This window comes from Bombina bombina, chromosome 1 (genome assembly GCF_027579735.1).
Source record: "Bombina bombina isolate aBomBom1 chromosome 1, aBomBom1.pri, whole genome shotgun sequence".
Classification (NCBI taxonomy): domain Eukaryota; kingdom Metazoa; phylum Chordata; class Amphibia; order Anura; family Bombinatoridae; genus Bombina; species Bombina bombina.
In genome coordinates, this window is record NC_069499.1 from 1002202202 (window position 1) to 1002274290 (window position 72089).

Genomic DNA, 72089 nt, shown 5'->3' on the forward strand with positions numbered 1-72089 from the left:
TTCCTTATGTATCCATTATTTATGTTATGTCACTGAAATAGTACGCTTTGGTCGTACTAATGTTGTACTTGTTTACTATTTGAAAATCTAATAAAAATATATATTAAAAAAAAAAAACACAGTAATATACGTTAAAAACTGGATAGATAAGAACAAGACCTATATGGTGTCAAGTAAAATGAACAGTCGTATCTGATACAGCTGTATAAACAGTAAAAACAAAATAAATGCTGACAAAAATTCAAATAATAAATGAACATCCAAATGTGAAACAATCCAGTGAGTATATCCAAAACATTGTGTATAACTTAGAAATCCAATAAAAAAAGAGTCTTGAGAAAGGCCTGTTATCAGGCCGAAACGCGTCAACATATAAATGGTGAGATAATTTCTGATACTCTAAGCAAGTATTCTTCTTATTGTTCTTAGTATTGTTTTCGTTTTTTCAACAGGTTTTTATTGTATTTTTATGGGATTTTAAGTGAGGTACCACTCAGGAATCCCTTCCTGTTTACACACCCTTCATTTCAACTGTTTTTTGCTCACAGGATTCACGTCTAATTTTTAACCTATTTTTACATTTTTTTCATACTTTTTATTTTTAATTTTTTGCACATTTTTGCAACACTTTTGGATTCACATTGGATTTGTTTTAATTGGGATTTACACCACAAGGATTGATTAGAGTTTACAGAACTTATAACCACTCAGGACACATCATTTTACACAATTTGACTTTTTTATTGGATTTCTAAGTTATACACAATGTTTTGGATATACTCACTGGATTGTTTCACATATGGATGTTCATTTATTATTTGAATTTTTGTCAGCATTTATTTTGTTTTTACTGTTTATACAGCTGTATCAGATACGACTGTTCATTTTACTTGACACCATATATGTCTTGTTCTTATCTATCCAGTTTTTAACGTATATTACTGTGTTTATTGTTATGTTTTATGTAATCATGGATCCATGATATTTTGTCTAATAGACTATGTATTAAATATTTTTAGAAAAATATCTTTATATATATATATATATATATATATATATATATATATATATATATATATATATATATATTTAGACAAGTGTTTTGATTCACCTCTACCTTTGGCGCTCACTCCAATACCCACACTGTATCTTTATTTGAAATGCAAGAATGTAAGTTTAGATGCTGGCCCATTTTTGGTGAACAACCTGGGTTTGTTCTTGCTGATTGGTGGATAAATTCATCCACCAATAAAAAAGTGCTGTCCAGAGTTCTGAACAAAAAAAAAAGCTTAAATGCCTTCTTTTTTCAAATAAAGATAGCAAGAGAACGAAGAAAAATTGATAATAGGAGTAATATAGAAAGTTGCTTTAAATTGCATACTCTATCTGAATCATGAAAGAAAAAAATTGGGTTCAGTGTCCCTTTAAGTAATTCCCTTCTCTTTTTTTTTTTCTTCAAATATTATTCTTTCTTTTCTGACCACAGTATCCCCTTAAAGGGACAGTGTACTCATGCAAGCACTTTAGTGTTGGGTCATCTCACACCTTGTGGCACTCACTTCATTTACACAAAAACTTCAAAAACATGTTGTGTAGTACCCAGTAACACACAAATGATTGGAAAATTATAAAAAATTGTGTGTAGTTTCTCTTTATATTCACCCAGATCTCACATTTATTTTTATTCCTGTACATTTTTTATTAATTCAGAGAAACATGGTTCGTTGAACCCTAACTTCATCAAACACAACAAAATGTCCACCGGTTACTGCCTGGTGATTATTATCACTTGATAGTTAAAAGGACAATAAGTCCCTTATTTAAAATACAAGTACTAATGTATTTAATGATGAGGGGATATTAAAGGCCTCTTGAAAATCACCAGAGCCCACAAAGTAGAACCGATGCTGAGTGGTATTTGTTATGACAATCACCTGACAGGCACATGACTCATTTAAAGAGTCAGTAAACTGCTTGTACAACTACAATAGCATAGTGTCACGGATACCAGACTGCCATAGTCAAACCGCCACCCCCTACTACCTAGCCCCCCATCAATTTTTCACTGGATTTGGACTTTTGAGAGCAATCTCAATCTCCCAGAGGTTTGGTTTACTTGTTTTGTGTTCTTAACATCCTCACGGAAGAGCTGATCTCTGATCGCCCAGCCCCTCTCTGGCCGGCCAGGCACCTGGAACTACCGGCTGGCCGTGCTTTCCTGAATAACCGCTAACATTCACACTAGATCGGTCCAGTGGCCCTTCATCCCAGAGCTTCACTCTTTGGGAGATTGGTACCCCCTAGGGAGGGCAAGAGGTGTGGTGATTGCCGGAGGGGAACTACCTTGGGAACTGGGGGTTCCGGATCCCCCTACAACTCCTATTTCCCCATGGCCTTCCCGGTGTACCGTAGCTCCGGCCCCCAGCAATGGATCACGTTGCTTTTTGGACTGTAGTATCTGGGGGCCGAGGGCTATCCAAAGACACCCTGGAAGTGCTGCTGCTGTACCACTGGCACTCTGTAAGACAATGGACACTATGGGGGGCCCCAGCCTGTCTGAAGGGGCGGGAATGGTGGGAGATCTGAGGGTCTGATAAGACTCCTTATCAAGACGTGTTTGTGTATATAAGCAGTGTGTTTCCACAATAAAGTTGTTATTTGTTTCATCCGAATACTGGTTCTGTCTGGTTATTTGGGTGGGCTCTGCTATAATCACTTTGCTCCGCTACATAGCGGTTTGACCATTTTATTTGCTCCTGTGCCTACTGTTCTCTTTAAAGCCATTTTCTAATTTTAACTGGGTGTCAACCTTTTGGAGTTTAAAGGGACAGAAAGGTCACAAATAAAATGTGCATGGGTGCCTTTTATTTTTAAACAAAAGCATTTTTACAATATACTTTCGTCAGGAAAAATGTTTATAGCAAAAGTGATTACATTTTGTTTGTTTGACTAGATAATCAGGATTTAAACACACATGCCTACTTGAGAGTGGGTAATGCGTTAGTAAAGACTTAATTTGTGTCATACAAGTCACTGCTGACTCTCTGAGCAGGTGTGGTGTTTGAATGCTGGTGCCCAGGACACTGAAACATTAATAACTTTTACTAGAAGCATATTTGCTAATGGAAGTTTAGTGCAAACATGTTTCTATTCACAATTAAAATGCACCCATGCAAATTCCTATTTTGATCTTTCTATCCCTTTAATTAGTGTTGCACCCTGTGACAGAAGCAGTGCATATTTACAGCTCAGTGATAAGCTGCATCCTACACTTCAGTTTAGCGTGCACAATGCAGAGCGTGAATGGTAGATTTCTGCAGCTGCAACATGTATGATTCCTGGGGGCTTTTTATCTTGTTATGCTGCTTTTAAACTGTATAAAAAAACTAAAAAAATGTAAAGCTTCTGCTCTCTACTGTGTGAGATTAACTGAAGTGCAAAGTACAGGTGTCTGACAGCAGATGCACCAAGATGTGTGCTCCAGACATAACAGCACCCAGTATGAAGGTAGAACTTCACTAACTGTCACCTGTAATGGGTTGAAAGAAGAAAACTTTTTTGAAAAGAGATCAATGTGCAGGAGGAAAAAATAGCAATATCATGAGTAGTAGCAAACCTGCTACTATAGTGGTACCCAGGAGTTTGAAGTCCATTTAAAAGAGCAGAATTGTTGCTTTCAAATTGGAAGTCTATTGTGGGTGGCAACATAGGGGATACCCCACCCCTAATATTATTGTATATGCTTATAGCTCTCTTCTTTCAAAAGAAGGATTACTAGCCCCATTGTAGGGCTTATTGAGGTGCAAGGGCCCCTTTTAAAGCTTATTGCAATGTGAACATCACCTAGCTAAAGAGGCTCAAGAGACGTAATTTGAAAATGGGTAAACCTCTCTTTCATGTGACAGCTGTCTTTAGAGGATAGGGGCTTGTTTGGAACCATTGCCCCCATAAAGTAAATACATTAGACAGGTGATTGCTCACCTGTTTCCAAACTATGAGCTTGTATCCCTTTGTGTTTAAAGGTGTAGGTAGAGGCTCTAAAAGTGCCTCCTTATTATAACACTGCATGGGTTTGTAATTGTGGCAGGTAATTACCATTACCCTGGTGATTACCTGAAAAAAATAAAGTCAGTGTGACAGCCTCATTTAAAAAAATGGGACCTCATGGGGGATCCCAAACCCCATAAAATAAATCAGAGAGAGAGATGGGCTCTATATAGTCTGCTTAACAAAAATGCACAAAAGTCCTGGAACACCAGCTTCCCAAGTAGTCACACCAACTGAATTCAGTTCAGTTCCAATAGGCTAGGATCTAGAGAAACAAAATGTCTCCGACTTTCTGGGCCACTTATATGTGGATTCTGTGGCAAGTCTGTTTCCCTTTGTCTCTCTCCCTTCTAGCTCTGTGGAATGGTGTCAGGGTTTTTTCCCTGTTGTGTTTGCCATGTGCTGCTGGCAGCCATTTTACTCACCTCTCTTCCTGACTATGGTGCATTGTGGGGGATGCTGCTCACTTCCTGCACTTCCTTTTATGGCCAAACTGGTGTGCATCATCCATGTGAGACAGGATGCAGTCTCAGAATTGTGATGTCATCACTTATTATTTAAAGGGCCTCTGTTCAGTATGCTTTGCTTTTGCGTTGTCTCAGACCTGTTTGTGAGAGTTCCTGTGTATTACCTGGCTGCCTGATGTCCTTCCTGGTTCCTGATCCCTGGCTTGTTCCTGACTCTACTGTTTTCCTTGTTCCTGATTCCAGCTCGTCTGACTATTCGCTTTGGCTCCTGACTCGGCTGGTCTGACTACCAGCTCTGGTTTTGACTCCTGGCTTGTTATTTGACTTGTGGACTTTTTATTATTGTTTTCTATTAATAAAGGTGTGATTATTTTTGCACTTCTCGTCTCAGTCTGATTCCTGGCACCCTGACATTACGCAAAGGCCATGAATCCTGATGGTGCTAATAATCCACCTTTACCTGCCATCATTTCCAGGATGGATGAACAGGATCACCGCTTGGATCAATTTGCACTAACCCTGCAAACCCTGCTGACTCGCACTGCACATTTGGACCAAAGTGTTCCGTAAGTTATGGCTGCTCCTGTTTCCGCTGCTGCACCTATGCCTACCAGGAGCATGTCCGGTTCTGCACCTCTACTTCAGCGATAGGGAGGCGAGCCTATTCAGCGCAGAGGGTTTTTGAACCAGGTGGGCATTTACTTTAAGATGTTACCTCAGGTGTTTCCCTCTAACAGAACTAAGGTGGGATTTCTCATCTCGTTACTCTCTGACACAGCTCTTGCCTGGGCTAATCCCTTGTGGGAGACTAATAAACCTGTGATTTCAAATTACCCTGAATTTGTGGCCTCCTTTCGAAGGGTATTTGATGTTCCAGCTCGCTCCTCCTCTGCTGCTAAACGACTCATGTCCATTCAGCAAGGTACAAGATCTGTTGCTCAGTATGCTATTGAGTTCCGTACTCTTGCCGCAGAGGTAGGTTGGAACAATGAAGCGCTTGTTGCCGCCTTCTTTCATTGGCTCTCTAATGCGATTAAAGACGAAGTTGCTGCCAGAGATTTACCAGAGGATCTCGAGGCATTGGTGTCTTTTTTTTATCCTAATTGACATCAGACTCAGAGAGGCCCTCTTTCAAGAATCGCTTGCGGAAGCCTCCTGTTCCGTTGTCTCCTACGTGTTCGTTCCCACCCATGCCTCCCTCTCCTCTCATGCCTCCTGGTCCTGAGTCACCAGGTACTGCTGAGCCGATGCAGCTGGGATTCACACGTATCTCTGCAGCGTAGAGGGCCTTTAGGAGGAGGGAGGGGCTCTGCCGCTATTGTGGGTTACAGGGTCACCTTTTGAAGTCTTGTCCTACACGGCCGGGAAACACTCACACCTAAGGTCCTGTCGGGGGCAGACCTTGGGTGGTTTATCCTCGTCCCCGGAACCGCTTAAGGAGAAACCTTTGGACACGGTTGTCCTTTCCTAGGTGGACTCCTCCATAGTCACTCAGGCTCTTGTTGACTCTGGTGCTGCGGGCTATTTCATTGACAGTGCTTTTGTATCAAAGCACTCCATTCCTGTTTTGCCTCGGTCTGTACTGCTTGCTATTGAGGCCATTGATGGCAGGCCCCTTCAGCCCGCACTCGTTACGAAACTGCTCCGTTGTCCATGGCTGTTGGGGCTCTCCATTTTGAAACCCTCCAGTTCCAGGTGATAAACTCTCCGCATTTTCCGGTTATTCTGGGTTATCCCTGGCTCCAAAAGCACAACCCCAGTCTCAACTGGCGCAGGTCCGAAATTTTGTCGTGGTCCCCGCAATGTATTTCCACTTGTCTTCGGAAACCAGTTAAAGTCTTCTGCACTTCTTCGGTATCTCAATTGCCAGAGGAGTACCGAGAATTCCTAGACGTGTTTGACAAGGTGCGTGCCGGTACGTTGCCTCCTCGCCGGTCTTACAATTGTGCTATAGACCTGCAACCCGGAGCCATTCCTCCTCGGGGGCCGGGTGTACCCTCTGTCTGTTGCAGAGAATTGTGCTATGGAGGAGTATGTTGCCGATGCTCTGTTGTGGGGGATCATCCGCAAATCATGCTCTCCTGCAGGGGCTGGCTTCTTCTTTGTGAAAAAAAAGGGTGGCGAGTTAAGACAATGTATCGATTATAGGGGTCTTAATCGTCTTACCATTAAGAATGCTTACCTTATTCCGCTTATTACGGAACTCTTTGACCGCCTCAAGGGAGCTACGCTCTTTACTAAACTTGGTTTGAGAGGAGCGTACAATCTCATTAGGATTAAGGAGGGCCACAAATGGAAAACAGCATTTATCACCAGGAGCGGGCATTATGAGTATCTTGTAATGCCCTTTGGCCTATGTAATGCTCCTTCTGTTTTTCAGGAATTTATTAATAATGTCCTACGAGATATGTTGCAACAGAGTGTTGTGGGTACATAGATGACATCCTCATACACTCACCCACACTTGAGGCTCATCCTTCTGATGTTAAATGGGTTCTTCAGAGACTACGTGAGAACGGCATGTTTTGTAAACTCGAGAAATGTGAGTTCCATCAGACTCAAGTAACCTTCCTAGGTTATGTTATCTCCGTTGCAGGGTTCCCCATGGATCCTGACAAGTTATTTGCAGTTCTGCAGTGGCCTCGCCCAGTTGGTCTTCGGTCTATTCAACTTTTTTGGGGTTCGCCAATTACTATATAAAGTTTATTAAAAACATTTCTTCCTTGGTCAAACCTATCACAGACATGACCCGTAAAGAGAATGATCCACTCCATTGGTCACCTACTGCCATTAAGGCCTTTGATAGTCTTAAGACTGCCTTTGCTGCTGCTCCAGTTCTGGCTCATCCTAACCCTGTCCTGCCTTTCGTTCTTGAGGTTGATGCGTCTGAGACTGGAGTAGGTGCCCGCTTGTCTCAACGTAGTGTGGTTTCTTCTATAAGAAATTGTCTCCAGCGGAGTGCAATTATGAAATTGGCGACAGGGAATTACTGGCCATAATTTTGGCACTTAAGGAATGGAGGCATCTTCTTGAGGGTACTAGCATGCCAGTGCTCATTCTTACTGACCACAAGAATTTAACTTATCTATCTGAAGGAAAACGTTTGTCGCCCCGACAGGCTAGATGGGCGCTATTTTTGTCTCGGTTTAATTATGTGGTCTCCTACCTGCCTGGTAGTAAGAATGTTAGGGCTGATGCCCTCTCTCGACAATTTTCTCCTCAGTCCAAGGAGGAGTCTGTACCTACTCCTGTTATACCTCCTGACCATATTTTGGCTACCATACGTACTAATTTGACTTCTCCCTTGGGGGAGGAGATTCTGGCTGTACAAACCAATGCACCTCCTGAGAAACCTAGTGGTAAGTGTTTTGTTCCTGAGAATCTTCGAACTAAACTTTAGCACACTTACCACTATCTTAAAGCCGCAGGTCACCCAGACAAGAACCAAATGATTTTTGTCTGTCACTCGACAATTCTGGTGGCCAGGTCTTCGTTCTGATGTTGCTGCGTATGTTGCCTCCTGCTCAGTTTGTGCACTCCTCAACGTCTTCCTGTGGGTCTTCTTCAACCTATTGCTAATGGTGAGCGTCCTTGGACACATCTTTCCATGGACTTCATTGTCGAGCTCCCTGTTTCCAATGGCAATACTGTTATCCTTATGGTGGTTGACCGTTTTTCTAAAATGTCACATTGCATTCCCTTGATGAAGCTGCCTACCGCTCAGGAGCTTGCTTCTATTTTTGCCTGGGAGGTCTTCCGTTTACATGGGTTACCCAAGGAGATAGTGTCGGACCGGGGTAGCCAGTTTGTCTCCAGATTTTGGCGTTCCTTTTGTGCTCAAATGGGGATCCATTCCTTCTCCTCTGCATATCACCCTCAATCCAATGGGGCTGCGGAACGGTCTAATCAAGCTCTGGAACAGTTCCTCCGTTGCTATGTCTCAGATCACCACAATAATTGGTCTGAACTGTTACCTTGGGCAGAGTTTGCTCGTAATAGTGCTATTAATGCTTCTTCCAAGTTATCCCCGTTCATGGCGAATTATGGGTTTCAACCATCCTTGTTGCCCGATTCATTCATGTCTCAGGGTATTCCGGCTTTGGAGGAGCATCTCCAGCAACTCCGTTCCACGTGGGTGCAGATTCAGGATTGCCTTCATCGTTCTATGCAACGCCAAAAGTTCCAGGCTGATCGTAGGCGTCCAGGTTGGTTAGAGAGTTTGGCTGTCCTCCCGCAACTTGAACATTTGTGTGCCTTCCAATAGATTGGCTCCCCGTTATGTTGGTCCTTGGGTTCCCTCCTCTGATGTTCATGCTCCCGCCCTCCTCTGTGCCTTCCATGCCCGTTTCCCCAATAAGCCTTTTGTCCTCCCGCAGGGGAGGGGTCGTTGAGTGGAGGGTACTGTCAGGGTTTTTTCCCTGTTGTGTTTGCCATGTGCTGCTGGCAGCCATTTTACTCACCTCTCTTGCTGACTATGGTGCATTGTGGGGGATGCTGCTCACTTCCTTTTATGGCCAGACTGGGTTGCATCATTCATGTGAGACAGGATGCAGTCTCAGAATTGTGATGTCATCACTTATTATTTAAAGGGCCTCTGTTCAGTATGCTTTGCCTTTGCGTTGTCTCAGACCTGTTTGTGAGAGTTCCTGTGTATTACCTGGCTGCCTGACATCCTTCCTGGTTCCTGATCCCTGGCTTGTTCCTGACTCTGCTGTTTTCCTTGTTCCTGATTCCGGCTCGTCTGACTATTCGCTTTGGCTCCTGACTCGGCTCGTCTGACTACCAGCTCTGGTTTTGACTCCTGGCTTGTTATTTGACTTGTGGACTTTTTATTATTTTTTGCTATTAATAAAGGTGTGATTATTTTTGCACTTTTCGTCTCAGTCTGATTCCTGGCACCCTGACAAATGGGTACATTTTGTTTTTGTCCTTTGTTAGGAAATAGGTGTTCTGGGACTTTTTTGGGCAAATAGCATTTTTCTTGATGGGAGTAGAGACTTGGATGTGGATTCCAGAGAGGCCAGTAACTCATTGTCACTTTCTTTCCTAGCGAATTTTCCTAGTGAATTTGGTTGGTGTTGCTATCTGGAAAGTGGGCATTCCGGCCTGTTCTTTCTAAGGTGATATTAATATGCATGAAGTCCACCAGCACTTGTTAGGATAAAACATTCATTTTATTGAAGATGTCACTTAATCATGCTCTATCAGATAGTTGATAGAGCATGATTAAGTGACATATGGTCACGAAACGTTGCTTATTTTAAAGGATCTTCAATAAAATGAATGTTTTATCCTAACAAGTGCTGGTGGACTTCATGTATATTAATATTACTCAGAGGAGTTGCAGTTTTTCCTCACCACCGTGCACTATTAGTGGTGCTGTCTTCACGAATGGTACTGGACTTTCTAAGGTGATGAGAGTCCACAAACATCCTTAAATGTGGGTATTCATCTTCTGACTACCAGGAGGCAAGGCACCCTACATCAGAGCTTTATGTATTACTCCTACTTCCCTTTCCCTCTCCAAGAAGGCAAGGATAGATGTGTTCATGATTTATTGAAGAATTGCACATATATTAATCTGAAATTTTCCCTCAATGGATTGTTTCTGGAAGAGAGGGACATAGGAGAGTACTGGCTGTGCAATATAAATCTTCTTTATGGAGTTGTGGTCATAAGCCTGCCACAGGTGTCCCTGGGGTAGTTCCTTCAACCTCCTCCTGTTTGACCATGAAGATGTTCTCCCTCAGTATATCCTCTACTGTTAGTTGCAGTACAGGATGGACTCTCTGCTGTATCCTCAGGAGTATGGGTAAGAACAGTGGAGGGGACATTTTCTGGGTAAGTACCTGCATGTCTCACACAGCCCACAGGCTGCAAAGGATACAGTTACTACTTAGCCAGTCAAAGCAGCTATATGACATGGAATTATTTTAGCCTGGTCCAATGGTTTTTTAGTCACATAAATTGATGCCATCCATGGCATGGGTGCTGCATTTCAACATTTTTAGTAAGTAACTATTATATACAAAGGGTCATAGAGCATTGGGCCACCAATTTCACTATAAATATTGGGTAGATTCCCCTCCATGACAAAGTTGTTTTGGGGACAGAAATTGATGATAATCTTGCCATAGGTGCTGTATCTCAAAACTGAATAATGAACTGATATTTTCAGAGTTAATGACCATTGGGCAACTTATTTTACTATGAACATACATAAGATAGCTTCCCCTCCATGACATGGAATTGTTTTTAACCTGGCCCAATTGTGTTTTGGGCACAGAAAGTGATGCGAACACTAGCATAGGTGCTGTAATTCACAAATTTGGATCATTGTTTGGGCCACTGATTTCACTAAGAATATACATAGGTTGGATCCCCCTACATTACACATTCTCTTTAACTTGGCCCAATGATGTTTTAGGCACAGAAATTGATGCCAATATAATAATATCAATATAAGCCAAAATTTTGAATAAGTAACTGATATTTTCAGAGGCTTAATGAACATCTGGCCACTGATTTTAAATATAAATATATATATAATATATAGGGTGTCAATATTGCCATAGGTGCTGTATTTCAAAATTTTGAATAACTAATATTTTCAAAGAGTTAATGACCATTGGACCACTGATTTCAATATGAATATAGGTAGGGTAGATCCTTCTGCATGATATGGAATTGTTTGTATCCTGGCCCAAAGGTATTTTGTGCACAGAATATACTGTAATCCCAACATTGGCAAAGGTGCTGCAATTCACAATTTTGAATAAGTCACTGATATTTCAAAGGGCTAATAACCACTGGTTTCACTATGAATATACATAGGTTACATCCTCCTCCATGACACGGAATTCTCTTTAGCCTGGCTCAAAGGTGTTTTAGGCAAAGAAATTGATGCCAACCATGGCATGGGGGAATTATTTTAAAAAATAACTGATATTCACAAAGGGTTAATGACCATTGGGCCACTGATTCTACTATTGGGCAAAGCTAAAGACAATTGTATGTCATGAAAGGGGCTCTACCCTACATATATTCATAGAGAAATAAGTATACTTATAATGAAATTTGTGGCCAATGGTCATTAACTCTTTGAAAATATCAGTTAATTACTAAAACTTTTGAGTGGGTCTACTCAATGGATATTCAAAGTGAAATCAGGGGACAATTGTCATTGACCCTTAGTAGTATTGGTTTCTTATTCAAAAATTTGAAATACAGCACCCATGCCCAATGGTAATTAATCCTTTGAAAATCTCAGTTATAGATCTAAAATTATGGATTACGGTATCAATGCTGGCATTACTTTCGGTGCCAAAAACACTATTCGGCCAGGCTTAAAAAAATTTCAATGTCATGGAGGAGGATCTATCCTACAAATCAGATTTTCTAAGGGACAGTCTATTTCTGATTTGTTATTGTTTAAAAAGATAGATAATCTCTTTTTATCCATTCCCCAGTTTTCCATAACCAACATGGTTATATTATACTTCTGCAGACTGCCCCTTATCTCAGTTCTTTTGTCAGGTTTGCATTTTAGCCAATCAGTGCTGACTCCTAAGTAACTCCACAGGAGTGAGCACGTTATCTAAAGAGACATACAGGGAGTGCAGAATTATTAGTCAAATGAGTATTTTGACCACATCATCCTCTTTATGCATGTTGTCTTACTCCAAGCTGTATAGGCTCGAAAGCCTACTACCAATTAAGCATATTAGGTGATGTGCATCTCTGTAATGAGAAGGGGTGTGGTCTAATGACATCAACACCCTATATCAGGTGTGCATAATTATTAGGCAACTTCCTTTCCTTTGGCAAAATGGGTCAAAAGAAGGACTTGACAGGCTCAGAAAAGTCAAAAATAGTGAGATATCTTGCAGAGGGATGCAGCACTCTTAAAATTGCAAAGCTTCTGAAGCGTGATCATCGAACAATCAAGCGTTTCATTCAAAATAGTCAACAGGGTCGCAAGAAGCGTGTGGAAAAACCAAGGCGCAAAATAACTGCCCATGAACTGAGAAAAGTCAAGCGTGCAGCTGCCAAGATGCCACTTGCCACCAGTTTGGCCATATTTCAGAGCTGCAAAATCACTGGAGTGCCCAAAAGCACAAGGTGTGCAATACTCAGAGACATGGCCAAGGTAAGAAAGGCTGAAAGACGACCACCACTGAACAAGACACACAAGCTGAAACGTCAAGACTGGGCCAAGAAATATCTCAAGACTGATTTTTCTAAGGTTTTATGGACTGATGAAATGAGAGTGAGTCTTGATGGGCCAGATGGATGGGCCCGTGGCTGGATTGGTAAAGGGCAGAGAGCTCCAGTCCGACTCAGACGCCAGCAAGGTGGAGTACTGGTTTGGGCTGGTATCATCAAAGATGAGCTTGTGGGGCCTTTTCAGGTTGAGGATGGAGTCAAGCTCAACTCCGAGTCCTACTGCCAGTTTCTGGAAGACACCTTCTTCAAGCAGTGGTACAGGAAGAAGTCTGCATCCTTCAAGAAAAACATGATTTTCATGCAGGACAATGCTCCATCACACGCATCCAAGTACTCCACAGCGTGGCTGGCAAGAAAGGGTATAAAAGAAGAAAATCTAATGACATGGCCTCCTTGTTCACCTGATCTGAACCCCATTGAGAACCTTTGGTCCATCATCAAATGTGAGATTTACAAGGAGGGAAAACAGTACACCTCTCTGAGCAGTGTCTGGGAGGCTGTGGTTGCTGCTGCACGCAATGTTGATGGTGAACAGATCAAAACACTGACAGAATCCATGGATGGCAGGCTTTTGAGTGTCCTTGCAAAGAAAGGTGGCTATATTGGTCACTGATTTGTTTTTGTTTTGTTTTTGAATGTCAGAAATGTATATTTGTGAATGTTGAGATGTTATATTGGTTTCACTGGTAAAAATAAATAATTGAAATGGGTATATATTTGTTTTTTGTTAAGTTGCCTAATAATTATGCACAGTAATAGTCACCTGCACACACAGATATCCCCCTAAAATAGCTATAACTAAAAACAAACTAAAAACTACTTCCAAAACTATTCAGCTTTGATATTAATGAGTTTTTTGATATTAATGAGTTTTTTGGGTTCATTGAGAACATGGTTGTTGTTCAATAATAAAATTAATCCTCAAAAATACAACTTGCCTAATAATTATGCACTCCCTGTAGTTTGTATGACTTTTTTGCACTTTGGTGGAGATTTTTTAAATTAATTCAATAAAGCTGACATTTTTATTATAAGAATGTACCTCTTCTGCCATATTCATGTTTTTGTATAATATTATCTACATAACATACATGAGCTAGCAGTGTCTAGCTGTAAGAAACTGAGATAAGAGGTGGCCTTCAAGAGCTTAGAAATTAAAATATGAACCTACCTAGTTTTAGCTTTCAACAAAGAATACCAAAAGAACAAAGCAAATTTAATGATAAAAGCAAATTGAAAAGTTGTTTAAAATGGTATGCCCTATTTGAATCACAAGTTTAATTTTGACTAGATTGTCACTTTAAATAAAACCTACATTTTTATTGCAACTCCGTTTGAAGCTCTCTGGAAAAAAAATCTGAACAAGAAACCAACTTCCATATCGTCTTATCATACTTGTATATGTGAGATCAATACTATAATTTTTTTTCTATATAAACATTTCTCTGAGTCATCATTAGGGAGATTTTTCCATGTCATATGATGATGAAGTAATAGGGTCACCTGAGCAGTGAGCACATGAAACCCGTTTCAGAAAAAGGTAACTTCCTCCTATGTGCAACACGTCAAATGATGAGTAGTAACAGAATATATTTACTGAGTCCGGTATAACGTTTTAGAAAACCCCTTACAATTAATGGTTTCATCCGAAGCCCATTCACTATACTGTATACCGATTATTCTGCATTTGATACAGAGACAATTTAAAAGCTCGCATCAATTTACACGAACACTCATAATTAAAAAGCAGCAGACGTGTATTATGGTAATATTAATGTTATAGCATTGTTAAATTATTCACACTATAAGATACGGAACTGTGATAGATATGTATGTTCTGTCGAGTTTTGAGCTTTTATTGATCGCATAAAATTACTCGTATCCATGACGCCTACAACCTCATCCCATCCCAGGCGGCACTCCCTGTCCCCCTGCGGGAACTACGCATGCGCAACACAAAGGGCAGCGTTCCGCAATGACGTCAGTGTAACGAACATGCGCAGAACTATCCGGTGTCTAGAACATTTCAGTCAGACATATTTCTTGTTGGAGTAAAAAACAGCAATCAGCTTCTAAATGCCTTTTGTTTTCTAATAAAATACAACGCACCTTTATATACACTCATTTCTACCATTTTAATATAAACGGAACTTAAAATAACAGTGTGTTCAATGGATAAAGTATTCTAATAATTGTCTCTTTCTAGTTGCCAACAGCTAAGCAAAGCCAACCCTTCAATACCCTCCCACTTCTGCAAGAGCAGAACGTGTGACTTGATGACGTAGCACGCAGTGACCGACGGGTCGGGGTTCGGTTGTTGTCGTAGGTGTAAGGAGGTGGCTGAGTAGTTAGGAGTTGTAGCTCTGATTATATTTCTTGTGTGTGCTGTCACGTCTGAAACAGAACCGTTGTATATAAGTTCTCGGGGCGAATACCGGGAGCAATGTCGGTGTTTGGAAAGCTGTTCGGTACTGGGGGTAAGGGCGCAAAGGGTCCCAGCCCCCAGGAGGCCATCCAGAAATTGCGCGACACCGAGGAAATGCTGACCAAGAAACAGGAATTCCTAGAGAAGAAAATCGAGCAGGAGTTGATTGCGGCCAAGAAGCACGGGACTAAAAACAAGAGGGGTGAGAGTTGTTACGAGGGTTCTGCTGGTCAAAGAGGGTAGATTAGGACAGCAAGCATATCAAGAGACCGCAGACATTAGCAAATAGCTGTATAGTTTGGGAGATGGGGTACTGCATCCAAGTGTTGGACAGGTTGACAACAAGTGTATAGAGATTTAGAAAGGCTGCACATAGCCTAGAAACTATATTATGTTTCGGTTGTAAACTTCATTGCTGTTCTGATCACGGTGGCTATTTCACGCTACTGTTAATGGGGTATGACAGTCCCTATATTATTAAACTGGTGTTTAAATAATTCATTTTAAGTCTAGAGAGATTACTTTTTGTTTTAAGTCTTTTTGCTCCTTCTGATAGACATTCAGAAGCTAAAGAGGAAGTAATGCTGGAGTCGTGTATTTTGCTGGCATTGCTGCGTCCAGTTCCTTCTTTACTTCCATCTGTACTTTCAGAAGGAGCAATGCTGGACTGTTTCTCAAGGGTGTGAGTGAGCTCTATAGGATTCTGAGCAGTCATAATTAAGGGATTCTATATCTATTTACATTTAAAGGGACAGTCAACACCAGAATTTTTGTTGTTTAAAAAGATTGATAATCCCTTTATTACCATTCCCCAGTTTTGCAAAACCAACACAGTTATATTAATACACTTTTTACTTCTGTGAATAACTTGTATCTAAGCATCTTCTGACCGCCCCTAATCACATGACTTTTAGTTATCTATTGATTTGCATTTTAGCCAATTAGTGCAGTGTCTGTCACTAGCCACGGGCGTGATCACAATGCTATCTATATGGCCTACATGAGCTTGCTCTCCCCTGCTGGGAAAAGTAAATAAAATAGAGGCGGCCTTCAAAGGCATAAAAATTATCATATGAGCCTTCCTAGGTTTGCTTTCAACTAGAATACCAAGAGAACAAAGCAAAATTGTTGATAAAAGTAAATTGGAAAGTTGTTTAAAATTACATGCCCTATTTGAAAAAAGAGGGGTTTTTTTTGACTTGACTGTCCCTTTAACAGGGTAAACCCAAAGTATTTATTGAGGAGGAAGCCCAACAAATTGGTGATGATAGGAAACTAGATAGATAACCGAGACATACGACAAGGATGTTGGTTTCTTATTCAAGTTGTTTCTTATTTGGGAAATTCGGTTTCTTATTTAATTTTTTTGTCTGACTGCTTTAAATTGACTTTAAAATAATATAGGTTTTATTTAAATATCAACAATATGATGTAGTTACAGAGGTGAATTCCCTTTATGCAACAATTGGATATACAAACTGGAAAAAAGGGCATACATTGGCACCAATACAAATAATACAATTTTGAATAAGTAACTGATATTTTCAAAGGGTTAATAACCATCGGGCCACTGATTTTACTGTTAATATATGTAGGGTAGATCTCCCTCCATGACATGCAATTGTTTTTAGCCTGGCCCAATGGTATTTTGGGGACAGAAATTCATGCCAACCCTGGCATAGGTGCTCTAATTCCCATTTTTTGAATAAGTAACAGATATTTTCAAAGTGTTTATGACCATTGGGCCACTGATTTCACTATGAATATATGCAGTGTAGATCCCCCTCCATGACATGCAATTGTTTTTAGCCTGGCCCACATGGAGTTTGGGGGACAGAAATTGATGTCAACACTGGCATAGCTGCTGTAATTACCATTTTTGAATACGTAGCTGATATTTTCAAAGGGTTAATAACCACTGGGCCACTGATTTCACTTTGAATATACACAGGGTAGATAACTCTTCATGACATGCAATTGTTTTTAGGTTGGCCCAATGGTGTTTTAGGCACTGCAATTGATGCCAACCCTGGCATAGGTGCTGCAATTCCCATTTTTTAATAAGTAACTGATATTTTCAAAGAGTTAATGACCATTGGGCCAGGCTAAAAACAATGTCATGTCATGTAGGGGGTTCTACCCTGTGTATATTAATAGTGAAATCAGTGGCCCAATGGTGGTTATTCATTTGAAAATATCAGTTATTCAATAATGGGAATTACAGCACCAATGCCAGTGTTGGCATCAATTTCTGTGCCCAAAACGCCATTGGGCCAGGCTAAAAACAATTCCATGTCATGGAGGGAGATCTAACCTGTATATATTAATAGTGAAATCAGTGGCCCAATGGTTATTAACCCTTTGAAAATATCAGTTTTTCAGAAATGAGAATTACAGCACCTATGCCTGGGTTGGCATCAATTTCTGTGCCCAAAACACCATTGGGTCAGGCTAAAAACAATTGCATGTCATGGAGGGGGGTCTACCCTGTATATTTTCATAATGAAATCAGTGGTCCAATGGTTATTAACCCTTTGAAAATATCAGTTTTTCAGAAATGATAATTACAGCACCTATGCCTGGGTTGGCATCAATTTCTGTGCCCAAAACACCATTGGGCCAGGCTAAAAACAATTGCATGTTACGGAGGGGGATCTACCCTGTATATATTCATAATGAAATCAGTGGCCCAATAGCCCTTTGAAAATATCAGTTACTTATTCAAAATAGTAATATTTGAATTGGTGCCAATGTATGCCCTTTTTTACAGTTTGTATATCCAATTGTTGTATAAAGGGATTCCACCTCTGTGTAACTACATTACATAAATCTTATAATAATTATTTAAATAAAACCTATATTTTTATTTTAAAGTAAATTTTAAGCAGTCTGAAAATTTTTTTGAATAAGAAACCAACTTCCATGAATAAGTAACAGAATTTTACTAATCAGAAACAGCTTGAATAAGAAACAAACTTCCTTGTCGTAGACATACAACACCCTGTAATAACTTTTTGTATTCTTGCTTTCAATTAACATACCAGCCAAGTATAAAACATGTTTACAATACACTTGGACATTGTTTGCTGCAATTGTTTTGAATGACCAAGCAACACCCTCACCCCCACCCCAGACCATTTTGTCTTATTTGGAGTAGCCAAACCAGATTTGGTGGTAGACTAAATGTGGCTTGTCATTTTATTAGCAACTGTGACATTTTAGAGTATATTAGAAATTAGTATCTGTAGTGATGCCTGGTAGGGTCAGATAGAAAGCAGGATTAGGCTTGTGTAGTCTGCAGTATGCACTGGGCATTAAACTGCTGAGTACAACTACAGTATGGTTACTACTCCACCATGCTATTGTTTTCATCATGTTCCTGCAGCTGTCATCAGTCATTCTCTTTTTAACCCTTTAAAAGTATTAGAGGAGCACTGTATCTTCACACTGGACGCTGCCATCTTGCAGCTTATATTTATGTAACTTTTAAACTGTGCAAAAATAAATCTTTTCTCTATTATGTGAGCTGAAGTGAAAGGTACGTGTGTAAAAAAGCCAGTAACATCACAGATCTGTGAAAGGGCACTGCATCTCTAACATGATGCAACAATACTTGAGCTACAAGATGGCAGCGACCAGTATAACATGCAGACCTTTACCAACTGAACTCTGTAATAAGAGAACAGCTTGAAAGAGAGCTGCAAGTACAGGAGAGAAGACATTAGCATGGTGACTGGTAACTATACTAATGTAGTTGCATCCAGCAGTGTAATGTCCCTTTAAATGCTCATAATGGGAAAATGTGACAAATCAAACCTTCTCAGCGTCACAATAGAGGGGTGTGGGCATGAAGGGGTTAATGACGCACAGCTCTGGTTCCCTTAACCTTGCAACTCTGCTAAAGGACCTTAAAAGGGACACCTCATTAGTCCCCAAATCTTGTCCACACTGCTCTAATTAACAATTTCCCTGCTGCCACCACCAAAACTTTTAAATTAAAGGGGAGTTTTGGGGAACCCCTAAAAACTCACACTATTTAACAATTAGGTAACGTGCCTTTAACCTTGTCTCAACAGGAGTGTGAATTTGTATATTAGAGCCCAAAAGACAGAATGAGATTTTCTACGTTTTTAATAACAAAATACAATACAGGTTACACAGTGCAAAATTATAAAGACATTCAAAATAACATACAAATGCAAAGCTACAGTTCTTTAAAAAGAAAATGGGACATGAAAAGAATTACACACAATATCTAACTTATTACCAAGTTCCTTTAGATATGTGGAGAATGCCGGTCCTGATGTTAGTGATTTGGTCCCCAGGGCAGTTCTGACTAAAAAGTATTTCTGTTGCATACTTGAACCAAACTTTCTTTGTCTTGTCAAAGACAACGCCCTGGTTATAATTTACAACGAGTACATCCAATGCAAACAAGTCTTAGCTCCCAGTAGGGGAGGAGCTTTTTGCATTCCAACACACTGTTACCAGTTACACAAAGAACACCTCAGACCTGTGATGGGCTAGGGAGGGGGAAGGAAGGAGGGGGGGGTCTCAGCTTACAGCTTTCTGAAAGCAGATTTCACACACAGAAAAAGGCAATTCACATTAACCTCTTCCAGGCTGAGGACACAATACCACCTCTGCCGGGTAGCCAATCCAGGTATCAACTACTCAACATGATTGTTTCATGACAGAAAATCCACAATTTTTTAAAATTAAACTACAAAAAAAGTATAAGAATGATTAGGGAAAATGTCTTTGGATGAATCATAGATGGAGAAGAAAACTACAAACAAAAGGAGGCAAATGAGGAATCCGTAAAGGGACATTGAGTTTATCTGCCAGTGAGCCTCTGTCAAAGAAGACCAGTTGCATATTGGTAGTTTCAAAAAACAAAACGGATTTACCTTTAAGGGATAGTAAACATCGGCCGAAGTGGCGACAGCACCTTATTTTATGCAGTGCAAACCTATAAGGTAGCATCAAGGGTAGTTTACCTAAGTTTTCATTTCTATTCCTATAAATATCCTGACCCATATGCATCTTCGCAGTAATTTTTTTTTTTTTTTTTTTTTTTTTTGTGCTATATGGCAGACGGTATAGCTAATGAGGAGCCATACTCCCCGCTCTACTGAAGTTAGTAGCGTGTGCACTACATGCTCCCAAGCCTCTGCTATAAAGGAAAAGTGTTAGTGCTGTCGCATACAGCACAGGTGCTTGGGCTGGGGGATTTGGTGTGTTAGTCTCAAACATGCGCTATTTGACAGCTTTATTGCCCTTCTAGTGGAGGAGCAGGAAAGCACTGAAGTTATGGGTGGCCAGATCTGGTTGCTTATGGGATTAAACCAGAGTTTAAAAAGTTAGGTAATTTACAGAAATGTTAATGATATACAAGCAATTTGAAATGAACACATTAGGATGCTGTCATTATTTTGGCTTATATTTATTACAACTTTTTTCATGCTAGTGTGGACTAAATTACATTTTTCTTTCATGACTTAGATGGAGCATGCAATTCTCAACAACTTTCCTACTTACTTCTGTTATATAATTTGCTTCTTTCTCTTGGTTACCTTTGTTGAAAGGCATACATAGGCAGGCATAGCAATGCACTACTGGTAGCTAGCTGATGATTGGTGGCTGCACTTATATACCCTTTGTTATTGATTGACCCGATGTGTTCAGCCAGCATTGTTGCTCCTTCAACAAAGTTACCAAGAGAATGAAGCAAATTTAATTATACAAGTATATTGGAAAGTTTATTAAAATTGTATGCTTTTTTGTTTTTAAATATGAAACAAACCTTTTGGGTTTCATGTCTGTTTAATGTCCTATAAAAGGGACATAGTGGTGAAAAACAACATGCACATGATTGCATTTAGTTTTGAAACTAAGCATGTTTGCAATATATGTATATTAGCAATGATGCTTCTAGTGAAAGTTGTGACTGTTGCCATACACACATGCTGCAAGTTCCCCCTGCGCCTAAATGCCTACTCAGAGTATGTGGTGGGCTGTTAAATGAAGTGATCACTTGTGTGGTACGTGACACTGCTTGCTCTGTGAGCTGGTACAGTACTTGAATGAAAGTGTACAAGGCCATCTGCCTCGTATGTAGAAGCAAACTGCAAAAATGCTTTTGTTTTAAAACTTACAAACTCATGCACATTCACTTTTTACAATGATGTCTGTTTAAATGAGTCTGTGTACTATTAAATGCAGCAGAATTGCATAATCAAAAAGACAAAATTCAATAGTACTTAGTCTGAATTTCAAAGTAGTGTTTTTTTTTTTTGTTTTTTTTTGTTCTGGCAAATTTAAAAATTGCTACCATATTCCCTGTATCCATCCAGCCATCAACCAATCACAGCACACATATACACTGTGCACTTTTGCACAGTGGCAGCTCGTGTCAGTGTACATATAAAAAGATTGTGCACATTTTTATAATAGAAGTTAGATTATTTTTTTATTATTATTAAATTGCATGCGCCATCTGAATTTTTTTTTTTTTTTACCATGGTGTCCCAAGCGATAACAAACTCAATATAAAAGGAATAATTGGCTTTACAAAATGCCACAATGGCAGATTTTCTTCAACTTGAGAGCACCCAATTAAAGATTCTGGACTAACCTGTAATTTAGAACACAGAGGCTGTTTTACTGTTTGGAGTAAACAGTCCTTTGTGTTGTGAATATTTGCATTTCATAAAAACAACTAGAATACATTTATGAAGCTACAGTTCCAAAACCAGATAAATTAGCATTATCTCTTCTGTTTTCAACAAATGGTATAAGGTTATGACTTTAAATAAATGTACTATTATGTCAACAATTGTATTTAATATAGCTTTGCCATTTTGCTACTTTCTTTAACCTTTTCCCGCTGTTAGGACTTTCAATGCCATCCTAACTGCGCTAGGCTTTAGCACCATTAAGACGGCATGGAACGTCCTAGCCGTTTTGCTGTACTGAAGCCAACGGTGCTTCCAGAATGGGATCGGGACATGGTGGGCATGCCTAGTGTTGTAGGCTCACCCCCCCTGACCGGATCCCATCATTGAAATCCACGATCGTATGCATGTTCCGATGTAGACAAATCAATCACAAAAGGATTAAAGGCTCATAATTTCTCTTTGCTTTTATAGAAATTCAGCCTCAGAAAGAAATTCCACAAATTCCATGTGTGGGATAAAAAAAAAAGAAAAATACAGTATACTTTTCTTATATAGCACACTGAACAGATTACTAATTTTTCCCCTGACTAGTTGACCGTAGAACTATTTTACAACCGTAAAATAATAATACATAATAGACTGCCTTAAAGGGACAGTAAAGGTTCAGAATGTTATATAATTCTGCACACAGTGCAGAATTATATAACATTATTTAAGCCAGGGCTCGACAAACCCAGGAGCTTGGGAGCCACCGGCTCCTAGAATTTTAACCCTGGCTCCTAACTTTTTTTGGTTATTCTCCATATATCTATATACAAATCCCACTGTCTGGCTCCTAAAAATGTCTGGCTTCTAAATATTCTTACTGGCTCCTAATTTCTAAACAGATTTGTCAAGCGGTAACTTCAAAAATCTAAAAGGTATTTTCAGAATTTTCAGTGAATGTTGGACTCCGCTCCAGGATCTACTGAGCGGGTCTTGAAAAATCCAAAGCGCTTCACGGGCTTGCTGGTTAGTCACAGCACGCCCGGTCGCGCTATTGGAATAAATGTAGCTCGCTCCCGCTATGGTCTAGTAGCGGGAGTGAGCTACATTTATTCCAATAGCGCGACCGGGCGTGCTGTGACTAACCAGCAAGCCCATGAAGCGCTTTGGGTTTTCAAGACCCGCTCAGTAGATCCTGGAGCGGAGTCCAACATTCACTGAAAATTCTGAAAATACCTTTTTAGATTTTTGAAGTTACCGCTTAAATAATGTTATATAATTCTGCACTGTGTGCAGAATTATATACCATTATTCTGAACCTTTACTGTCCCTTTTAAAGGACAGGATTTGCATATCAACAAATGCAAGATAAAGACAATGCAATAGCACCTAGTCTGAACTTTAGATGAGTAGTAGATTTTTTTTTTTTTTTCTGACAAATTTCAAAGTTATGAGAGCTGGTGACTCAAAGTATAAATATAAACACTGTGCACATTTTGTTAATAGAATAACATTTGAAAGTTGTTTAAAATTGCATGCTCTATCCCAATCATGAATGTTTAATTTTGAGTTGAGTGTTCCTCTAATTTAGGGCTAGGATTTAGTTTTAATTTCTTATGTATATTGATTTGGGTACCTATAAAATGTTAGCACTTCCTAATGTTTTAGAATTTTAAACAGTCGTTGGTACCATTTTGTAATGGATTGAAATTAGATTGTTTCATGCATTGTACAGAGATGATACCACCAAAGCCTGAAATGTTTTGACCATAGATAAAAAGTTTCTACTTACAAAATTCAGATATTTCATGAGTTATGTAGATATGCCCAACATTTTATTAAATTGCACTGCCAGTTTTTTTGCATAAGGTTTCCAAGCAGTTAGTTATGATAAGAAGTTGTTAGGTGAAACAATACAATAAGAACAGTAAGAGGAGAGGTGGAGCTTTTTATAGATAAGCCGTCACAGGTGCCTGGGGAAGCATCTGGGTGTGGGGAGGTGGTATAGTTTTATAGTTTTCCTTTTATCTTGCTGTAGTAAAATATATCTACTCCCTTTGTAGGATACATCTGTTACCTAAATGACTCTACATTTTTAAATGGTTTTACCTCCAGTAAATAGTATGTGTATTGGTTTATACTGACAGAAACCAACAAAGGGTGATAGTCTTGGTTTTCCAGGTTGCTTAGCATACTTTGTATTCTGATGTGTGATACCTTTCTAGTGAAAGGCCATTAAATATGACATGCTTATTGTAGTTCTAAAAGATCAGGTTCCAGTTTCACTTGTTTTGTAACAATTGTAGTACAAATATAGTGTGAGAAAATATTTACCAACGGTATGTTCAAATTTTTCTCAAATGGGGCCATTTCGATATTTTTTTTTTTTTTTTTTCCCCCTCCAAACCCTAATCAGATTTTTTTTTTTTTTTAAATATACACACATGGCCATTTATCTGTATATTCATTCACTGTTTTATATTTCCTTTTTTATCTGGAGTAAGTTACAGCTTTCTTTCCATATGTTGCATAGAATGTCACAAATACATGTTTTGATAGTTATTAGGTTTAGTCTAATGGAGTAGTTCTTACTTCACTGCTTTGTGTAAAAAAATAAATAAACAAAAAACCTAAAATAGTTGTACAAACATTTAGTTATATAAATTTCACAAAATTATCACAATTTTTTACATTTTCTCAGTCCTCTCGTATACTTTGATTCTTACATTTTTTATTTAGCTCATACAAACATTGTTCTAACGGCCCTAACACCAACAGTACATATAAATGAGGCAAGTGTTTACTTCCAGGTTATCATTCTTACTATACCGATAACTTCATAGCTAGGACATAAAACTCCTTATTTGAATCATTAAATCTTACTCTTTCAAAAGTGGAGTATGCTATGTTATAAAATGCCTCTTAAAAAGCATCAGGACCCCAAAAATATAGCCGAAGATGAAAGGTATTTGTCATTGTTGTGACAAAAAGCTGGCAGCGGGTGGACACATGACCACTCATTTGAAAGACCAGGATTGCTGCTTTTAGATAAGGGGTTTATGTATGTTTTGTTGGGGGTAGCATAGGGGATACCCCACTGTCCTGATACAGTATTATTCCATATACTTAAGGTTCTGACAGGTGATCATTAATAACATAGTGGTCAGAGGATAACTACTAGACATGACCCCTCCTTTTAAAAGACCACCCATGCCTCTTTAAAAAGAGGGGTCACTTGCCTTGTGGTAGTGCATATTTTGGGGTGCTCATATGACTGTAAAAGGCACAAAGTATACAGGTAGTTGCTATTTCTATGCCAGTCACCTGCTATTTAAAGGGGCATGAGAGCACTAATTTGATTATGGGCAAGCTCCTTTTAATTTTAAATTGAGTGTCCCTCTAATTTAGGGCTAGGATTTAGTTTTAATTTCTTATGTATACTGATTTGGCTATCTATAATATGTTAGCACTTCCTAATGTTTTAGAATTTTAAACAGTCGTTGGTACCATTTTGTAATGGATTGAAATTAGATTGTTTCATACATTGTACAGAGATGATACCACAAAAGCCTGAAATGTTTTGGCCATAGAAAAAAGTTTCTACTTACAAAAATCAGATATTTCATGAGTTATGTAGATATGTGACGGGTATTGGGTTGGATGTGTGTTATATGCTGTCTTTAGCGAGTAGGCGTACGTTTGCGACCACTATCCCCCATTCGTTAAAGGGACACTCAAGTCAAAATTAAACTTTCATGATTAAACTTTCAGATAGAGCAGGCAATTTTAAACGACTTCCCAATTTACTTCCATTAACAAAATGTGCGCAACCTTTTTATATTTAAACGTTTTGAGTCACCAGCTCCTACTGAGCATGTGCAAGAATTCACATTATATGTATTCATTTGTGATTGGATGACATCTCTCACATGATACAGGGGGAGTGGAAATAGTCATAACTGAAATTTGTCAGAAAAAAAAAATCTTCTACTCATTTGAAGTTCAGACTAAGTGCTATTGCATTGTCTTTTTATCATGCATTTGTTTATGCAAATCTACTGCATTTACTAGTCCTTTAAATATATTAGGTAGGTGATTGGCTTGAAGGACTCACATACTGGAAAGAGGGGATGCCCTCCTTTTTAAGCTCTAAAAGTGCTCCCTCCTTAAACACAGTATGGCTGCCTACTTGGGGCATGTTATGGCCATTACTGTGGTGATCATCTGACAATCTACAGGGGGGATGTGACCCCCCATTTGTAAGAGAGGAATTCCCTATTTTACTCTAGGGGTCTCATACCCATCTAGTTAAAAGATGGGTAGATAGTTGGCTCTTTCTGTTTGTTTCTGTTGGGGCAGGTGTCCAGCATTTTTAAAATGTGATAATCACCTGCATCTTAGGGGCAGATTTTTTTTTTTTTTTTTTTTTTTTTAATAATCATTTAAACTTTCATGTTTTCAAATAGAGTAGGCAGTTTTAAGAGACTTTGCAATTTATTTCCACTATCAAACTGTGCAGTCTTTTTTTTTTTTTTATATGCACACTTTCTTGAAGCACCAGCTACTACTGAGCATGTGCACGTACTTATGAGTCTGTAATCGGCTGATTACTGTCAAATGATACATAGGGCCGGGTGTTCTATCAGAATTTGCTACCTCTGAGTGTGCATACTCTGTATTATGTAATCACACACACACTCCACATATGTTAAAAATGACTGTGTGGCGTGATCATGTAATTATCAGAATTTGCTACCTCTGTGTGCAAGCTAAGGAAGTTGTCCTGTTGCATTTTGCTGCGGCTAATAAATATGCGCAGTTCAATCACTTCTCAAAGTGGACAATGAAATCATGTCCTGCACACACAATATATCCATAAAAATTTCATACAAAAAATATATGTATCAAAATCTGATAGAACTCTGGCAAATTAACACATTTTAATCATAGAAGTAAATTGGAAATTCTCTTAAAACTGTATGCTCTATCTGAATCATGTAAGTTTAATTTTGACTTTAGAGTCACTTTTTTAAATATTTAGCTATGTATAATAAAACAACTTTGCAACTTACATTCATTATTTATTTTGCCCCCGTTTCTTGTAATTTAGCTTAAAGGGACACTGAACCCAAATTTTTTTCTTTCATGATTCAGATAGAGCATGCAATTTTAAGCCACTTTCTAATTTATTCCTATTAATTTTTCTTCGTTCTCTTGCTATCTTTATTTTAAAAAGAAGACATCTAAGCTTTTTTTTTTTTATTCAGAACTCTGGACAGTACTTTTTTATTGGTGGATGAGTTTATCCACCAATCATCAAGAACAACCCTGGTTGATCACCAAAAATGGGCCGGCATCTAAACTTACTTTCTTGCATTTCAAATAAAGATACCAAGAGAATGAAGAAAATTTGATAATAGTAGTAAATTAGAAAGTTGCTTAAAATGTCGTGCTCTATCTGAATCACGAAAGAAAAAAATTGGGTACAGTGTCCCTTTTTAAATTTGGATTTTCTAATTCTCAGAATTTAAAAATCCACCCTGCAGATTTCTCAAGGCTAACCCGGTACAAATCTTCCCTAATTTGCTTTAACTGATAACTGTAAAACAGTGCATTTTATATTAACATTATGACTGGGTATCCGTGTTTTCAACACACCAAAGCCTTTATTGGCTTCTCCAAATAATGCAAACGTGGGTGGAGTTTGGCTATTGGAAAAACAATTACTTTTAAGATGTTAATGTGTAAAAATGTTTATTCGATAGCTACATACAAAGATCTTGTACTTACAGGGTGTTTACTGTCAGTTAGCTCAGTGGATCTCACTACAATAAGGATCTCATCTAAATAAGGATTGCATTAAGTGCAATAATTATTTCATTAGGTATATTCCATTTAAAGGGGTGACACATATTACAAGAGTACAAGAACAGGGGGAATATTTTCAAAATGCTATTCTAGATGCAACTAAACACTGTATTAGGCTTGTTTGTAAAAGAAAACCAATATGGTTTTCAAAAGAAGTAGCGCATGCAGTTAACAAAAAAAGACAGTCTATAAAAAAAAAATTCAAACTCGCTGGCTCAGAAGAGGATAAGGGAAAATAGAGAACCCATCAAAAGATGACAAAGCAGTTAATCAGAAATGCTAAAGCTGATGCAGAAGAGAAAATAGCACAATCTATAAAAAACGGGGACAAAACCTTCTTTAGATATATCCGTGAAAAGAGAAAAACTAACAGAGGGATTGTTAGACTCAAGAATGATAATGGAGTATTGGGAGAATATAAACAAATAAACTGTTTAAGTGATTACTTTTGTTCAGTCTTTACAACAGATGGTAAAGATAGTGAGATTCTATTAAGGAATATTACTGTAAATAATAATGTGAGTAGTAGTAGGTTTTTTCTTTTTACAGAGGAAGAGGTTTCAAGGGCTTTATCAAAAATAAAAGTAAATAAGTCTGTGGGTCCAGATAATATTCATCCAAGGGTTCTAAGAGAACTTCGGTCCGTAATAGCTACTTCATTAGCTGATTTATTTAATCAGTCACTTCTAACAGGAGTTGTTCCAAAAGACTGGAAATTGCCAATGTAGTCCCACTTCATAAAAAGGGTAGTAGGGAAGATTCTGCTAACTATAGGCCAGTCAGTTGGACCTCAATTGCAGGGAAATTAAAGGGACAGTCTACCATAGAATTGTTATTGTTTTAAAAGATAGAAAATCCCTTTATTACCCATTCCCCAGTTTTGAATAACCAACAGTTATATTAATATACTTTTTATCTCTGTGATTACCTTGTATCTAGGAACCTTCTGCCAGCCCCCTGATCACATGACTGACTGTTTATTATCTATTGTCTTAAATTTAGCATTGTTTTGTGCTAAATCTTCAATAACCCTCTGTGCCTAAACACAGTGTTATCCATATGGCCCACGTGTACTTTCTGTCTCTTTGTGTTGAAAAGAGATTTAAAAAGCATGTGATAAGAGGCAGCCCTCAAAGGCTTAGAAATTAGCATATGAGCCTACCTATGTTTAGTTTAAACTAAGAATACCAAGAGAAAAAAGCAAATTTGGTGAAAAAAGTAAATTGGAAAGTTGATTAAAATTAAAAGTCCTATCTGAATAATGAAAGTTTAATTTATACTAGACTGTCCCTTTTAATGGAAACTCTTTTAAAGGAAAGACTTGTATCTTTCCATCAGACAATCAACTTAGAAGACAAAGGACAACATGGTTTCACTGCTGAAAGATCATGTCAGACTGATCTAATGGATTTCTTTGATCATGTAACTAAAATAATAGACCAGGGAGGAGCCGTAGATGTTGCATATCTAGACTTTAGCAAAGCATTTGACACCGTCCCACACAACAAACTTATTCACAAAATGTATTGCCTTGGAATAGATCCTAAGATTAAGTGGGTAGAATGCTGGCTTAAAGATAGACGGCAGAGGGTTTCAAATAATGGAGTACATTCAAATGAGGCATCAGTTACTAGTGGTGTTCCCCAAGGGTCAGTTCTTGGGCCTGTTTTGTTTCCAATGTTCATAAGTGATATTGGAAGTGGGCTTAAGGGGAAGGTTTGCTTGTTTGCTGATGATACAAAAATTTGTAACAGGGTAAATGTACCAGGTTGGTTTGATCAATTGAATAGTGATATTAAAAAAACTAGAGGACTGGTCAAATAAATGGGGTCTGAAATGTAATATTACCAAGAGCAAAATTATGCATATAGGATCTAAAAACCCAAAGGCCAATTATATTCTCAATGGTACATTACTGGCTGTAACTAAAGAAGAAAGGGACTTGGGAATTATTATTTCAGATTTAAAATTTGGTACACAATGCAGCAGTGCAGCCAGTAAGGCCAGTCGAATACTTGGTTGCATTGGAAGAGGTATTGGTAGCAGAAATAGCAAGGTTCTTATGCCACTTTACAGATCATTAGTTAGACCAAATTTAAAATACTGTGTACAGTTCTGGAGACAATATCTTCAGAAAGATATAAATAAACTAGAAGCTGTCCAAAGGAGGGCTACTAAAATGGTACATGGTCTAAAATATAAAACGTACAAAGAAAGACTCTATGATCTAAATATGTATAGCTTAGAGGATAGAAGGGAAAGAGGTGACGTGATAGAAACCTTCAAATATATCAAGGGACTTAATAAAATAGAAGCTGAAAGCATTTTTCACAAAAAAATAAATGCCCAAACAAGGGGTCACAATCTAAAGTTGGAGGGTAGCAGACTCAGAAGAAATTTGAGGAAGCATTTTTTTATAGAAAGGGTGTTGGATTCATGGAATAAAGTTCCATTTGAGGTGGTAAATGCACAGACTGTAAAGGAATTAAAAAATGCCTCGGACATGCATAAGGCTATGCTAAGGAAAAAGTAACATGTAATATGGGTAGACTTGATGGGCCTTTTTGGTTATTATCTATCTGCAAATTCTATGTTTCTATGTCCCTTTTCACATCACACAACGATATTGATTATAGTATGACTGATGGTGACATCACTTCTCAACTCATTTTAACACCATTGATAGGAATTATAGGATACAAACTTTACTGGCCTATTTTACATTTACCGATCTATACTATACTGATGATCACAGTAAATGGCCGCAGTGGTTGTTGTGAACTGAACCCCCCCCCCCCCCATCATTTTGCCTGAACTAAAGTAAAAGCTGCATACCATAGCGGTAATTCTACTGCAAATGTAAACATTTCATCTGGAATAGAATCCAGAATTTTAAATCTATCACATGCTACATTTTGCTATTTGTTTTCACCTTTCGCTTTGAGGTCAATTTAATTTACCCAGAAAGGTCATCTATTCATGTCTCGTATAAAATACCATACATCACTCCATAATCACTTTCTATCTAAATTTGTAAAGTTCTCTTACCTGATACTGTCATTTCTAATTCAGTTTGTGAAGGCAATGTAACTAGGATTAAGTATTTTGTGTTCTACCATCTGTGTAGCACCATATGTTCAGTATCTTCCTTTTGCGTTAGTGGATTTAAAAAAAGAAAAAAAAGCTAAGGGATTAAACCCATGTAAAGCTCAAGAAATCATACATATTTTACCTCACATGTTTCTGTATTCTTGAATAATGTAGAAATTATGCATTTAATTGTTTACTCCAAATTTTTTGTTTAATAAGATAGATAACGCCTTTACTACCCTTGTCCCAGCTTTACATAACCAATATTGTTATTTTAATATCCTTTATAACATCTAAAACGCCAATTATCTTCCTTTTTTAAGCCCCTGCAGGCTGCCTTTATCTCAGTCCAATTTACAAGCTTTTCACAGCAAGACAGAGCTAGTTAATGTGTACCATATAGATAATAGCATTGTGCTTACTCCTGTGGAGTTACAAATGAGACAGCACTGATTGACTAAAATGCAAGTCATTAACAGCCCTGAGATAAGGGGAAGTATGCAGAAGCTTAGATACAGGGTAATCACAGAGGTAAAAAGTATATTAATATAACTGTGTTGGTAGAAACTGGGGAATGGGTAATAAAGGGATTATCTTTTAAAACAATCACAATTTTTGAGTAGAATGTCCCTTTAAATAAATCTAACATTCTACATATTGATGTGATCGTTTTATTTCGGGGCATTAAAGTGACAGTTTACTTAAAAAAACAAATCTCCCCTTTGATCCACTTTACCTGCTGGAGTGTATTAAATTGTTTACAAGTATTTCAGTTACCCTTATATTTGCATTTGAATTAGTTTACTTAGACTGTGGTATCCCCATCTATCCATGAAGTTTTTTTTTTTTTGGGCCTTGAGACCAAGCTGTGTTAACACAGCCAGTAGAAGAAATTACACTCCCAGTGGGTTATAGAAGAGATAAGGTAATACACTGTTAATTTTCCATTGTTCTCTCCAAGTGAAATCTAATACATTTTATACTCTGCAGCTGGTAAAAAAAAAAAAGTAATTGGAAACGCATTAAAGGAAAAACAATTTTATAGTATACTGTCCCTTTAAACTATTTTTTGCAGTATATGCTTTATGCATGTTCAAATAAGAAAGTGATGCAATAAGTTTGCATCACTTCCTGTCCAGCCTGTAGAGGGTAAGTGTTCAGAAAAACCTATTACTTATAATTGGTTATTGCAACAGGGAATAGATACTGGAGTGTTAATGAAACATGACAAATGTAGTCCTATCCATTCCCCTCACAAATGCATATTAAAGGGACATGAAACATTTTTTTCATGAATTAGATTTTAAACAACTTTTCAATTTACTTCCATTATAAAATGTTCTTTGTTTTCTTGGTGTCCTTTGTTGAAACGCATAGAGGTAAACTCAGGAGTGTGCACGTGTCTGCAGAAGTTTTGGAAGAATGTTACACATTTGCAAGATGGCAGCATTTTTTTACTGCCATGTAGAGTTCCAGACATGCTTGCGACCTATCTAGGTATCTCTTCAACAAATACCATGGAAACAAAGTAAGTTTGATAACAGAAGTAAATTAGAAACTTAAAAAAAAAAAAAAGCGTGTTCTATGTCTTCATTTTTCAATGTCAGTAGTTTAGTTAGTGTGTTTGCTTAGTTTCAGGGTTTCATTTCTTTCTAATGACACAGTGAGTCCACGGATCATCATCAATTACTGTTGGGAATATCACTCTTGGCCAGTAGGAGGAGGCAAAGATCACCACAGCAAAGCTATTAAGTATTACTACCCTACCCACAAACCCCAGTCATTCTCTTTGCCTCTCATGCAAGGAGGAGGTGAAGTAATTGGGTGTCTGATATAGGATACTTCTATCAAGATATTTTTGTTTTGAGGTCAGGGCAGGCTTGCTCTGAGCTTCCATCCCGGTCTGGGTCTAGCTGTACTCGTCTCTTAAGTAGGGCAGTGGTGGCTTTAAAGCAGTTAGGAACTTGTGAGGTAAGTCTTGCTGAGTCTTTCTAACATGTTGCTGCCCTGGTATAGAAAGCCTGGGTAGGTTTACTCTGTCTTTCTTTGTTTCACAGGTTTCTGAGGAGCGGCATCCTCTCATGCCGGGTGATCTGTCCTCCTGCCGGACAGCTGGATATACAGCTAAGTGTCTTTTGGGTGGAGGCTGGCACTGAAGGGGTTAAGAACACTCTATTTTATAATGGACTCTGCATCCTAATCAGGATGTTTTATGGCAGGGGCAGGCACTTTCATGTGAGTTGGAGACTTAAGGTTGAACTCCTTGTCAGCAATGAAGGAGTTAAGTTAACCTTTATTTTGGCTCAAATTGAATCAGATTTTTTATGCAGTTCAGCACTATGTTAGGGACTGCATCTCGTTAAACAGCCTCTCAGACCCTTATTCTCATCGGAAATGGGAACGGCATTAGAGTGCTTCGTTGCTTGGACGCTTTAGTTATCGGGGAGAAGTCAGGGATTTTTAGGTAGCTAATTTTTATTTTCTTTGTTTATGCTACTGTTACTAATCTGACTGTAGGACTGTCGTCGGAATGAAGCACAATATTTAGTGCGCATTTCATTTCTTTGCCAAGGTTTTTAGTTCCCGCCTCCTTCCTTTCCAGAGCGGAGCAGCGCAATTTTTTTGGTGCCTTTGTTCTTTTTCTCCGCTTCGTCCTCGGACATGAGGAGGCAGCTGTGCTCATTATCCCTCTGGTTCATGTCCCTTTTAATAAGATGTCTGCAGACCGGGAGAGCAGTTTTCAGGTCTGATAGGGATGTGCCTGGTATTTCAGTTAATTTTCAGGCCCCTGGGACTATGGTTGGAAACGTTTAGTCCCTTATATTGAAATCGTACTTTAAATAAGGATATATTTTTAATTTTAGCCCTCTATAAGATGACAAGAGTGTATGTGTATCTCATCTTTCTGCTTAATAGAGATTTAAAGTGACAGTTCATTTCATAATAGAAGGGTTTATATAATGTTCAGGTAACATTTTTCCTGTGGAAACATTAATTGTAATCCTTCTGTGTACTGTAAATTTTGCCCTGGAAGGTTTTACATATGTTTATTACCTCTGTAGTTTAGTGGTAATATACTGAATTTGGCATTTTGGCCTAATGCAGATTAGAGGACCTATAGTGACTTGGGGATATTTTGCATAGTTTTGGAACAGTGGCTTGTTCCTGTGTACATGTTTTGTTTTCCTTTGGGATTCAGAATAGGCTGTTTAGGCAATGCCACAGCTCTCTCCTTAATTGTCCCATGCCTCAATGGCGTCACATGCAGTGCCCTGTGGTTCCTCTAAATCTCCTGGCGGAGTGTATTTGCTTACAGACTTGTGGTTCAGGTATCTTTTGGGTATCAGCAGCTTTGTCTGTTTTTCCTTACATACAGGGAAAATGATAGTAAGGTTTCTGCTCTTTCTGTTACACAGATCACCCCCTCTCCTAGGCTGGTGAGGAGTATCCGCCGGGGGTTCCTGATGGTGAATCCCATATTCGGACAGTATAATTCCTTCATCTGATGCTGTAGTGGACTACTTCAGATTAAGCTTGCACACCTCGTGTACTGTTAAAGGAGGTTTTAGCTTCCCGGACGACACCGATACTCCTGTCGTCAACCCTTGGAAATTTTGTTAACTTAAGTTTCTATGATTTGTCTTCCTAAGGGGAAGTGTTTTCTAGACGTGTTATGGTAGAAATAAGAGGGGGGATACCTTTCCCCCTGTCTCCTGTCCTTCAAAGGATTTTCCTGTCGCTGACTCCATTTAAATGCATGGTGCATTTCGTAGAAGCTTCTCTTCTGGGGCCAGAGAGTTTTGACCCCTATGGAGGGTAACTAGCTCCTTACAGCGTTTAATTGTTCTTTTAGAGCAATGCTTTGTCATTTTAGACTTTCTGTGCTAGCCCGCTGATGGCTGTTGTGGCCTAGGGGTTAGCAAGCTTGACTTGAAGGCTCATGGTTTAGATCTCAAACCCAGTCATGGGCCTTTGTGTCCTCTCAATTCTTTAACAAAGCAGAATATTTTTTAAAGCATTGTGGCTGATTTCTTGGTCGGCGGAGAAACCTACCTGTGGCTTAGTAGTCCAGCCTAGGTTTTTTTAGCTCTGCAGTTGCAGCTTCAACTATTTTTTAGGTTTTCTCCAATTCCATGTTTCTGGTTTTTCTTTCAAGGATGAGACCTTGTTGGATTTGGTCTGGCAGAATTATCCTCTGACTTCGGGGGAAAAAGGGTTTTTCTTTTTCTACCACATGTCAAGATAGTAAGACTAACGGAAAGTATTTTTTTTTTTTTTTTCCATTTTTCTGCAGGATCTGTCATGTCTTGGTATCCAACTAATTTTAATTCAATCTAAGATTTCCTCCCATGGGCAGATTTATCCTTCTAGAGTATCTTCAATCCAGGTTTGATGAGAAGCCTTCCTTGAACTGGGTTCAAGATCTTCACCTCTGGGAGTGATTGTTCCACTCTGGGAACAAGATTTTGGTATTTTCTCAAGTTCTGACCTTCAAAGTAGTATCTATTCTCCTTTGGTTCAAGAAGGGCCTGTTCATATCGAACATAGACCTGAAGGATGTGTATTCATTTGTTCCCATGATCGGGATCTTCTCAAGTTTCTGAGTTTCGTCATCCTAGAAGGACTTGTAGGTCTCGGAATATTGCTGATCGGATCATATATGATTCAGGTATCCTTCCTTCAAACAAACTCTTTCAAGAGACCTTGTCCATGCTTCTTTCCCATGGTTGGGAAATGATTTTAGATATGAGTTCCTTTGCTCCATATGCAAGGGTGATTTATTTGGGGACCTTTCATAGATTCTCTATCTAGAAGAGGATCTCTAACAGTGACCAGATAATCAAGGATTTTTTTTTTTGTTCTCCCTGCAGTCTTCTGTCCGGCCACCGGCAAGCTCTGGTGGTCCGGTAGATAGCTTAGATCAGTAGATAAGACTCCCTTCAGTACTGTTTTTTTTTCAGGAGTTCCTGCCTCAAAGCGCATGCTTCTGGAGACATTCCCAAGTAATGTGACAGCGTGCCCTTACCTTCTGGACTGGGAACCAGTCTGGAACTTGCTTATGGCACAGGGATTATTAATCTCGGACTTGTCTGCGTTCCTCTTTTACAGTTGAGGGCGAGTTACATTGTTCTGTTGGCTTGGCCTCAGTCGTCATTAAATTGGCAATTTCTCCTCTCTGACTTACATCATCTGCTGTCCTTTTCCTCTTTTTAGGGGTGAACAATTGGGTTTCTGAACAGACATAATTTCCCCCCCCCCCCTCCCGGGGAGTGGGCTCTCCGTCCGAAGGTGTTTTCTAGGTAAATCCTAAAATGGAGTTGGTTTCTGAGGGCGTTTTTGACAAAACACCAAGCTTATGAGGGTAGGTTCATGGTCAAGGTGATCCACAGACCGCCTTGATAAATGTTCTGGCAGTTTTTTCCTTGGCAATCAGTCTTGCATACCTATTTCCTGTGTTTTTCTCTCCTTTCACAAGTCATTCTTATCAAACAGGAGAGTCAGTCAGTGATTCTAATAGCCCCTGCGTTTTTGCAGGATCTGGTGTGCAGACCTAGTGGAATGGTCACTTCTCCCTCCTTGGAGACTTCCTCTGAGGAAGGATATCTAAATCCCGGTCCCTTCCTTCATTCTATTTTCGTTTTCTCTAAAGCTGACTGCTTGGAGATTGATTGCTTAGTTGGTCTAAGCGTGGTTTTTATGACTGTCTTTTAGGCTATGTTTCAGGCTTGCATGCCAGTTACTAGAAAGATTTACCATAAGATATGGTGTAAATGTCTTATTGGTGTGAATCCAAGGGTTCTCTTGGAGTAGGGTCAGGATTCCTAGGAATTTGTCTTTTCTCCAGGAAGACCTGGAGAAGGGGTTTTCGGTCAGATTTCTGCACAAGCGTCTGGCGGACGTGCCGGATGTCCAATCCTTTTGTCAGGCCATGGTAAGAATCAGGCCTGTGTTTAAATCGGTTGCTCCACCTTGGAGTCTTAACTTTGTTCTTAAAGTTTTGCAACAGGCTCTGTTTGAGCCTATGCATTCCTTAGATATTAAGATGTTTTCTTGGAAAGGTTTTGTTTCTTGTTGCCTTTTCTTCTGCTAGGAGAGTCTCTGAACTCTGTGTTGCAGTATGATTCCCCTTTCATTCTGATAAGGTAGTTCTGCGTACTAAGTTAAGTTTCCTTCCTAAAAGTTGTTTCAGATAGGAATATTAATCAGGATATCGTTGTGCCTTCTTTGTGTCCTAATCCTCCTCATAAGGAGCGTTTGCTGCCAACCTAGATGTGGTGTGTGTGTGCTGAAATTCTACTTGCAGGCGACTAAGGATTTCCGCTAGTCTTCTGCTTTGTTTGTCTGTTTCTCTGGGAAATGCTAGGGTCAGAAAGCCACGGCTACTTCTTTCGTTCTGGCTGAAGAGTATTATTCGTTTGGCCTATGAAACGGCTGGACATCAGCCTCCTGAGAGAATCACGGATCATTTCACGAGGGCTGTTCCTTCTTCCTTGGCTTTCAAACCTGAAGCTCTGTTGAACAAATTTGCAAAGCTGCAGTTTGGTCCTTTGCATACTTTTTCAAAATGTTATAAGATTGATTCTTTTGCTTCTGCTGAGGCTTCTTTTGGTAGAAGGGTTCTTCAAGCATTGGTGCCTTCTGTTTAGGTTACCTGTCTTGTCCTTCCCTTATCTGTGTCCTCTAGCTTGGGTGTTGATTCCCAACAGTAATTGATGATGATGATCTGTGGACTCACCATGTCATTAGAAAGAAAACGAAATGTATGCTTACCTGAGAAATGTAATTCTCTCTTGACGCAATGAGTCCACGGGCCGCCCTGTTTTCCAGTTTTGTGGTATATAAACCTCAGGCACCTCTGCACCTTGTGTTATTTACTTTTCTCCTTTCCTTCGGTCGAATGACGGGTTTGTGGGTAGGGAAGTGATACTTAACAGCTTTGCTGTGGTGCTCTTTGCCTCCTCCTGCTGACCAGGAGTGATATTACCTACAGTAATTGATGATGATCTGTGGACTCACTGTGTCAATAAATAAATACATTTATCAGGTAAGCATAAATTTTAGTTTCTTAAAATAATAATTTTTCAATTTATTTTTCTTTTTTATCTGACAATTACTGGTTATATATTAACAATACATGCATTGATCATTGAAATTAATAAAAAAAAAATATTGGGAGGTAAATTGCTTCCAGTTTTATAGGTTAATCATTCATATTTGAATTTTAAGCTGTACATTATTGGGAGGAAAGTTTTTAAATTAATACTTTTAAATAGTTTTATTTAAATAAAACAATAACATTTATATTTCCCTTTCTTCTATTTGCACCTCCCTGTGCTTGGTTCCTTGTGCAGATTTATTCCTCTCCAAACAATCTTCTATTCATTCAGCTTCTTGAAACTTAGTAAGAGCTTGATTCAGTGTTCAGAGAGGCAAAATTAAACTTTCATGATTCAGATAGGACATGCAGTTTTAACTACTTCCTAATTGAATTATTTTATCTAATTTGCTTTGTTCGGTATCTGATGCTGAAAAGCATACATAGGTAGGCTCAGTAACTATGCACCTACTGCTAACTAGCTGTTACTAGCTCTTTTAATGTGTTCAGCTAGCTCCCAGCAGTGCATTGCGCTCCTTTAGCAAAGGATACAAAGAGAATGAAGCAAATTTAATAAAATAAATCTGAAAATTGTATGCTCTATTTTGATTTTCAAATGTTTTGCGTAAAACAAAATGGCTGCCAAATCATATGATATACAGCCTCCATATTATGCACAATAGTTCTCACAATAGATGTCAATAAACATGGGAAAAATAAAGCATTTTTGTAAAATGGTTTTTGTTTTATTATTAATTTAAAAATGTTGTTAAGCATTTTTGCAAAATGGCTGCCAAACCACATGACCCATCAACTTCTCTTGAACAAATCTGAATGTTAGTCATAAAATAACTCTCTAAACAAAATTTCAAGTCTGTCCCATAAGCAGTTTTGGAGAAGAAGATTTTTGTTGTTTTTAAAAACAGTACATACAAAACAAAATGGCTGCTAAACAATGCAATGTATGGCTTTCAAATTGCACATACGAATGCTCCCTATAGACCTCTACAATTTGCATTCGTTTTATTAAAATTTGCAAATGTTTTATTTCACGAAGGAGACTGCGCAATTCGAATTTTGACTGCAATATTGTATTTAAGGGTTATGACTGTGTAATCATATGTCTATTACACTGTAATATTGTTAAATAATGTAAAACTAATGCATAAAGTGCAAATTTATGCAATTAAATGTTGTTAAAAAGGTTAATATCTCACGACGGCCATGTTTATGGAAAAATCGCAGTTTTAACAAACTTGGTAGAGGACTTTGCAAGGAGTATATGTGCAAAATTGTGCTTTATTGCACTAAGCGGTATAAGAGAAGATGTTTAGATTTTCGCAAGATGGCTGCTACATCATGTGACCAAGGCACTTCTGTTGACCAATAGCAAATCTAGGTCATAGCAGCACTGAGCACAGCAAGTTTCAAAGTTGTAACATAAGCAGTTCCAGAGCTGAAGTTTCTAGAAATTTGTCGCAAAGAACAAAATGGCTGCCTAACCATATGACCTATGAGTTCAATGTTGCATGCAAAAGGCTGTACCTACACACCTGATTTCAAGAGTTTGTGTTTAGTGAGCGATTGACTCAAAAGAGGCAGTATTGAATTACAAATTATTACGATAAACATAAAAGCAATATTGCTGCTGCATCATGTGACTGATTCTCTCCTAAAGAGCAATTGTTAATCTAGGTCACCATATAAGATTATACAGCAAATTTCACAATTCTTACATAAGCGGTTACAGAAAAAATACTTTCGTTATTTTCCCGTAAACCAAGATTGGTGCCCGTTCATAAGATTTACAGCCTCCATATAACGCACCATAGTGCTCACCATAGATGTCAATAAGCAAGGCAAAAATAATACATTTTCTATTTACATGTTTGATATAAACATGCTCAAAATGCTCTCTAAATTGAACTTTAAACCTCAAGAATGTATTCATTAAAATATGTTGGTTTTCCAAGTAGCAGATTGTTTTATCTCACACTTTAAATTACTTTAATAGGAAGTTTGATTTACTGTGAAGACTTTGAGTAAGAAATTTAATCACTAGTTATGTATTTCTCTGATAGCTGCCCTGCAGGCTCTGAAACGCAAGAAGAGGTACGAGAAGCAGCTTGCACAAATCGATGGAACATTATCCACTATTGAATTTCAGCGTGAAGCCCTTGAAAATGCTAACACCAATACTGAGGTTCTCAAAAACATGGGATTTGCAGCTAAAGCTATGAAAGCTGCTCATGACAACATGTAAGTAACAACCAGTGTCTGCATTAAAGGTGCATGTGATTGTAGTCGCATCTATGGGGGCATTCACATAGTGCACTTTTTCCCGGATGTAATTATAGGATAATGGACAAGATAAAATGGTCTGACATCTATAAGACAAACTGAATTATTCCATGCCGAAATTGACACTGGAATCTTTTTTATTTTTTTTTTATTTACCTTTTGATGCGAAATGTTAGTATAGAACACATTTCTGCTAAATTCAACAATGTATTTACTCTACGGGTATATGACTAATGGTCATTATTTTGTCCTAGTTTTTTTTTTTTTTTTTTTTTAATGATTCTTTGTTTTTCAGTATTCTTAAAGGACCAGTAAATACAGTAGATTTGCATAATCCACAAATGAATAATAAAGACAATGCAATAGCACTTAGCCTGAACTTTAAATGTTATTTTTTGTGTGATATATATATATATATATGTGTAAAAGTTTGTTTGTGGTATATGCACTCTCACCAACAGACCGCAACTTGCCAGGGTGCTGTAGCCAGGTATGTAGAAAATGAGAAGTTGAAAGCACTCACTGGACTATAGACAACAATATCAATCAAATATCCTTTATTGTGACGTTTCGGGACCACCTTGTCAGAAGAAGGGACGCTGTTGGTCCCGAAACGTCACAATAAAGGATATTTGATTGATATTGTTGTCTATAGTCCAGTGAGTGCTTTCAACTTCTCATTTTCTATATATATATATATATATATATATATATATATATATATATATATATATATATATATATATATATATATATATATATATATATATATATATATATATATATATATATATATATATAAATAAAAATTATACACAATTTTCAAAGTTATGTCTATTTCTACTCTCCCTGTATCATGTGACAGTTTTCAGCCAATAGAAAATGCATATACTTATATTCTGTGAATTCTTTCACATGCTGAGTATGAGCAGGTGTCTCAAAGTATAAATATAAAAAGACTGCGCATTTTGTTAATAGAAGTAAATTTGAAGAGCTGTCTAAAATTGCATGCTCTCTTATTCATGAAAGTTTAATCTTGACTTGTGTCCCTTTTTAAAGGACCATTAAAGGGACACAAGTCAAAATAGACTTTTATGATTCATAAAGAGCACGCAGTTTTAAGACAATTTGCTTCCATTATCAAATTTTTAATTTTTTTTATATATATATATTCAGATCCTACTGAGCATGTGCACAAGTTTACAGGGTATATGTATACTAGTCTATGATTGGCTGATGTGTCACATGATACAGGGGGGGCCGGAAAAAGGGAGAGAGACAATTTTTCAGAAAAATATCTACTGCTTATTTGAAATTCAGAGTAGGTGTTATTGCATTTGTCTTTGTATTATGTACTTGTTAATGATGTTATTCTGTTGCATTAAGTGGTGTTTTAAATACAGTAGAATTGCATGATTAACAAGTGCATAATAAAAAGACAAGACAATAACACTTACTCTGAATTTCACATAGAATAAAAATAGATTTTTTTGACAATTTTATTTCTCCAGCCCCCCCCCCCCATTTGCAGCCCTCTTTATTGTGTGACAGCCATCAGCCAATCACAAACTAGTATACACATTCACTGTGAATTGTGCACCAGCTCAGTAGGAGCTGTTGCCTCAGTGTACAAAAGACTGCTCAAAATTTCATAATGTTATTAAATTGGAAAGTCTCTTAAAACTGCATGTTCTTTTTGAATCATGGAATTTTAATTTTGACTTTAGTGTCCCTTTGAATAGTTTATTCTAATTCTGGCACCTGACAAGTGACACAAAACATAAGAGGAGAATACTATATAAATAGGGGGCTCCCTCATTAAGCCATGTGTGATATGCTCAAAATATATGATGCTGACCGAAAAATGTCGATGATTGAAAGATTCAAACTAATAGAGCTATAATAAACATTGATATAAATATAGAAAATAGCAGTAAAATAACTATAATAGACTGTAGAATGCTATATAAGACACAATCTAGGCCAGATAACGTGGATGATATATATCCCTATCTGGAGACCTATGTAATAAACAAGAGTGTTGTCTATAGAAAAATTTGTTGGCTAATAGTTCTTAGTGTCTAGAGAATATAGTCTCATCTAGAGGCAGTGATGTCCACACTGGGTAGATGGTGAAACAGGTCAAGGCAGCTATCTGTAGAGGATCAAGGCCACAATCCAAAATCAGTAATCTGCAGACAACAAAAACACAGAAGCGCCGCATGGCCCAATATTGTTAGATGAAAATGAAGGTATTAGGTTAGGTAGATACTGACCTCCGGGGGATATTCAATAATCTGCAGAGGCTGATACAGAACACAAGAGTGCCTATATGGCCTAGTATTGTTTATATAGGCAGGATATATATAATAAAGGTATGTATTGCACTCACATTTAGTAGAGCACCTCCCTTGGTGCAGTCAGTGAACTGGGATCAATAAACTTAACAGCCACTGGTTGGCTGAGAAACACGTTGCTAATATATTTTAATATAGTACGTTTTTTTTGTATACTTACCACTTGCTGCCGGACTAGTGTTATTACCTGCTCTTTGACTTACACCTCCATCTCTGGATCATTGGGAGCTTCAGATTGCCGAATATAAGTCTACTGGGTGACTTTATTGATCCCAGTTCGCACTGACTGCACCAAGGGAGGTGCTCTACTAAATGTGAGTGCAATACATACCTTTATTATGTATCTGCTGCCTATATAAACAATGCTAGGCCATATAGGCACTCTTGTGTTCTGTATCACCCTCTGCAGATTATTGAATATCCACCAGAGCCCAGTCTTCTGGGTGACTGTTATTGACCCCAGATCGCTTCTTCTGCACCACTTGGGGTGCTATACCAAATGTGATAAGAGGAGAATAGCTGAGTGAAAAATAAATGTCTGACATGTAAATGTGTCAGATAATTATTTTACCTATAAATTGTATCATGAAATTAAATAAACAATTAGCAATGAGATAAAGTAGAACTGCATAATCAACAAGTGCATAATAAAAATAAAATTGAATAGCACCTGGATTTTAATTTAGCAATTTTTTTGTTCTAACAAATTTCATTAATTTGCTGGCTCCCTGTATCATGTGACAGCCATTAGCCAATCACAGATTCATAAGTATACATATGCTAATAGAAGGAAATTTTACATTAAAACTGCACATTCTATCGGATTCGTGAAAGTTTAATTTTGGCTTTAAATATCCCTTTTAATAATAAAGAACATTACATATTCTGTTCAAAGATTAATATGCATGTTTAATTTTTGTTTTCAATTGGTACCCACATTCACATATCGTATGGATTAAATGTGTTGCATAATATATATATATATATATATATATAATTTTTTTTAATTTTTTTTTGTCGTCTGGCAGGGATATCGATAAGGTAGACGAACTAATGCAAGATATTGCTGATCAGCAGGAACTTGCACAGGAAATCTCAGATGCTATTTCCAAGCCTGTAGGATTTGGAGAAGAGTTTGATGATGTAAGTATTTAGCAAATGATGCTAATTCCGGCAGTGGTTTTCATTTTATTATCAATATCAAATAGACGTTCTAAATTTCTAATAATTTGATGTTTCTAAAGTAGGAACGATTAGGAGACCAGTATGTGCAGACTCTGCTCTTAAACAGTGATATTGGTATAGCTACATCTTATAGATAGATCATGACGTGATGATTACTGGACAGCAGAAGTAACATTTCTTCTGTTATGTGTGATCAGTCCACGGGTCATCATTACTTCTGGGATATAACTCCTCCCCAACAGGAAATGCAAGAGGATTCACCCAGCAGAGCTGCACATAGCTCCTCCCCTCTACGTCAGTCCCAGTCATTCTCTTGCACCCAACGACTAGATAGGATGTGTGAGAGGACTATGGTGATTATACTTAGTTTTTATGACTTCAATCAAAAGTTTGTTATTTTACAATAGCACCGGAGCGTGTTATTACTTCTCTGGCAGAGTTTGAGGAAGAATCTACCAGAGTTTTTTACTATGATTTTAACCGGAGTAGTTAAGATCATATTGCTGTTCTCGGCCATCTGAGGGAGGTAAAAGCTTCAGATCAGGGGACAGCGGGCAGATGAATCTGCATTGAGGTATGTAGCAGTTTTTATTTTCTGAATGGAATTGATGAGAAAATCCTGCCATACCGTTATGACATGTATGTATACACTTCAGTATTCTGGGGATGGTATTTCACCGGAACTACTCTGTTAAAAGTCACTAATCCTTTTAATAAGTATTTATCATGTTAAACGTTTTTGCTGGAATGTAGAATCGTTTACATTTCTGAGGTACTGAGTGAATAAATATTTGGGCATTATTTTCCACTTGGCAGTTGTTTGGTTTTAATTGTGACAGTTTCGTTTCTCTTCACTGCTGTGTGTGAGTTGGGAGGGGCCGTTTTTGGCGCTCTTTGCTACGCATCAAAAAATTCCAGTCAGTTACTCTTATATTTCCTGCATGATCCGGTTCATCTCTGACAGATCTCAGGGGTCTTCAAACTTCTTTGGAGGGAGGTAGATTCTCTCAGCAGAGCTGTGAGAATTTTATATTGACTGTGAATAAAAACGTTGCTCTGTAATTTTTATGTCAAATTTAATTATTGTTATTTTTCTAATGGGAACAAACCTTTGCTAAAAGTTGTGTTGTTTTAAAGTTTGATGCTATAACTGTTTTTCAGTTCATTATTTCAACTGTCATTTAATCGTTTAGTACCTCTTTGAGGCACAGTACGTTTTTGCTAAAAAAGATTATAACCAAGTTGCAAGTTTATTGCTAGTGTGTTAAACATGTCTGACTCAGAGGAAGATATCTGTGTCATTTGTTCCAATGCCAAGGTGGAGCCCAATAGAAATTTATGTACTAACTGTATTGATGCTACTTTAAATAAAAGTCAATCTGTACAATTTGAACAAATTTCACCAAACAGCGAGGGGAGAGTTATGCCGACTAACTCGCCTCACGCGGCAGTACCTGCATCTCCCGCCCGGGAGGTGCGTGATATTATGGCGCCTAGTACATCTGGGCGGCCATTACAGATAACATTACAGGATATGGCTACTGTTATGACTGAAGTTTTGTCTAAATTACCAGAACTAAGAGGCAAGCGTGATCACTCTGGGGTGAGAACAGAGTGCGCTGACAATACTAGGGCCATGTCTGATACTGCGTCACAGCTTGCAGAGCATGAGGACGGAGAGCTTCATTCTGTAGGTGACGGTTCTGATCCAAACAGATTGGATTCAGATATTTCAAATTTTAAATTTAAATTGGAGAACCTCCGTGTATTACTAGGGGAGGTCTTAGCAGCTCTCAATGATTGTAACACCGTTGCAATACCAGAGAAACTGTGTAGGTTGGATAAATACTTTGCGGTACCGGCGAGTACTGACGTTTTTCCTATACCTAAGAGACTAACTGAAATTGTTACTAAGGAGTGGGATAGACCCGGTGTGCCGTTCTCACCCCCTCCAATATTTAGAAAGATGTTTCCAATAGACACCACCACTCGGGACTTATGGCAAACGGTCCCTAAGGTGGAGGGAGCAGTTTCTACTTTAGCTAAGCGTACCACTATCCCGGTGGAGGATAGCTGTGCTTTTTCAGATCCAATGGATAAAAAATTAGAGGGTTACCTTAAGAAAATGTTTGTTCAACAAGGTTTTATATTGCAACCCCTTGCATGTATCGCGCCGATTACGGCTGCGGCAGCATTTTGGATTGAGTCCCTGGAAGAGAACCTTAGTTCATCTACGCTAGACGACATTACGGACAGGCTTAGAGTCCTTAAACTAGCTAATTCATTCATTTCGGAGGCCGTAGTACATTTAACCAAACTTACGGCTAAGAACTCAGGATTCGCCATACAGGCACGTAGGGCGCTGTGGCTAAAATCCTGGTCAGCTGATGTTACTTCTAAGTCCAAATTACTTAATATACCTTTCAAGGGGCAATCTTTATTTGGGCCCGGTTTGAAAGAAATTATCGCTGACATTACAGGAGGTAAGGGCCACGCCCTACCTCAAGACAAAGCCAAAGCTAAGGCTAGACAGTCTAATTTTCGTCCCTTTCGGAATTTCAAAACAGGAGCAGCATCAACCTCCACTGCACCAAATCAGGAGGGAGCTGTTGCTCGTTACAGGCAAGGCTGGAAGCCTAACCAGTCCTGGAACAAGAGCAAGCAGGCCAGGAAACCTGCTGCTGCCCCAAAGACAGCATGAACCGAGAGCCCCCGATCCGGGACCGGATCTAGTGGGGGGCAGACTTTCTCTCTTCGCCCAGGCCTGGGCAAGAGATGTTCAGGATCCCTGGGCGCTAGAGATCATATCTCAGGGATACCTTCTAGACTTCAAATTATCTCCCCCAAGAGGGAGATTTCATCTGTCAAGGTTGTCAACAAACCAGATAAAGAAAGAAGCGTTTCTACGCTGTGTACAAGATCTGTTATTAATGGGAGTGATCCATCCGGTTCCGCGGTCGGAACAAGGACAAGGGTTCTACTCAAACCTGTTTGTGGTTCCCAAAAAAGAGGGAACTTTCAGGCCAATCTTAGATTTAAAGATTCTAAACAAATTCCTAAGAGTTCCATCGTTCAAAATGGAAACTATTCGGACAATCTTACCCATGATCCAAAAGGGTCAGTACATGACCACAGTGGATTTAAAAGATGCTTACCTTCACATACCGATTCACAAAGATCATCACCGGTATCTAAGGTTTGCCTTCTTAGACAGGCACTACCAGTTTGTAGCTCTTCCATTCGGATTGGCTACGGCTCCAAGAATCTTCACAAAGGTTCTAGGTGCCCTTCTGGCGGTACTAAGACCGCGAGGGATTTCGGTAGCTCCGTACCTAGACGACATTCTAATACAAGCTTCAAGCTTTCAAACTGCCAAGTCTCATACAGAGTTAGTTCTGGCATTTCTAAGGTCGCATGGATGGAAAGTGAACGAAAAGAAGAGTTCTCTTTTTCCTCTCACAAGAGTTCCATTCTTGGGGACTCTTATAGATTCTGTAGAAATGAAGATTTACCTGACAGAAGACAGGTTAACAAAGCTTCAAAATGCATGCCGTGTCCTTCATTCCATTCAACACCCGTCAGTAGCTCAATGCATGGAGGTGATCGGCTTAATGGTAGCGGCAATGGACATAGTACCTTTTGCACGCCTACACCTCAGACCGCTGCAATTGTGCATGCTAAGTCAGTGGAATGGGGATTACTCAGATTTATCCCCTACTCTGAATCTGAATCAAGAGACCAGAAATTCTCTTCTATGGTGGCTTTATCGGCCACACCTGTCCAGGGGGATGCCATTCAGCAGGCCAGACTGGACAATTGTAACAACAGACGCCAGCCTACTAGGTTGGGGCGCTGTCTGGAATTCTCTGAAGGCTCAGGGACTATGGAATCAGGAGGAGAGTCTCCTTCCAATAAACATCCTGGAATTGAGAGCAGTTCTCAATGCCCTTCTGGCTTGGCCCCAATTAACAACTCGGGGGTTCATCAGGTTTCAGTCGGACAACATCACGACTGTAGCTTACATCAACCATCAGGGAGGGACAAGAAGCTCCCTAGCAATGATGGAAGTATCAAAGATAATTCGCTGGGCAGAGTCTCACTCTTGCCACCTGTCAGCAATCCACATCCCGGGAGTGGAGAACTGGGAGGCGGATTTCTTGAGTCGCCAGACTTTTCATCCGGGGGAGTGGGAACTTCATCCGGAGGTCTTTGCCCAAATACTTCGACGTTGGGGCAAACCAGAGATAGATCTCATGGCGTCTCGCCAGAACGCCAAACTTCCTCTCTACGGGTCCAGATCCAGGGATCCGGGAGCGGTTCTGATAGATGCTTTGACAGCACCTTGGAACTTCGGGATGGCTTATGTGTTTCCACCCTTCCCGCTGCTTCCTCGATTGATTGCCAAAATCAAACAGGAGAGAGCATCAGTGATTCTAATAGCGCCTGCATGGCCACGCAGGACTTGGTATGCAGATCTAGTGGACATGTCATCCTGTCCGCCTTGGTCTCTACCTCTAAGACAGGACCTTCTGATACAGGGTCCATTCAAACATCAAAATCTAACTTCTCTGAAGCTGACTGCTTGGAAATTGAACGCTTGATTTTATCAAAACGTGGTTTTTCTGAGTCGGTTATTGATACCCTGATACAGGCTAGGAAGCCTGTTACCAGAAGGATTTACCATAAAATATGGCGTAAATACCTATACTGGTGCGAATCCAAAGGTTACTCCTGGAGTAAGGTTAGGATCGCTAGGATATTGTCCTTTCTACAAGAAGGTTTAGAAAAGGGTTTATCAGCTAGTTCATTAAAGGGACAGATTTCAGCTCTGTCCATCTTGTTACACAGGCGTCTGTCAGAAAATCCAGACGTCCAGGCCTTTTGTCAGGCTTTAGCTAGGATCAAGCCTGTGTTTAAAGCTGTTGCTCCGCCATGGAGTTTAAACTTAGTTCTTAACGTTTTACAGGGTGTTCCGTTTGAACCCCTTCATTCCATTGATATAAAATTGTTATCTTGGAAAGTTCTGTTTTTAATGGCTATTTCCTCGGCTCGAAGAGTCTCTGAGTTATCAGCCTTACATTGTGATTCTCCTTATCTGATTTTTCACTCAGACAAGGTAGTTCTGCGTACTAAACCTGGGTTCTTACCTAAGGTAGTCACTAACAGGAATATCAATCAAGAGATTGTTGTTCCATCCTTGTGTCCAAATCCTTCTTCAAAGAAGGAACGTCTTCTACACAATCTGGATGTAGTTCGTGCCCTCAAGTTCTACTTGCAGGCAACTAAAGATTTTCGCCAAACTTCTTCCCTGTTTGTCGTTTATTCTGGACAGAGGAGAGGTCAAAAAGCTTCTGCTACCTCTCTCTCTTTTTGGCTTCGTAGCATAATACGTTTAGCCTATGAGACTGCTGGACAGCAGCCTCCTGAAAGAATTACAGCTCACTCCACTAGAGCTGTGGCTTCCACTTGGGCCTTTAAGAATGAGGCCTCTGTTGAACAGATTTGCAAGGCTGCAACTTGGTCTTCGCTTCATACTTTTTCCAAATTTTACAAATTTGACACTTTTGCTTCTTCGGAGGCTATTTTTGGGAGAAAGGTTCTTCAGGCAGTGGTTCCTTCTGTATAATGAGCCTGCCTATCCCTCCCGTCATCCGTGTACTTTTGCTTTGGTATTGGTATCCCAGAAGTAATGATGACCCGTGGACTGATCACACATAACAGAAGAAAACATAATTTATGCTTACCTGATAAATTCCTTTCTTCTGTTGTGTGATCAGTCCACGGCCCGCCCTGTTTTCAGGCAGGTAAATATCTTTTAAATTATACTCCAGTCACCACTTCACCCTTGGTTACTCCTTTCTCGTTGATTCTTGGTCGAATGACTGGGACTGACGTAGAGGGGAGGAGCTATGTGCAGCTCTGCTGGGTGAATCCTCTTGCATTTCCTGTTGGGGAGGAGTTATATCCCAGAAGTAATGATGACCCGTGGACTGATCACACAACAGAAGAAAGGAATTTATCAGGTAAGCATAAATTATGTTTTTACTCAAAGCTCCTGACTTTTTCTTATGCTACATAGATCAGTAATTCCTTCCCTGGCTTCTCTTTTTTTTTTTTTTTAATTGGCTCCTGTGTGTCCATAGATCATTTCAGCAAATGCACAACTTACCATCCTAGTTACTAGCGGTGAAAAAAATATCACAACAGTAGTCAGAGGAAAACGTTTGCTTGCCCACTGCAATTTCTCTGTAATCTGAGCCTTGCTAGATTTGTTGCTCTGAATTTGCCTGTTGGACACTGCAGGCGTGATTATAGTCTCCTAGTATTTACCATAGTGCTAGACAGGGTTATAGTAAAATGTTATAAAAGCGCTGACCATGCATGTAATGCTACTTGAACATCTCCCTGTAACTTCAGCAGACGGTTGCTTCTAATTTGTATGTGGTCAAAATACAAGGATACCTGTAATCTATACAGAATGTACAGTGTTTACATGGACCTTTTCATACTACACGTTTTGACATTCACCACTTTATAATATTATAAGCTTTTCATGCTATGTAGTCATCAGAATTAGAGAACTCCACATCAAACTTGTGTTTGTGTGAAAAGAAAACCTTTTTTTTTTTTGTGCTAATTAGTTTAACTTCTGGCAACTTTCAGAGGTGGCTTGGACAAATGTATATACTAAGGGTTGCCTATAATTGAAACCACTACTTTATTACCAAGTAGATCATGTTTTTGCCAGAAGATTACAGCATGTGCCACTTTCAGACTTGGCTCAGTGTTACTAGCTGCTTTTTTCTCTTTAGGATGAGTTGATGGCTGAGTTAGAAGAGTTGGAACAAGAAGAATTAGACAAAAATCTACTTGAGGTAGAGGGACCAGAAAATGTGCCACTTCCCAATGTGCCTGCAGCCTCTTTACCATCAAAGCCAGGTGAGTGTTTTTTTTGTGGGGTATATCGCTGCCCTCCAATAGAGCCATTGGACATTTCCTTTTTACAAAGCAACCTGTCCCATGGAATTATTTGCTTACAATCATACATTTTCCGGTTTCAAATTAATTTTTTTTATTAATTGCTTTAACGTTTTTGTGCAGCAAAATATTTTTATCATACTTAAATAACCCTTTAATTTATAAAAAAAAAAAATCTAAAGCTGCTTTTGAACATGGGACTGTCCCAATAAGTCAGTATCCTGATTAGCTGCCTGTAAGCAATCAGCCCCTAAGGTCCAGCTATTGACAGGAATGCACTTTCTTTTAGCTTTAAACTCAACAACTTTGACAACTTTTAAAATTTAAGCAACCAAATATTTTCAAAATGTATAGATCGTGCTCTTTCATATGCATTATAGAAACCTTTAGCATTTAATGTCCCTTTTTATCTAGTGCTCTTTTCATATGAACAAAATGTTTTGTAACTATGTATGATAGTGTTCAGCATTTTGGTATTTAGCTTTTCATTTTCTAAAGTAACATTTCAACCTGAGTGATTCTGTATGGCCAGTCAAGCAATGACATGCCACAAGTTATTGAAACCAACGCATTTTATTTGTTTTTTTTGCTGACTAGAAACATATTAGCTACTCTGTCAATGTGAAGTCCAACAAACAAAAACTCCACAGCACCATATATTTTTTTCAGCTTTTATTATGCTTCTTCTCACATAGAGGTACAGATAGTTATCCCTTAATCATGATTATGGGATAATCTCCCGAAACGTCGCTGACACACATCTGTACCTCCATGTGCGAAGAAGCATAATAAAAGCTGAAAAAACATATGGTGCTGTGGAGTTTTTGTTTGTTGGAGTTGTAAGGGGTTAACAATCCCCCTTTTTTCCACGTGCATCAAACTACCTGGGTGCTGTAGACTCCTTTGGACACTGTCAATGTGAAGTCAATTGAAAGTCAACCTTTTCTCCGAAATGTGACTTCTTATAAAAGTGAAACCAAATTAGTCTGAAATTATAGCAGTTTGACTGACTTAAAATAAAGACTGAAAAAAATACTGTCCTTTGACAGTATTATTTAAAGGGGCAGTGTAGTCAAAGTAAAAGTAGGCTTTTTAAATAAAGCTTTTGTGATACAGATAGTGCATGCAAATTTAAATAACTTTCTAACTTCTATTATCAAATTTCCTAATTTTCTTGGTATGTTTTGTTAAAAAGCAGACACGCAAGCTCAGGGGCATGCATGTATCTTGTTCACTATTTGGCAGCAGTTTTGCAAGAATGTTATCCATTTGCAATAGCACTAGATGGCAGCAATTTTGATAATCGAAATAAACTGGAGACTTTTTAAAAAAAATTGTATGCTCTAACAAGAGAACATTTTTGTTTCATAGCCCTTTAAATCCCAAATAAATAAAGTATGCAGCTTAAAATCTTAAACTTTAGCTCTAAAATCAGCTCATTTGCAAGTTATTTATTTGGAAATAAGTGACTTGTTTATATGCTTCTAATTGCAAGTCAGTGATATCTTTACTTGAATCCACTTCAGAAATGCAGTTCTGCTGTAAAATAAAAAAATAACTTTACAACTGATTTGCATTTAGAAAATAGCCCACTGGTCACAGAATTGTAGGAAAACAATATTAGTCAAAAAAATTTAACCACCTTATAGTTTACGACAAGATCATTCATCTTTGTGCGTGTCTAGCATATTTTAAGGCTTAATAGAAGAGCAAGTTCTTTACAATTCCATGCAATTAACTTTTTTGTTTGCTATGTTTTTTTTTAGTCAAGAAAAAGCAAGAGGAAGAGGATGATGAGCTGAGAGAATTGGAATCCTGGGCCGGGTTGTAGATATTTCAGTAGTACTGTAAAGTCACATGGACGGAAAGACTATCCACCTTGTGCAGTGGGTGTACATATGGTGTGTGAGGGAGGATGGAGGGCGGGGGGTACAAGAACACAACTCAAAATGTTTCTCTCTTTCTCTTTACCCCTTTTTTTCTTTCTCTGCTCAAACTGTGGCCTTGACGACTGGGTAAAAACACCACAAGATGTGGTAGAACTGGAGGGTTCAGATTTTGACTTTGTATTGGCTGATGTCAAGCCTTTGAGCTCAGTGCTTCACCAACACCTGTATGGCAGATAAGGCAGCTGGCTGGAATTATGGAATCCCGGAGCACACTCATGCTTGGCCTGCACGTTGGTGTTTGCAATAAAGTTTGCAGTTCACCTTGCCTCATCTGTCATTATTACAGTTCTGCTTTTAAAAGCCCTTGGATTTTAAATGGAGGCCTTGTATTCTACTGTAGAATAATAGCCCATAACATGGTGTGACCATGTAAAGGACAAATGCTGTATATTTACAAGTCTGTATTCACATATCCCAGGATGCAATCTTCCCTGTATATGACAAGATCAATCATACATAACAACACTACAATATTTTACAAAGCAGAATGTTTATGCTTGGGGTCACAGCGAAGAGGGTGGCAGGAAGATATGTCTTACAAATATATTATAAGACAAAATGATTCCAAATTAGAAACAGATTTTTTTTTTTTTTAAATGGTGATTGAACACATTTGCGCGTGTTTGTGTAATCAAATTTATATATGTATTTTTAGCCATTAAGCCAACAGTGTATGTGTGTATGTTTAAACAAGCTTCCATACAAACCATAATGTTTAAAAGGTTGTGGTTTTTAACTTTTTGGAAGATACTGCTTGTGCACTGTAGTCATAGCTCATATGTTCATGAAATATATGCTGTATTGCACATAATTCAAGATCTTGTTACTGTATTTTTTTCTTTTGCACCCAAACAGTGGAGTACTACTTCATATAGCTCCACCTTCCAGTATGGAAATGTCTTTGGAAACATAACTAGTCTAAACAAATGCTCTACTTTAATACTATTTACTTGTTTTGACTTGTGGAAAATGTCAAGTTCTCTCCCTATACGTACATACATCATTTCTGACATTCTTTTTTGTGCATACATGAGACCTGTGGATGTGGCCCCATGGGTAAATATTGTGCAGGAGGGAAGCATGTCAGGCACTCATCTGTAGATGTGAATGAGTGTGATCTGCAGTGTGGCTATTTATAGATATATTTATTGGTCAAACACACTTAATGTAGAGCTTGTCATAGATAGTATACAGTTACAGCTCAGGCTTGTCTTTTTAAATGTTAATAATACATCCTGTTTACAAGTTATTGTAGACAACTTAGTGATTACTGCATGTAACTGCACCATGCAGACTTAAAATACCTTTAAACAGGATTTAATTTATCTCCGTAAATAACAATTTCTTTGTTCACCCAAGAACTGTACTTTTTCTGTTAAAAAATGTTCCATTTTAAATATTCAGCTGGAAATAGTTTACAATTTTTAGTAAATAACCTTATTGTTTTTATTTAAGGATATTTCATTTTCCTAATCAAGGACCTTTAAGTTGTTGGATGCTGTTCTTCTGCAAGTGAATCTTGGAATAATAATGAATATATATATATATATATATATACACACACAGTGGCTGCATATTTCAAAATTTGTACATGGATGGGAGATTATTGGAGTGAATGTATTTTGCATACTTTGGTGTCTTTGTTTATAGCATTTTCAATTGGACTTTAACTGCATTCACTCTTACTAGAGAAAAAATAAATATATTTCAAACATAAGTATCAATTCTATTGTTTTATTTTTTGAAGTCTTGAGGTAAGGGAACATTCTAATTGCATTATATGTACTGGTTAGGCACAAAAGGTAAATTAATGCATCAACAGTTCCGCTAATGATGGATGCCGATGTAATCTTGAATATCTGTTTCTTCCCAACTGACTTAGAGGCCAAAAAACATCCACAACACTTTAGAAAAGTATCCACTTTGAGACCCAAAGACAAATTAAAAACGACAATGTTTCTGGCTCAATCGCCTCATGCATGATTAAAGTGACAGACTACTCCTAAATTTTTTAGTGTTCTCCACAGAAAATTTTGCAAGCCAGGTGTCACTATGAAGTAGCCGTGTGGGGACAGTGTAATATTTTTTCTAATAGTATATATTTCCATCTTAATGGGAGTAGAGTCCACTGCTTCATTCATTACTTGTGGGAATTAAGAACCTGGCCACTAGGAGGAGGCAAAGACACCCCAGTCATTCTTTGCCTTTCGTCACAGGAGGTTGGCAGAGATGTGTTTGAAGATTCGTAGTAGTACTCTTCGAAATGGGACTGGAGTTTTAAGTAGCCCTGTCAGCCTCTCAGTGAGAGCATGGGTGAATGTTAGAGTCCGGAGATGCAGGGAGGAGAGTCTTTTTGCGAACCCATCCCGACTCGGATTAACAGCTCCATTAGCAATCAGCGTTAACGAGTTTCGCTGCCTGCTTTTCTTCTCTCAAGTCCATGTCAGGAGCGATGCTACAACCCTGTGACACTTGAAAGGCCATGTACCTGTTCCATGGCGTTGATTCTGGTAAGATCGTTTCTCATATATATACATGTAAGAAGACAGGGTCACAGTGTGACTCCTTTAACTTTATAGAATCTAGGGCAATACCCTCGGAAAAGGGTTAATGAACAGGGGGGATTTTATTGTGTATAATATTGTTTGTTTTTCTGCTGCATTTGTGTGGGATGAGGCTCTGTCAGTGTGGAACAGTCAGTTTACTTAACGAGTGATTGAGGCAGACTTTTTTTGGCGCATTTCTCTCTCGAGCGCAGGGGCGGTCCTGCATGGCACTCCATCTGACCAGGTGTGGCATCTGTAACTTTCTCTTTCTCAACCTGCGTTCGGAGAAGACGAAAGCTGTTTCTAGTAGTCCGGTTCATAGGAAGTGTCGAGTGCCCCGGCCATTGGGATATAAAGGTGCCATTTAACTTTTTATCAAGTATGTAATAAAGACGCAAGCTATGGAGGACTCTGATATGTTAGAGGATACTCCCTCTCTATCTAAACCTATTAACTGTGTATATTACAAAGAGGTTCCAGTTGAACCGCCTACGCAACTCTGTTCCACATGTTTTAACAATATTATAATAATAATATCTAATTAATATAAAATATTTAGTACAACTGAGGCGTCCACCTCTGGTGGTTCTCCGCCCCGCGAGGTGCGTTACCTACAATAATTTCCGATTACACAAGCAGTTCCTCAGGGCACTACTAATCCTCCCGCGGCAGGGGCCCTTTGGCCGCCAGACTTCGCCGATCAATTAGATGGCGGTTTCTACGGTCATTAATGCTATGCCTTGCCCTACTAAGCGGAAGGTACAGAGCTGCTATCCGTCTCATGGGTCTTCGACTCCGCTGGATATCTCAGATTATCCGCTGAGGACAACTCCGAGTTATCGGAGGATGTTGCTTCTGGGTTGGAATTGGTTGCTTCCAGATTTTAAATTTAAGATGGAGCATTTGCGCTTTCTGCTGAAAGAGGTGCTTGCTACATTGGAGGTTCCGGAACCAAAACTACCGGCGAAACATTCAATCCCTAAACTTGATAGGGTTTATGAGGACAGGGTAGCGCCTCAGGCCTTCCCGGTTCCCGTCAAGATGGCTAAGATTATTAAGAATGAATGGGAGAAACTCGTCTCGCCCTTTTCCCACCTCTACTTTTGAAAAGCTATTCTCGTTCCGGATGCGCAGCTTGAACTGTGGGGAACCGTCCCTAAGGTGGATGGTGCTATCTCCACGCTTGCTAAGAGAACCACTATTCCGCTTGAGGATAGCTCCTCTTTCAAGGAACCCATGAATAAAAAGATGGAGTCCATGTTGCGGAAGATGTTCCAACTTACGGGGTTCGTTTTTCAACCATCGGCTGCGTTGGTAGGGCGGCTACCTACTGGTGTGACACTCTATCAGCAATTGTCGAGGTGGAGACTCCCCTCGAAGAGATTCAAGAACGAATTAAGGCCTTACGGGTAGCGCATTTGTTTAATTTGTGATGCTAACATGCAGATTATTCGCCTGAATGCTAAGACATCGGTTTTCTGTTTTAGCCCACAGGGCTCTGTGGCTAAAGTCATGGTCTGCTGACATGACTTCCTAGTCCCGCTTGCTTTCCCTCCCATTCAAAGGGGTTTGGCCCGGGCCTGTATTCCATCATATCTATGATCACGGATGGCAAGGGTGCTTTCTTGCCTCAGGATAAGGATAAACTAAGGGATCTACTTTTTCGTTCCTTGCATGCGGACAAGTCTCAGCGCCAGCAGCCTGCCGCATAGTCTGAACAGTCTAAGATCTTGTAAACCTGCTAATTCTTGGAACGAGTCCAAGCAGAACAAGAACCCGCCGAGTCGAAATGGGCTGAAGGGGCAGCCCCTGATTAGTCCTCGGATCATGTAGGGGGCAGACTATCTCTCTTTGCAGAGGCCTGGAGAAGAGACGTTATGGACCCTTGGTTCTGGAGGTCGTAGCCCAGGGTTACAGTATAGGATTCAAGTCATATCCGCCCAGAGGCAGGTTCCTCCTGTAAAACATAACTTCAAGGCCAGAGAAGAGACGCCTTCATGGGGTGTGTGAGGGATCTCATTTCTCTGGGTAATTGTCCTAGTTCCTCCAGCAGAAAGAGGTCTGGGGTATTATTTAAACCTTTTCGTGGTCCCAAAGGAGGAGGGCACGTTTCGGCCAATTCTGGACCTAAAGGCCCTAAACAAGTTTTTGTCGGTTCCATCGTTAAAGATGGAGACGATCAGGTCAATTTTGCCCCTGGTTCAAGAGGGGCAATTTATGAAGACTTTAGACCTGAAGGACGCTTGCCTTCACGTTCCAATCCACAGGGATCACATCAGGTTTCTAAGATTCGCCTTCCTGGACCAGCACTTCCAGTTTGTGGCCCTTCTGTTTGGTCTGGCGACTGCCCCAAGAGTCTTTACAAAGGTTCTGGGAGCTCTACTTGCGGTAGCGAGAGCCAGAGTGATTGCAGTGGCACCTTATCTGGACGATATCCTGGTCCAGGCTCCGTCCTACAGTCTTGCGGAGGATCACTCGAGAGCTTTTCTCCTTCTGAGAAATAATTAATTGGAAAGAATTAATTGGAAAGAATTCATTGGTCCCCAGCAACAGGGTGGAATTTCTGGGTACGATAATAAATTCTTCAGTCATGAAGATATATTCTTGACAGATCTGAGACGTTGCAAACTGGCATTTGTCTAGCTCTTCAGTCATCCTCCAGGACATCTGTGGCAGGTGTATGGAGGGTGATTGGGCTCATGGTATCCAGCATAGATGTCATTCCATTTGCCAGATTCCATCTCAGTCCTCTTCAGCTGTGCATGTTGAGACAATGGAATGGCTATAATTCAGATCTGTCCCAACAGATACCTCTGGACAGACCGGTGAGGGAGTCCCTATTTTGGTGGACCCGACCGGAGCAGTTGTCACAGGGGACATCCTTCCTGAGACCATCCTGGGAGATTGTGACCACGGATGCAAGTCTATCAGGATGAGGAGCTTTTTGGGACAGATGGACTCAGTCGAGTCTACCTATAAATATTCGGGAACTTCAAGCGATATTCAACGCTCTGAGGGCTTGGCCCCCCGGGGTCGTTCCGATTCATCAGATTCCAGTTGGACATTACCTCGGTGGCTTACATAAACCATCGGGGGGAACGAGAAGCTCCCTAGCCATGAGGGACGTATCTCGGATTCTGGATTTGGCAGAGACTCACAATTTGTTCGCTCTCAGCGATCAACATTCCGGGTGTGGACAACTGGGAAGCAGATTTTCTGAGCAGACAAAAGTTTCATCCAGGGCAATGGTCTCTCCATCCCGAGGTGTTCGTGGGGGACACCGGAGATAGATCTCATGGCGTCCAGACTCCACTACAAGCTACCCAGATACGGGTCGTGATCCAGGGATCCCCAGGCAGAACTGATAGATGCCTTGGCAGTACCCTGGCACTTTAACCTAATTTACATATTTCCGTTGTTGCCTCTTCTACCTCGTGTAGTGGCCTGCATCAAGCAGGAGCAAGCTTATGCTATTCTGATTGCTCCGTCGTGGCCGCAGAGTATGTGGTTTGCGGATCTGGTGGGGATGTCGTCATCTCCTCCGTGGAGGTTACCTTGTCGCAGGGATCTGCTGGTTCAAGGTCCTTTTCTACATCAAAATCTCGATTCTCTGAGGCTGACTGCGTGGAGATTGAACGTCTAGTCTTAGCCAAGAGAGGTTTTTCTGAGAGAGTAATTGACACTCTCGTTCAGGCCAGGAAACCGGTCACTCGACGCATCTATCATAAGGTGTGGAGGACATTTTTGTCCTGGTGTGAGGAAAGACGATACCCCTGGCACAAGGTCAAGGTATCCAGGATTCCTTCCCAAGGTGGTGTCGAGTTGTAACATTAATCAGGAAATATTTCTTTCTTTGTGTCCTATCCCTTCTTCTTTAAATAAAGGTTACTTTATATTGTGGACGTAGTTCGGGCCTTAAAGTTTTATCTTCAGGCACGAAGGTGTTCAGCCAGACTTCATCCTTATTTGTTGTGTTTTCAGGGAAGCGCAGAGGGCCTCTGCCACTTCTCTATCCTTTTTGGTTGAGGAGTATGATCCATCTGGCATATTAAACAGCGGGACACAAACCTCAGAGGATTACAGCTCACTCAACTAGAGCTGTGGCCTCTTTCTTGGGCCTTTAAGAATGAGGCCTCTATGGAGCAGATTGGTAAGGCGGCCACTTGGTCTTCTTTACATACTTTTGCAAAATTTTATAAATTTGATGCTTTTGCTTCGGCGGAAGCAGCTTTTGGTAGAAAGGTTCTGCAGACTGTGGTGCCCTCAGTTTAGTGTCCCCTCCTGTTTTTTTTTTTCATTCAGTGTCCTCTAGAGCTTGGGTATTTGATCCCAGAAGTAATGAATGAAGCATTGGACTCTCCTCCCATGAAGATGGAAAACATAAATTATGCTTACCTGATAATTTAATTTCCATCTGTGGAAGGAGCGTCCACTGCACCCGCCTGTTTCTCCGGTGGGCGGACCTAAATTTAATTTTAATCTTCTGGCACCATTTTTAACCTGATATTTCTCCTACTGTTCCTTGTTCACTTGGCAGAATAACTAGGGGATGAGGGGAGTGGGGGAGGTATTTAATCCTTTGGCTGGGGTGTCTTTGCCGCCTCCTGGTGGCCAGGTTCTTAATTCCCACAAGTAATGAATGAAGCAGTGGACTCTCCTCCCACAGATGGAAATTAAATTATCAGGTAAGCATAATTTGTTTTTTCTGCTATCCAAAGCACAAATTAATTGCATAATTTAGCATAAATGTATTTAACAATAATTTGTGCAATACATATTTAATATTAGCTCATTATAGCCTAATATTGGCTAAAATGTTAGCCGGGTGGTCAGTAAAATCAGCTGGGTGGAGAACACTGTTTTTATTGTTTAAAAGATAGATAATCCCTTTATTACCCACTCCCCAATTTTACACAACCAACACGGTTATATTAATCTACTTTTTACCTTGTCTAAACCTCTACACACTGCCTTCTTATCTTCATGCTATTTACAGACTTGCATTTTAGCTAACTAGTGCTGGCTCATGAATAACTCCACAGGAGTGAGCACAATGTTATTTATATGGCACACATGAGATAGCAGTGTCTCGCTGTGAAAAGCTATAATGCCCTGAGATAAAGGTGGCCTGCAGGGGCTTAGAAACAGGTAGACATTTAGAGGTTTAAAGGTTATAAAGTATATTAAAGGAATACTAAACCTAAACTTTTTCTTTCATGATTCAAATAGAGAATGCAATTTTAAACAATTTTCTAATTTACTCCCGATTATCAATTTTTCTTTGTTCTATCTTTATTTAAAAAGCAGGAATATAAAGCTTATGAGCCAGCCCATTTTAGGTTCAGCACCCTGGATAGCGCTTGCTCAATAGTGGCTGACATTTAGCAAGCATAAACCAGGTGCTGAACCAAAAATGGGCTGGCTCATAAGCTTTACATTCCTGCTTTTTAAATAAAGTTAGCAAGAGAATGAAGAAAAAATAGAGCATGCAATTTTAAGCAACTTTCTAATTTACTCCTATGTGAATCATTAAAGAAAAAAATTGGTTTTAGTATCCCTTTAATATTATATGTTTAAGAAATCATTTAAACTAATAAAGGGGGGTAGCATTAATATATCCACCTGCCCCCCACAGCATGCCAAAACTGTTAGTCCAAGTAACAATTCTAGAAATTCTAGTAGAAAAATTCTTCGTGCCATGAGCACAAATGCTCGCAGCTTAGGAAATAAATTACCTGAACTCATTTCAATAATGACTAGGGACAACTTGGATTTAGTAGCTATAACAGAAACATGGTACAATGATTTGCATGACTGGGACATAGTCATACCTGGATACAGGTTATTTAAAAAGAACAGAGTAGGAAAGAAAGGTGGAGGAGTTGCTTTGTATGTAAATGAAAATATAAAGGTTACTGAAATTGTAGGAACGAATGATGAGGTGGAAAGTATTTGGGTGACTTTGGAAATTGGAGATAAAAATGTTTTTAGAATAGGGGTTGTATATAGGCCTCCATTGCAGGATGAAAAACTGGACAATCTGTTATTAGATGAAATAACCAAAATGACCATGAAGGGTAAGGTTATAGTACTGGGGGACTTTAATTTGCCAGATATAGACTGGAAGATTCCTTCTGCTAGATCGGCTAGAAGCAGGTATATTCTTGAATCTCTGCTAGGGGAATCACTTGAACAATTAGTCAAGGAACCAACTCGTAAGGAAGCTATATTAGATCTAATAATTACAAACAGTGATACAGTTTCAGATGTGTCTGTAGGTGAGAACTTAGGATCCAGTGATCATCAATCTGTTTGGTTTAGTATTCATGTTCAGGAACTGTCCACCCAGACTAAAACAAAAGTTTTAGACTTTAGGACGGCAGATTTTTCATTAATGGGAGAATACCTAAAGAACTATTTAAAGGGGAAAACTCTTATTACAGGGGTTCAAGAACAGTGGGAATTTGTGAAAGGTGCCATTTTAGATGCAACCGCACACTGTATTAGACATGTCTGTAAAAGTAAAAGAAAGCGGAAACCAATTTGGTTTTCCAAAGAAGTAGCACATGCTGTAAAGACAAAAAAGATAGCTTATAAAAATTAGACACACACAAGCAGATGATGATATGAAAATATGGAGACTCCAACAAAAAAAGACTAAGCAGTTAATTAGGAAGGTTAAAGCTCATGCAGAAGAGAAGATAGCACAGTCAGTAAAACATGGGGACAAAACATTCTTTAGATATATCAGTGAAAGAAGAAAAAATAAGGTAGGAATAGTAAAATTGAAATCAGTTGATGGTAGAATAATAGGAGATAAGCAGATTGCAGACTGTCTCAATGATTACTTCTGTTCTGTTTTCACTAAAGATTGTGAAGATACAATGTCTACATTAAGGGATGCAACGCAAAATAGAAACAAGCTTAACAGTAATCTTTTTACAGAGGATGAGGTTTTGTTAGCATTATCAAAAATAAATGTTACAAAGGCAGTGGGTCCTGATAATATTCATCCAAGGGTTTTAAAAGAACTTCGATCAGTGCTAACTGTCCCATTAACTGATCTGTTTAATCAGTCACTATTAACAGGAGCTGTCCCAGATGATTGGAGAATAGCAAATGTAATACCCCTTCATAAAAAGGGCAGTAGAGAAGAATCTGGCAACTACAGGCCAGTTAGTTTAACTTCAGTAGTAGGGAAATTAATGGAAAGCCTCTTAAAAGAAAGAATTATGACTTACATAAAGACAAACAATTTAGAGGACCAAAATCAGCATGGTTTTACTTCAGGGAGATCATGTCAGACTAATCTAATTGACTTCTTTGATTATGTAACAAAAGTATTAGACAAGGGAGGAGCAGTTGATGTAGCATATCTAGATTTCAGCAAAGCATTTGACACCGTCCCACACAATAAACTTATTCACAAACTTTATCTCCTTGGTCTAGATTCAAAAATTGTGAACTGGGTGGAATGCTGGCTTAAGGACAGAAAACAAAGTGTCTTAGTAAATGGAGTTCATTCAGCAGAGGGGGCTGTTACTAGTGGTGTTCCTCAGGGGTCAGTTCTGGGGCCTGTTTTGTTTAACATATTTATCTGCGATATCAGCAAAGGGCTACAGGGGAAAGTATGTCTCTTTGCAGATGATACAAAAATTTGCAACAGAGTGGATGTTCCAGGGGGGGTAGACAAAATGAGAAGTGATATACAACAATTGGAGGATTGGACAAATGACTGGGGTCTAAAGTTTAACACAGCAAAGTGTAAAATAATGCATTTAGGGAAGAAAAATCCAAATGTTAATTACAGACTCAATGACACTTTACTGACTGTTACAGACGAGGAACAGGACTTGGGAATTATTATTTCAGATGATTTAAAACTTAGTAAACAATGTAGTAATGCAGCGAGTAAGGCTAGCAGAATGCTTGGATGTATTGGTAGAGGTATTTGCAGCAGAAATAGTAAGGTTCTTATGCCACTTTATAGATCATTAGTTAGGCCTCATCTTGAGTATTGTGTGCAGTTCTGGAGACCATATCTTCAGAAGGATATTAACAAACTTGAATCTGTGCAAAAGAGGGCTACCAAAATGGTACATGGTCTAAAAAATAAAACTTACCAGGATAGGCTCAATGACCTAAATATGTATAGCTTAGAGGAGAGAAGGGAAAGAGGTGATATGATAGCAACTTTCAAGTACATTAAAGGGTTTAGTAAAACTGAGGCTGTGGGTATTTTACATAAAATGGAAAATTCAAGAACAAGGGGTCATGAGCTCAAGCTAAAGGGTAGTAGATTCAGAAGTAATTTGAGGAAGCACTTCTTTACAGAAAGAGTGATTGATTTATGGAATAAACTTCCTCAAGAGGTAGTAGCAACAAACACTGTGGGGGACTTTAAAAATGCATGGGACAAGCATAGGGCTATCCTACGAACTAGATAAGTTTATACTGTTAGGTAAGGTCGGGCAGACTTGCTGGGCCTATGGCTCTTATCTGCCGTCAATATCTATGTTTCTATGTTTCTATGTTTAAGAGTGGAAAGCTGGAGAATGGCTAATAAAGGGGTTCTCTATCTTTTTAAACAATACAAATGTTGGCATGGACTGTTCCTTCAAGGGTGATTAAGCCCCAAACGATATTGTACATGTTAGGCAGAAAGCTGAACAAAGTGGGCTTTATAACAGGGATGGCCGTTTGGCATCCTATAGTCGCATGCAGCCCCTAGGAAGAAAGCATGTGTCCTGTGTGTGTTAGAAAAACAAACAAAAATTGTGCTTTGGGGACTTCTGGTGGGCAAATAGGGTGTTGACAAATTAGAGCTCTCAGGAGTGGCCCTCTACCACTGGACACTGTGTTTTAAAAGCTACAAATGTTGATAATCAGCCCCATGTGTTAAGAAGTTGACCATCACTGATTGAGAAAATAGAGTGGGGGTTCGGTTCCACAGTAGCACTATCTGACTCAACACCTGCCTATGCAATCCAACAATATTGTGCTTTAAAGAGAGACTCTAAAATCACTCATAAAATAGTTAATCGTGCATAGTAAGGGACATGTTTCAGAGCATATGTTTTTAAACAACTTTCCAATGTACTTCTGTTATCAATTTTGCTATTCTCTTTGTATTCATTATTGAAGGCACAGCAACGCACTACTTAGAGCTAGTTAAAGTGACGTGTGCAGCCACCAATCAGCTAGCTCCCATTTTATGAGCCTACCTAGGTATGCTATTTAACATATGATACCAATAGAACAGAGCAAATTAAATAGAAATACAATACAAAGTTGTTTAAAATTGTATGCTCTTTCTGAATCGTGAAAAAGAAAATAGGTTTCATGTCGCTTTAAGTGAACTGGATAGAATAACATTTTCCATTTTACTTCTGTTATCAATCTTGCTTAGTTCTCTTGATATCCTTTGTTAAAGAGTAATCCTAGGTGAGCTTAGGAGCATGCGCGTGTGTTTAGCCATCTGGCAGCAGTGTTTGCTACAACATGTTATTCTTTAAACGATTGCCAAAAATTGCTGCGGCCTGTGGTATTCAGCTATTTCCAGCATCTGATTTAATAGAAAAAAAGATATTTGTGTTACACTTTTTTACAAATTAATCTGGTGCTTGGAAGAACCAAATGCCGCAGACCACAGCCTTTTCTCTTGTTAGGTGTATCCAGTCCACGGATCATCCATTACTTGTGGGATATTCTCCTTCCCAACAGGAAGTTGCAAGAGGATCACCCACAGCAGAGCTGCTATATAGCTCCTCCCCTAACTGCCATATCCAGTCATTCTCTTGCAAGCTCTCAACATAGCTGGAGGTAGTAAGAGGAAAGTGGTAAAATATAGTTAGTTTTTTCTTCAATCAAAAGTTTGTTTTTAAATGGTACCGGAGTGTACTATTTTATCTCAGGCAGCATTTAGAAGAAGAATCTGCCTGCGTTTTTCTATGATCTTAGCAGAAGTAACTAAGATCCACTGCTATTCTCACATATGTCTGAGGAGTGAGGTAACACCGGAGGGAGAATGGCGTGCAGGGTATCCTGCAATAAGGTATGTGCAGTTAAGTTTTTCTAGGGATGGAATTTGCTAGAAAATGCTGCTGATACCGGATTAATGTAAGTTAAAGCCTAAATACAGTGATTTAATAGCGACTAGTATCAGGCTTGCTATCAGAGGTATATACTCTGATTAATGTGCAATATAAAACGTTTGCTGGCATGTTTAATCGTTTTTATATATGCTTTGTGATAAAACTTATTGGGGCCTAGTTTTTTCCACATGGCTGGCTTTATTTTTGCCTAGAAACAGTTTCCTGAGGCTTTCCACTGTTATAGTATAAAAGTTACAGTTGGTGCAGTTAAAATTACAAACTGACAATCAGCTTCCCTCAGCAGTCCCCTGCATGCTATAGGACATCTCTGAATGGCTCAAAAGGCTTCAAAAGTAGGAGCTGTGGCAGTTGTTATGACTGTTTAAAAAACATATTTTTCGTTTTGTTAATCTGTTTTTTGTATTAAGGGGTAAATCATCCATTTGCAAGTGGGTGCAATGCTCTGCTAACTTGTTACATACACTGTAAAAATTTCGTTAGTTTAACTGCCTTTTTTCACTGTTATTTCAAATTTTGGCAAAATTTGTTTCTCTTAAAGGCACAGTAACGTTTTTTTTATATTGCTTGTTAACTTGATTTAAAGTGTTTTCCAAGCTTGCTAGTCTCTTTGCTAGTCTGTATAAACATGTCTGACATAGAGGAAACTCCTTGTTCATTATGTTTAAAAGCCATGGTGGAACCCCATAGGAGAATGTGTACTAAATGTATTGATTTCACTTTAAACAATAAAGATCAGCTGTTGTCTTTAAAAGAATTATCACCAGAGGATTCTGACGAGCGGGAAGTTATGCCGACTAACTCTCCCCACGTGTCGGACCCTTTGACTCCCGCTCAAGGGACTCACGCTAAAATGGCGCCAAGTACATCAAAGACGCCCATAGCAATTACTTTGCAGGACATGGCGGCAATCATGGATAATACCCTGTCAGCGGTATTAGCCAGACTGCCTGAATTCAGAGGAAAGCGCGATAGCTCTGGGGTTAGACGTAATACAGAGCGCGCAGATGTTTTAAGGCCCATGTCTGATACTGCGTCACAATATGCAGAAGCTGAGGAAGAGCTTCAGTCTGTGGGTGACGTCTCTGACTCGGGGAAACCTGATTCAGATATGTCTACTTTTAAATTTAAGCTTGAGAACCTCCGGGTGTTGCTTGGAGAGGTTTTAGCTGCCCTGAATGACACTGACACAATTGCAGTGCCAGAGAAATTGTGTAGACTGGATAAAAACTACGAGGTGCCGGTGTGTACTGACGTTTTTCCAATACCTAAAAGGTTTACAGAAATTATTACTAAGGAGTGGGACAGACCCGGTGTGCCGTTTCCCCCCCCTCCTATTTTTAGAAAAATGTTTCCAATAGACGCCACCACACGGGACTTATGGCAGACGGTCCCTAAGGTGGAGGGAGCAGTTTCTACTTTAGCAAAGCGTACCACTATCCCTGTCGAGGACAGTTGTGCTTTTTCAGATCCAATGGATAAAAAATTAGGTTACCTTAAGAAAATGTTTATTCAACAAGGTTTTATCCTGCAGCCCCTTGCATGCATTGCTCCTGTCACTGCTGCTGCAGCGTTCTGGTTTGAGTCTCTTGAAGAGGCCTTTCAGACAGCTACTCCATTGACTGAAATACTTGACAAGCTTAGAACACTTAAACTAGCTAATTCTTTTGTTTCTGATGCCATTGTTCATTTGACTAAACTAACGGCTAAGAATTCTGGATTCGCCATCCAGGCGCGTAGGGCGCTATGGCTTAAATCTTGGTCAGCTGACGTGACTTCAAAGTCTAATTTACTTAACATTCCCTTCAAGGGGCAGACCCTATTCGGGTCGGGTTTGAAGGAAATTATTTCTGACATTACTGGAGGGTAAGGGTCATACCCTTCCTCAGGACAGGGCCAAATCAAGGGCCAAACAGTCTAATTTTCGTGCCTTTCGAAACTTCAAGGCAGGTGCAGCATCAACTTCCTCTGCTACAAAACAAGAGGGAACTTTTGCGCAATCCAAGCCGGCCTGGAAATCTAACCAGGCCTGGAGCAAAGGCAAGCAGGCCAGAAAGCCTGCTGCTGCCTCTAAGACAGCATGAAGGAACGCCCCCCTATCCGGCAATGGATCTAGTAGGGGGCAGACTTTCTCTCTTCGCCCAGGCGTGGGCAAGAGATGTTCAGGATCCCTGGGCGTTGGAGATCATATCTCAGGGATATCTTCTGGACTTCAAAGCTTCCCCCCCACAAGGGAGATTTCACCTTTCGAGATTATCTGTAAACAAGATAAAGAAAGAGGCATTCTTACGCTGTGTGCAAGACCTCCTAATAATGGGAGTGATCCATCCAGTTCCACAGATGGAACAAGGACAGGGATTTTATTCAAATCTGTTTGTGGTTCCCAAAAAAGAGGGAACCTTCAGACCAATTTTGGATCTAAAGATCTTAAACAAATTCCTCAGAGTTCCATCGTTCAAAATGGAAACTATTCGGACAATCCTACCTATGATCCAGGAGGGTCAGTACATGACCACAGTGGATTTGAAGGATGCTTACCTTCACATACCGATTCACAAAGATCATCATCGGTTCCTAAGGTTTGCCTTTCTAGACAGGCATTACCAGTTTGTGGCTCTTCCCTTCGGGTTAGCTACAGCCCCAAGAATTTTTACAAAGGTTCTGGGGTCTCTTCTGGCGGTCCTAAGACCACGGGGCATAGCAGTGGCCCCTTATCTAGACGACATCCTGATACAGATGTCAAACCTCCAAATTGCCAAATCTCATACGGACATAGTGTTGGCATTTCTCAGGTCGCATGGGTGGAAAGTGAACGAGGGAAAGAGCTCTCTATCACCCCTCACAAGGGTTTCCTTCCTAGGAACTCTGATAGATTCTGTAGAAATGAAAATTTACCTGACGGAGTCCAGGTTATCAAAGCTTCTAAATTCCTGCCGTGTTCTTCACTACATTCCGCGCCCTTCGGTGGCTCAGTGCATGGAAGTGATCGGCTTAATGGTCGCGGCGATGGACATAGTGCCATTTGCGCGCCTACATCTGACCGCTGCAATTATGCATGCTCAGTCAGTGGAATGGGGATTACACAGATTTGTCCCCTCTGCTAAATCTGGATCAAGAGACCAGAGATTCTCTTCTCTGGTGGCTTTCTCGGGTCCATCTGTCCAAAGGTATGACCTTTCGTAGGCCAGATTGGACAATTGTAACAACAGATGCCAGCCTTCTAGGTTGGGGTGCAGTCTGGAATTCCCTGAAGGCTCAGGGATCGTGGACTCAGGAGGAGAAACTCCTCCCAATAAATATTCTGGAGTTAAGAGCAATATTCAATGCTCTTCTAGCTTGGCCTCAGTTAGCAACCCTGAGGTTCATCAGATTTCAGTCGGACAACATCACGACTGTGGCTTACATCAACCATCAAGGGGGGACCAGGAGCTCCCTAGCGATGTTAGAAGTCTCCAAGATAATTCGCTGGGCAGAGACTCACTCTTGCCATCTATCAGTGATCCATATCCCAGGTGTAGAGAACTGGGAGGCGGATTTTCTAAGTCATCTGACTTTTCATCCGGGGGAGTGGAAACTCCATCCGGAGGTGTTTGCTCAATTGGTTCATCGTTGGGGCACACCAGAATTGGATCTTATGGCGTCTCGCCAGAACGCCAAGCTTCCTTGTTACGAATTCAGGTCCAGGGACCCAGAAGCGACGCTGATAGATGCTCTAGCAGCACCGTGGTTCTTCAACCTGGCTTATGTGTTTCCACCGTTTCCTCTGCTCCCTCGACTGATTGCCAAAATCAAACAGGAGAGAGCATCAGTGATCTTGATCGCGCCTGCGTGGCCACGCAGGACCTGGTATGCAGACCTGGTGGACATGTCATCCTTTCCACCTTGGCCTCTGCCTCTGAGACAAGACCTTCTACTACAAGGTCCTTTCAATCATCCAAATCTAATTTCTCTGAGACTGACTGCCTGGAGATTGAACGCTTGATTTTATCAAGGCGTGGCTTCTCAGAGTCAGTCATTGATACCTTAATACAGGCACGAAAGCCTGTAACCAGGAAAATCTACCATAAGATATGGCGCAAATATCTTCATTGGTGTGAATCCAAGAATTGCTCATGGAGTAAGGTTAGGATTCCTAGGATATTGTCCTTTCTCCAAGAGGGTTTGGATAAAGGATTATCAGCTAGTTCTTTAAAGGGACAGATTTCTGCTCTGTCTATCCTGTTGCACAAGCGTCTGGCAGAGGTTCCAGACGTCCAGGCATTTTGTCAGGCTTTGGTTAGAATTAAGCCTGTGTTTAAACCTGTTGCTCCTCCATGGAGCTTAAACTTGGTTCTTAAGGTTCTTCAAGGAGTTCCGTTTGAACCCCTTCATTCCATTGATATCAAACTTTTATCTTGGAAAGTTCTGTTTTTGATGGCTATTTCCTCGGCTCGGAGAGTCTCTGAGTTATCATCTTTACAATGTGATTCTCCTTATCTGATTTTCCATACAGATAAAGTAGTTCTGTGTACAAAACCTGGGTTTTTACCTAAGGTAGTTTCCAACAAGAATATCAATCAAGAGATTGTTGTTCCATCATTGTGTCCTAATCCTTCTTCAAAGAAGGAACGTCTTTTATATAATTTGGACGTAGTCCGTGCTTTAAAGTTTTACTTACAAGCGACTAAAGATTTTCGTCAAATATCTTCCCTGTTTGTTGTTTACTCTGGACAGAGGAGAGGTCAAAAGGCTTCGGCAACCTCTCTTTCTTTTTGGCTTCGGAGCGTAATACGCTTAGCCTATGAGACTGCTGGACAGCAGCCCCCTGAAAGGATTACAGCTCATTCTACTAGAGCTGTGGCTTCCACCTGGGCCTTTAAAAATGAGGCTTCTGTTGAACAGATTTGCAAGCGGCGACTTGGTCTTCGCTTCATACCTTTTCAAAATTTTACAAATTTGATACTTTTGTTTCTTCGGAGGCTATTTTTGGGAGAAAGGTTCTACAGGCAGTGGTCCCTTCCGTTTAATTACCTGCCTTGTCCCTCCCTTCATCCGTGTACTTTAGCTTTGGTATTGGTATCCCACAAGTAATGGATGATCCGTGGACTGGATACACCTAACAAGAGAAAACATTTATGTTTACCTGATACATTTATTTCTCTTGTGGTGTATCCAGTCCTATGGTTTCTCCTTTCTCGGCTAGTTTCGGTCGAATGACTGGATATGGCAGTTAGGGGAGGAGCTATATAGCAGCTCTGCTGTGGGTGATCCTCTTGCAACTTCCTGTTGGGAAGGAGAATATCCCACAAGTAATGGATGATCCGTGGACTGGATACACCACAAGAGAAATAAATTTATCAGGTAAGCATAAATTATGTTTTTCAGATCTTGTTTAACAAAAAAAATATAATTGTACATGTCTAGTTTATAGCAATGTTATACATTGGTGCAAATGCTGCACATTCCTAAGCTCCTATCAGCTTGCCTATATTTGCTCTTCAACAAAATCTACTACAAAGCAAGTTTAATAGAAGTGAATTAATCTACATGAATCATGAACACTTAAAGGACCATTAATCTTGACATTTCAACAACCCATAAAATATTTCATTATTGCAATATACATTCATTATTTATTTCCTTCCATAAGGCAGGGAGATTCCACGACTTCATTCCTTACTGTTGGGAATACAACACCTGGCCACCAGGAGGAGGCAGACACCCCAGCCAAAGGCTTAAATATACCACCCACTTCCCCTATCCCCCAGTCATTCTTTGCCTTTCATCACTATACGAGATCTCTGAATTAGACAGTGTTTATGAAGACAGGTCCCTCTGACTTTTCCTGTGCCAGTTAAGATGACGAACATTATTAGTAGTGAATGGGAAAGAATAGGAACTTATTTTCCCCCTTGACAACTTGAAAAAAAAAAATCTATTCCCTGACTCAATAAGATTTGTGGGGCTCCATCCCTAAGTTGGATGGCGCTAATTCTACACTGGCTAAGTGTACTACTATCCCTCTGGAGCAGTGTTTCTCAACCACGGTCCTCAAGTACCCCCAACTGGCCTGGCTTTCATTATATCTGAACCAGTGGACAGGTGAAGTAATCGGCTGATCAGCAACCAACCTGCTCTCATCCATCAGCTGATTATTTCACTTGTGCTCTATTTCAGTTATAATGAAAACCAGGACTGTTGGGGGTACTTGAGGACTGCGGTTTGGGAAATACTGCTCTGGAGGATAGTTCTTCTTTTAGAGAGCCTATGGATAAGAAAATGGAAACTCCTCTGAGGAAGATGTTTCAAGATAGGGTTTTTTTATTTCAACCGGCGGTTGCTGGAGCAGCTACCTACTGGTGCGACACTGTCGGAGCTCATTAAAGGGACACTGAACCCAAATTTTTTCTTTTGTGATTCAGATAGAGCATGCAATTTTAAGCAACTTTCTAATTTGGTATTTTTATTTGAAAAGCAAGAATGTAAGTTAGATACCGGCCCATTTTTTTTGAACATCCTGGGTTGTTCTTGCTGATTGGTGAATACATTCATCCACCAATAAACGTGCTGTCCAGGTACTGGACTTTTTCTTTTTTAAATAAAGATAGCAAGAGAACAAAGAAAAATAAGAGTAAATTAGAAAGTTGCTTAAAATTGCATTCTCTAACTGAATCACGAAAGAAAAAATTTGGGTTCAGTATCCTTTTAAGGTGGAGACTCCCCTCGAGGATATTCAGAAGAGAATTAAAGCTCTGAGAATTGCTAACTTCATCTGTGACGTAAATATGCAGATTTGCC

General features: G+C 39.4%; 1 protein-coding gene across 1 annotated transcript; it reads left to right on the forward strand.

Moving 5' to 3' along the window:
- The first annotated feature begins 15016 nt into the window (after nucleotides 1-15016).
- CHMP4B (charged multivesicular body protein 4B) lies at nucleotides 15017-54371 on the forward strand. The gene is made up of 5 exons (XM_053712854.1): nucleotides 15017-15367; nucleotides 39966-40143; nucleotides 43571-43685; nucleotides 50540-50666; nucleotides 52472-54371. The coding sequence occupies exons 1-5, from the start codon at nucleotides 15184-15186 to the stop codon at nucleotides 52534-52536; spliced, it is 669 nt and encodes a 222-aa protein (XP_053568829.1). The 5' UTR covers nucleotides 15017-15183; the 3' UTR covers nucleotides 52537-54371.
- The last annotated feature ends 17718 nt before the right edge of the window (nucleotides 54372-72089 follow it).

Excerpts from the sequence above, each read along its gene's own strand:
- CHMP4B (XM_053712854.1), top strand. The coding sequence starts at position 15,184 with ATGTCGGTGTTTGGAAAGCTGTTCGGTACTGGGGGTAAGGGCGCAAAG. Across the intron at positions 15,368-39,965 it reads CGGGACTAAAAACAAGAGGG|CTGCCCTGCAGGCTCTGAAA; the intron begins GTGAGAGTTGTT and ends TTTCTCTGATAG. Across the intron at positions 50,667-52,471 it reads CTCTTTACCATCAAAGCCAG|TCAAGAAAAAGCAAGAGGAA; the intron begins GTGAGTGTTTTT and ends GTTTTTTTTTAG.